The 72089-nt window shown below is 34.7% G+C and overlaps 4 protein-coding genes and 1 long non-coding RNA gene across 11 annotated transcripts; 1 reads left to right on the forward strand and 4 right to left on the reverse strand.

Annotated features, from left to right (window-relative positions):
• Nucleotides 1-1179: 1179 nt before the first annotated feature.
• Nucleotides 1180-14476, reverse strand: LOC112696813 (uncharacterized). Of its 6 annotated transcripts, none has more exons than XR_011862399.1 (4): nt 13265-14436; nt 12953-13176; nt 2002-7098; nt 1180-1876 (listed from the first exon to the last, which is right to left on the reverse strand). It is a non-coding gene; the product is annotated as an uncharacterized lncRNA (long non-coding RNA). The 6 variants fall into 6 exon arrangements; XR_011862400.1 differs by having other exon boundaries at nt 3506-7098; nt 13265-14424; XR_011862401.1 differs by lacking the exon at nt 1180-1876 and having other exon boundaries at nt 3425-7098; nt 13265-13463; nt 13758-14476.
• A 1989-nt stretch (nt 14477-16465) lies between these two features.
• LOC112696814 (metacaspase-9) lies at nt 16466-18937 on the reverse strand. The gene is made up of 2 exons (XM_025749698.3): nt 18444-18937; nt 16466-17449 (listed from the first exon to the last, which is right to left on the reverse strand). The coding sequence occupies exons 1-2, from the start codon at nt 18799-18801 to the stop codon at nt 16863-16865; spliced, it is 945 nt and encodes a 314-aa protein (XP_025605483.1). The 5' UTR covers nt 18802-18937; the 3' UTR covers nt 16466-16862.
• Nucleotides 18938-21879: 2942 nt separating this feature from the next.
• On the reverse strand, nt 21880-24444 carry LOC112696815 (uncharacterized). 2 transcript variants are annotated; one of them, XR_011862405.1, is made up of 4 exons: nt 23793-24437; nt 23269-23393; nt 22639-22961; nt 21880-22456 (listed from the first exon to the last, which is right to left on the reverse strand). XR_011862405.1 is itself a non-coding variant. In XM_025749699.3 (3 exons), the coding sequence occupies exons 1-3, from the start codon at nt 24211-24213 to the stop codon at nt 22250-22252; spliced, it is 753 nt and encodes a 250-aa protein (XP_025605484.1). In that variant the 5' UTR covers nt 24214-24444; the 3' UTR covers nt 21880-22249. The 2 variants fall into 2 exon arrangements, 1 of the variants encoding a protein (XP_025605484.1); XM_025749699.3 differs by lacking the exon at nt 22639-22961 and having other exon boundaries at nt 23793-24444.
• Nucleotides 24445-62715: 38271 nt separating this feature from the next.
• LOC112696817 (translocase of chloroplast 34) lies at nt 62716-66560 on the forward strand. Its single transcript, XM_025749701.3, has 8 exons — nt 62716-62937; nt 63269-63381; nt 63525-63632; nt 63721-63845; nt 63960-64224; nt 65490-65558; nt 65641-65802; nt 66050-66560. Exons 2-8 carry the CDS (start codon nt 63283-63285, stop codon nt 66161-66163), a joined length of 942 nt encoding a protein of 313 aa, XP_025605486.1. The 5' UTR covers nt 62716-62937; nt 63269-63282; the 3' UTR covers nt 66164-66560.
• Nucleotides 66561-67698: 1138 nt separating this feature from the next.
• On the reverse strand, nt 67699-70592 carry LOC112696818 (uncharacterized). The gene is made up of 8 exons (XM_072197216.1): nt 70455-70592; nt 69936-69996; nt 69413-69485; nt 69257-69331; nt 68702-69114; nt 68521-68598; nt 68230-68290; nt 67699-68147 (listed from the first exon to the last, which is right to left on the reverse strand). The coding sequence occupies exons 5-8, from the start codon at nt 68851-68853 to the stop codon at nt 67887-67889; spliced, it is 552 nt and encodes a 183-aa protein (XP_072053317.1). The 5' UTR covers nt 68854-69114; nt 69257-69331; nt 69413-69485; nt 69936-69996; nt 70455-70592; the 3' UTR covers nt 67699-67886.
• Between the last annotated feature and the right edge of the window lie 1497 nt (nt 70593-72089).

Here is a 72089-nt window from a genome sequence, read left to right on the forward strand (position 1 = left end):
ATTGATTTAGGTCTTCGTGGGGATGACCATAATACTGGCAGTTTTGTTGCACCAGGGTGACTAGTTGTGGCTTCAACTCAAAGTTGTTCACAGCTATAGGAGGCACCACAATATTTTTTCCATAAAGATCTGCAGTAGGAGCAGAATAAGAACCAAGCACTCTCCTTTATTGCTCATCCCCATTCGGATTTTCCACATTGACATTATCAGCATTATTAGGATCCATAATGGATTCTGCAGCCTTGTAAAGTCTTACCTGTTGTAAACGTCACCTAAATTTCCTTTCAGGTTCAGGATCAAAGTCTAAGAGATGTTCTTTGTCTCTGTTCTTGCGCATAAACAAACAGAAAACAAGAAACGATGGGAATCTCTACGTCAGAGTACAGAGAATTTCCAATGAGATAACCTGTGTAAAGAGATAAAATATTTTTTTTGAGATTAATAAAGCAAAAGTTAAATAAAATTAAAACTAAAACGCCTAATCTAAGCAATCAAACAACTAATAGTTGTTAATCACTATCAATCCCAGGCAACGGCGCCAAAAACATGGTGGGGTGATTTAACAACCACAACTAACCGGCAAGTACACCGGGTCGCACCAAGTAATACCTCAGGTGAGTGAGGGTCGATCCCACGAGGATTGATGGATCAAGCAACAATGGTTGATTGATGAGCTTAGTCAGGCAAATAGAAAAGAGTGTTGGATGTTCAAAGAGCATTAAACAATCGTGCAGAAACTAAAATAGTAAAGTAAATGGTTTGGAAATAAAATATGGAGAAAACAGTTAAGGTTTCAGAGTTATCTATTTTTCCGGATTAACTTTTCTTACTAACTATTTTAATCATGCAGGATTTAATTTATGGCAAACTATATGTGACTAGACCCTAATTCCTTAGACCTTTCTAGTCTCCTCTAAAATTCATCAACAGCCGATTCCTTGGTCAATTAATTCCAATTAGAGGGTGATGATCAAATTCCAATTTATATGCCATAAAAACTCTAATTACCCAAAAATAAAAGGATTATATGTCACGTATCCTGTTAAATCCAGATAATTAAAATTTAGGAAAATATGTTTTCAAGCTGTTGTTCAAGTAAAGAGCTTTTTCAAGTTATACAAGAACTCAAATAGAAAGAGGGTCATACTTCTGTTCCACCCAAATTCATAAGATGAAGAGTGAAAACAATTCTTAAATTATAAATCCATACATGAATTAAAATAGAAAAAGCAATAAAAATCAATCCATACAAATAGACAGAGCTCCTAACCTTAACATGGAGGTTTAGTTGCTCATGGTTCAGAGAAAAAATAAGGATTCAGGTAAAATGTACTGAGTTCCAATCTGATGGCATAAAAAGTTAACTAATGGAATCCCTTTTTATAACTAATCCTAATTAATTTTAGAAAAATCTATTTTCTAAAATTAAGTAATATCTTTTCCTAATTTAAAAATCAAATTTGAATTTAAATCAAAATTAATTATAACAATCATCAAGTCTTCAATTGATGGATGGGAACCACTTGATTTCTTCACTCTGCATCCTCTTATCTGTGCTTTCCGGGCTAAAAACTGGGTCAAAAGCAGCCCAGAAATCGCCCCCAGCGCTTTCTGCACGTGGCGCATGTCACGGTACGTGTCAGTCACGCGTACGCGTCGATAATCTTTTCCGCGTGTCATGCGCACGCGTTAATTATGCGCACGCGTCGCTGTGTAAATCTTCAAATCACGTGTACGCGTCATCCACGTGCACACGTCGCCATGGAAAGCTCCAAATCACGCGCACGCGTCAGGTACGCGTATACGTCGCTCCTTGCTGGTTTTCTCCTTTAATTCTTGTGATACAGAAACTCCATCAAATCCAGCTGAATGCTACCTAAAATAAACAAAAATGCACAAGACTCAAAGTAGCATCCATAGTGGCTAAAAGATAATTAATTCTTGATTAAACTCAACAATTTAAGTACAAATTCACTAGAAAAAAATAAGAAAGATGCTCACGTATCAAACACCATCTACGCAGGTTTGTGAAACAGGACTTAGTTTGGTACAGGGTAGATGGAATGGGTGAAAAGATGTAGCTGCAGGAATACCACCATTACAGGGTGGGGGAATTAGACAGACATCCTGATGGGAGGATGAAGCCGCAAGAGCTCCCGTTTGAGGTTGCTGACATATTATTTCTAATTTTGATATTTTCGTGAAAACAAGCTTTTCTAAACATCTTAAATTTTTAGTATCAAAATACAATCAATATTCATTAATAATTATAATAATAATAATAATAATAATAATTAACATCTCAAAACTATAAGAAATTAAGCGCAATACTTCTAGCAAATACTTGATAAGGGGAGAATTCATTATTTGAGTATGCAAAAATTAAATTATTATCACTCTTTTTCTCTAAACCAAATTAATAGAAAATATAATCTAAACTAAAAAAATTTGGATAAATTTTGATGAAAATAAGACTCAAATTTTGTAAGTCGTAAAAAATTATAACAAGAAAGAGGGAGCAAGGTAAAAGAACAAACCAATGAGAGAGTAGATAGATGGAGCGATAGAGTAGCATACGAGGTAAAGAGAAAGGATGCACCGACTATAGCAAGATGGATTGGCGGCCATGCAACTCCACAGCAACACAGATGTGCAGAAAGAATAATAGTTTCACGACCTTCTACTTTACTTTTGTGTATGGGTCTGATGTTGAGATTTGAGAATGAGTTGGGTCTAAATGATGCCTCCATGCATGTGTTAATTATATTACTAAGAAAATGTTTGATTTAGTAGCGATTGTCCACAAAACCGCCACTAACCTATCAGATTCTACTGCACATTTATAAGTGCAGATTGAGGCACTATTATCTTTCTAATTTGTGGCGATTTTGAAAATGGTTTTCAATTTTCCGCTGCTATTTTTTGTTTGTGTTGTAGTGGCTAGACACTCTAATGACTATCTAAAGTGGTAATTGAAGTTTTTTTTATCTCAATTTACTCTTTACAAATCATTTAAAATCCTAATTCTCATTTTACTATGAATTTTAAAGGTTTCTTAAAGAGTAAATTGAGTAAAAAATTTCAATCGTCACTTTGGATAGCTATTAAAAAATTTAGCAAGGTAGCCATCAATTCTTCTCAACACAGTGTTAATGGTTTTGAAACGAAAATAAAGTCGGGATCTTATATGAGTCATAGATTTTAAGTTGGGAACTTATTTGAATAAATTAAAATTTTAAGGAACAAATTGAATTATAAGTTGAAATATTAATTTGAGTGTTTTTTTCCTTCATGCATCTTAGTTGTTATTATATATCTATACACACAATATAATATAGTTAAAAGTATATTATTTTTTTTTCAATTGGTACTGTATGATCTCTCGTTTAATAAAAAAAAGAAAGATAATCATTTGAGGCCATAGTGAATGAAGACAATGTCATAAAAGTTAGTTTAATAATCATCGGTACTATAAATGAAAGGTTGAGATTAAGTAATGGATGACCTCAATGTTTTTTAGCAATGAAGAGGATCTATCCCAGCTCCAACAAATGTTGACTTTGACAAATTTGCCATGCTAATTGCCATGATGGTCCTATCCCAAAAGGAATGAAAAAATACAATTCGGATATCAAAGTGGCTCCAATAATAATAATGAACAAATTCTATGAAGAGATTCTTCCTTCCCTTGTTTTTTCTCTTCTCTCCCCAACACCTCGAAAGCTCATTAGGGTTTGGGAAGAGTAGTGCATCTTACATCAGTTTTACATCGTGAATCCATCCTCATTAGATACATCTAGTGAAGCGTGTAAATCTTCAGCATAGTGGTCCTGAAAAATAAAATGGCAAGTGAAACAGAACATGTAAAACCAGCAGAACAGGAACATGAAGAACCCCTAGTAGTGTACAATGAAGAGGACATCTCGAAAAGTGTTCAACAATGTCAAAACAGTATCATCGGAAGGCTCGTGACTAACAAAGAAATCAACTTGGGATGGATCCAGACAGCAATGACAAATATTTGGAAGATACCAAGATGCTTCAGAGTAACGGAAATAAAACCAAAAATATACCAATTTTTTTTCCAACATGAAGCAGATCTGAACAAAGTACTTAGAGGAAATCCATGGTACTTCAGAAATGCTTGGCTGATAGTCAAAAGATGGCAAAGAGGAGAGGAAAATGTTGACAAAAGACTAGACACAGTAGAGACCAAAATGTAGATCTGGGGCCTCCCAGAGCATTGCAAAACAATAAAGCTTGGGAGGAAAATAGCTGTGTGTATAGGAGAAGTATCTGAATGTGAGCTGTATGAAGTAGGAAAGGATCAAGAAAGGTTCATCAAAGCCACTATCAAGATGAACACCAACACACCTTTCATGAAGGGAACAAATGTGGGCAGCAAGGAGGAAGGTCTCATGTGGGTTACCTTCAAATATGAAAAGATACCAACTTTCTGCTACTACTGCGGAAAAGTAGGACACGACGAGAACACCTGCGAGAGAGCGGAAAAAGATGAAGAAAAAGGTAAGAATAATTCGAAATCCCTAGGTCCATGGTTAAAAGCTGAGTACATAGGAACCAAAGTGAGGAAAACGAATGAAAAAATAGAGACTGAACAGGGCCATACAAATATGTGCGATCAAGCACTAAAAGCTAAGCTAGCTGATAGTTTAATGGAAAAACTGGCGAGTCTGTCGGTTGCGGACTCTCAGGAGTCTGAAATCAGGAAAGATTCATGCCAGGCCCCTGCTTTAACTCTCCCGGGCATCTTCTTGCTGAGAAGGGATTTGGGAGAAGATATCAAAAAGGGGAAGGACCTCTAGAAGCCTTCAGATATGCCACCGAAAGATAACAAAGAGCAAAAGAAAGAACCCGAGGAAAACAATATAAATGAGCAACCAGAAAATGGAACAAAGTAGCTGATGAATGGTAAAAAAGAAGAAGAAAGGAATATAGAAGAACAGAAAACAAGAGCCTCTAATGGGATAAATGACATCACTAACTCAAAGGGAGGAGAAAAGTCTATAATGGAAAAGAAATGGAAGCGACAAGCCAGAGAGGTAGCGGGAAACATAGTAATGATCCCAGATCCAGAAAACAAAGCACAAAAGAGGAAAGATAATCCAGCAGAAGAGATTAAGACAGATGAAATGAAAACAAAGAACAAGAGACATGCAACAACACAAAGATCGGTGGAGGTTGCTGTGCAGCCCCGCCGGGAACCATGAAAATACTGAGTTGGAATTGTCGTGGGCTTGGGAACCCATGGGCAATGCGAGCCTTAAACAAGCTCATCCAACAAAAAGCTTCCAACCTTGTCTTCCTCATGGAGACAAGGAAGAAGGCGAATGAGATAATGAGGCTGAGATACAGAGGCGGGCTACAAAATGTAATTGGAGTGGATTGTAAGGGCGAAGAAAGACAAAGAAGTGGGGGTCTAGCAATGCTGTGGGACAGCTCAATAGATATCAAATTGATATCCATGTCATCAAATCACATTGACATTGAGGTGAAAATAGAAGATAACAGCTGTGTTTGGAGAGCAACAGGGTTTTATGGCTTTCCAGAAAATCAAAACAAGAAAGCTAGTTGGGAACTTATAAGGTCGCTTGGACAGAATTCTAATCTCCCCTGGGTGATAATTAGCGATTTCAACTAGGTGATGAGCCAGAGTGAGAAACAAGGAGGAGCCCCAGTTATTCATCACAAGTCAGAGGCTTTCAAGAGGCTATCCAGACCAATGAGCTTCTTGATCTCGGCTTCATTGGTAACTCTTTTACCTGGTCAAATGGGTAGGTATGGGAAAAGAATATTCAAGAACGTTTGGTCAAAGCTATGGCGAACATTGAATGGAAAGAGAAATTTCCAAAGTCAACAATCCAGCATTTAACTAGATATAAACCAGACCACTGTCCCATTTTTCTTGACTTAATTGGAAGTGAAAGGTTGAGAAGGAAGAAACAGAAAAAATTTAGATTTGAGGAAATATGGTTGACGAATGAAAATTGTGGACACATAGTGGAGGAAACATGGAAAAATAGCAGGGGGGACATAAAGGAGAAGCTGCAATTCTGCACTGAGAGACTGGATAGCTGGGGACAAGAAGTTTTTGGGGACGTCCCGAGGAGAATTAGGGTGAACCAACAGAGGCTGGACAATCTCAACAAAATTCCACAATCCGACGAGACTTTGAGGAGGACAAAAGAGGTAGAGGCCGAACTAGAAAACCTGCTGCAAGGCAAAGAAATTTGGTGGAGCCAGAGATCAAGAGCCACATGGCTGAACCATGGAGACAAAAATACCAAGTTCTTCCACCAAAAAGCATCCCAGAGAAAAATGAGGAATCGGGTAGATTCAATCACAGATGACGCGGGAATCAAGTACGAGGATGAAGAGGAAATTGAAAGAGTAATGAAAAGTTTTTTGAGAAACTGTTTACATCGGAAGAAGTTATAGATGTGAAAGAATTAGTTGACGTGGTGAGAGGCAGGATAAATGATAAAAGATTTGAGACTCTCAATGCTGATTTCTATAACACCCTAATATTCAAATCCTTATGCTCGAGTCATAAGTCAATGATATTACGGTGGTACGACTCTCAGGTGGATTTTTAATATATAAATATAGGTAATTTCGAAAGGAGTATTAATCGAGAACCCTGAAAAGAGTAGAAATAAAATCGCGAAGACGTATCACTCACGTTTCGATAACGAAAAGTTAAACTGTGAAGCCGAAAGCGATATACGGACAAGACATAAAGGAGATTAAGAGATAGATAACAGATGGATATATATATATATATATAAATATATATATATATATATATATAATAAGTAAATAGCCACTAGTCACGACCCGCGAAGTTTAGGCCGGCTAGGGTACAGTATGAAAGTAACTGACAACAGTACATCCTAATCTCTCCCAAAGGAAATATAAGAGCCTCTATAGGCAAGTTCCAAAAGAGTTCAACACGTAATATAATCTTTTCAAAACAAAGGTGGAGAGATTCTAAGCAAAACAGAAAATAGAGAAAATAAATATCTTCGCCGTCTCTCAGACGAACCGCAGCTCACTTCTGAGCACCTGAACCTGTATCTGAAAAACAAGAGATATATACGGAATGAGAACCTCGGGCCCATGGGTTCCCAGTACGGTAAAAGTGCCAAATAAATACAATACACTACAATAAAAACTCACTAAGCATCTTAAACTTCTTCACCAAATATCCAGCCTAGATTCTCACTAATCCATGAATAGGCAACTGTTGTAAGGGAATACTAAATCTAGTTCATGTTACACATGTTTCCCAACTCGCTGACTCTTCCACGAATCAGACTCAGAATCATAAGCAAACTATCACCAGTTGTTCTGCCTCAGCAACTCTATATCAATACATCATACCCTCGCCTGGAGCTAGTGAAATCACATCACTGCGTCTACCCAGGGGGCTTAAATTATCTCATTCAAAAATCATCATCATCATGCAATTGCATCACCAATTCATCTCATCAAGAACAGCCCCCAACATCCACCGACACCAGCATGAGGGGCCTCTCAGTTGTACAAACACAAGCAATACAGGCAAGTAATACACAAATAAGGTACAAGTAGAACAAGTAGCACATAATCAGGTAACATAGCATATATGATGTAGAAATCCAAAACAAATAGGCAAACCCAAACAATTCAAACATATGCAAATGATGTATGCCTACCCTATGGCTGATGATATCATCTGTCGGTTATATAGCCAACCCGACATGTCCTGGTAGCTAACCATTGGACAGAAACACCCCTTGCGGAGCAAGTAGGTTTGAGCTACAACCCCCTTGCTACTACCCGCTCAGCCCAGAGCTAGTGGAATAACCACTATTGTGGCTACTACCCAGGCGGGTGTTTAAAAGCTCAACCTGGAGCGAGTGGATTCACCACTACTGCCGCTACTACCCAGGCGTCACAATCTCTGACCTGGAGCAAGTGGGACGAACCACAACCCTTGCTACTGCCCAGGTATCTTAAGCATTGACCCGGAGCAAGCGGCAAGCATTGACCCGGAGCAAGCGGGACGAACCACAACCCTTGCTACTGCCCAGGTATCTCAAACATATATTCATTCAATCTCAATTCATATTATCAATCCTCATTGTTATCAAATCTCAAACATTAACCTGGAGCAAGTGGGACCAACCACAACCCTTACTACTACCCATGTATCAGAGCTACATTCATTCAAAACTCCATAATTAACTCATTTATCATAAACATCCTTTTCCGTCTCATACCCGGAGCAAGTGGACAACGCCACTGCCTACTACCCGGGGTTACACATCACATTTCAACATCTTCCATTACTATCCATTTAACACATTCATTCATTAATCATATATGCATTTGCACTCAGCCATAATCAATAATGGCTTTGCCGTACCCCGGCAATAACTCAGCCATCCGGCTCATGGTTCAATCAAGAACCAGCCATTTATCAATAAATATAGCCCTTCGACTCATGGCATACACGGTACTTCCACCGTCATCCTCCATATCTCATATAGTCATCGTTGATCATCATTGATCATAACTCTTCCCCTTGCTTCACTCGCAAGTTACCACATCCCCTAGCTCCTTTCTCATTGATAGGCATATCATAATGATTTAATACATAAGGGGTGAGATCGGAGGCTTAGAAGTATGAGATTTGGCTTTTAAAACTCAAAAATCAACTTTGGCATGAAAGCAGGGCCACGCGTACGCGTACTCCACGCGCACGCGTGGATGCCCACAAAGCTCATCGACGTGTATGCGTCATACACGCGGACGCGCGGATTGAAACACAGCCAGACGACACGTAAGCGTCAGCCACGCGTACGCGTGGGTGCATTTGCGCCCCAGGCACAAAATTGGCACAACTCTCGGGAAAATGGCTGGGCATTGGGTGCAGCGCATCGACGCGCACGCGCACACCACGCGCACGCGTGGATGGTGCCTTTTTGAAGAACGATGCGTACGCGCCAAGTGCGCTACGCGTGGAGGGTCATTCTGCTAAAAATTTTCTAAGTTAAAAGCTGCAGAATCCACAGATTCAACCCCCAATCTTCCGACGGACATAACTTTCTTATTTTAAATCGTTTTTCACCCGTTCTTCAAACGGCATGGACATCCCGGATCCAATTTCATTTCTAAACAAGTTTGGCACAAAATGGAGATCCAGCGTCCAAGTTATGTCCCATCAAAATATGCCCAAAAACTATGTTTTTCATACAAAACCACAAAGTGCCATTTTCAAAACAAGTCATTTTCAACCCTTTTTAAAATCAACCAAAACATGCTAGTTTCAACCCTTTTTGAAATCAATCAAAATATACCAAAATCAACATCAAGCCTCCTCAACTCATACATTAATACTTTACCACGATTCACAAAACCACCATACAACGATTTTTACCCATTTCAAACAAATGGCTAAATTACAAACATATCAACATGTCATACATCCTTCCTCATCCCAATTTCCAACAATACTATTTCCAATCAACCATCATTATACATGATCAATATCATACTCACTATCACGTGGTTTTACCCCCAAATCAACCTTAATCATTCCTCAAGCATATATCACAACATACACATCTCTCATGCATTATCATACCATCAAGGCATCAATAATCATACTCACATACTTGACCACATAATATATCTCAACCAAAATCCAACATACTTCATCTATACAATTTCACCCAAAATTACCAATTTCCACACTTCAACTCCTCAAACCTCAATATTCAATAACCAACCCAATCATTCATATATTCATTATCTGAAATTCATCCAATCACTTGTGTCATCATACAATGCACACATCAACTTACCTTCCTTACCTCTTTCTGGCCTCCGGCCCAAAATATACGGCCTCCGGCCCAATTTCACAATTTAAATACATAAATCACAAATCAATACTCATTACCCAAAACATCAAATTTTCAATACACCAAGCATACAAGGCCATACAATTCTCAACCCAATCATTAATTCACATTACATACCAACTATGCATATTAGCACCAACCATTTACACCATCCAAACTTAATCCTAGGGGCATCTAGCCTAGGAATTCTCATCACACCACACGGTACTTAAATAAAACTTAAACCGTACCTCTTGTAGCCAAATCAATTGAGCCTCTTCTTTGGAAGTCTCCACTAACCTTAGCCCTAAGCCTCACCAAAGCTCCTCAAGCAACACCAATCTCCCAATTGTGCACCAAAACCATCAAATGCACTAACATAACCAATATCACATTCATACATCAACCTAGGGCTCATAAAGATGATAAATCACAAGGGTTTGAGCACTTCTTACCTCAGCCCATATGAAGTAGGGATAGAACCTACTTAGAATCCATGTTGGAGTATCCCTAAACACCCAAAATCACAAGATTTCAACACTAACTTCCTAAAAACGTGTAACAGTGGGGAATTTCGAAAACTGGGCAGAGATGAATGGAATACTCACCACAAAACTTAGATAGAATTGTAGAGGATGAAAAGAGCGACGCGTGGCCGCAAACGGCTCGTCAATCGGAGCTCCGTAGCTCAAGTTATGGTGATTTGAAGATCAAAGAGAGTTAGGTTTTCTCTCTTCTCTTCTCTCTTCTCTATTTCAGCGCCCCAACCTCTCTTTTAGGGTAAAATGAGCTGAAATGCTCATAACTAATGTTTATATATGTTGGGTCTTGGGCCCACTTAGGCCCAGTTCACTTATTTTTGTCCATTGGCCCAATTTTGGACCAAAACCTTTAAGATTAGCGCTCTAAATCGCACTTCAAATATTTCTACCTCCCCTAATCATAATTCCTCATTTCTTAATCCTATTTACTCATAATCAATTTTCTCAGCTGCAGTACCAGACAGGTTTCAGCCAGTACTGCCGGTCAAAATTCCACTGCGCGCTTTTACGCAGAAAACTATGTCTTCTGACTCGGAAAAATTCACTGAATCCAGATATCATATTTAAATCATCAAATTCCAATTGCCAAATCTTTCAACCATATTCGCTCCTACTTAACTCATTATTTAATTAATTTCGGTTAGACCGGGTATTACAATTTCACTAGCGAGGAAGTTTATCAAGCGCTTCATCAGATGCACCCTACGAAAGCATCGGGACCCGATGGCTTACCAACCATCTTCTACCAAAGAATGTGGAAATGTGTTGGCAAGGATGTCACTGATGCTGTCCTAAAGATTCTCAATGAAGGAGCTGACGCAAAGCAAATAAACCAAACCCATATCTGCTTGATCCCCAAAGTGGCAAGGCCAAAACACACTAAAGAGTACCGCCCCATCTCTCTATGCAATGTCATCTTCAAATTGGTAACAAAAACCATGGCTAATAGATTAAAGATTATTCTCCCGCAGATTATTGGTGAAAATCAATGCGCTTTTGTCCCGGATAGACTAATCACGAATAATGGGCTGATTGCCTTTGAAATCTTTCACTACATGAAGAAGAAAACAGGGGGAAGAAAAGGTTATGTAGGTCTAAAGCTCGATATGGAGAAAGCGTACGATAGAGTCGAGTGAATTTTCCTAAGAGGTGTTAATCTCAATGGGTTTTCCAAATAGATGGGTGCAAACAATCTGGAAATGTGTCAGTACAACCTCCTTCTCAGTGCTGCTGAATGGAGCCCCATCGAAACCTTTCAAACCCTCGAGAGGGTTGAGACAAGGAGACCCCCTCTCCCCATACCTCTTCATTATTTGTGCCGAAGTGCTATCGGACAACCTCATGAAGGCGCAAGAGAGCAAAATGATTCACGGGATCAAGATCTCTAGAACAGGGCCAGAGATAAACCATCTCTTCTTTGTAGATGATAGTATACTCTTCACTAGAGCAACAGACCAGGACATCCAAGCAACAAAGGAAGTGTTGGTTAGGTTCCAACAAGCCTCGGGAAAACGAATTAACATGGAGAAATCAGAGCTGTCTTTTAGTCGAAATGTACCTACTATCAGACAAAGGTTGATTCAAGAACGGTTAGGAATAAAGGCTGTAGAAAGGCACTCAAAGTATCTGGGGCTATCGACTTTCGTTGGAAGATCCAAAAAATAAGTCTTCGAGTACGTCCAAGAGAGGGTGGGAAAAAGCTCAAAGGGTAGAAGGAAAAGTTCCTATCAAATGCTGGGAAGGAGGTGCTCATAAAAGCGGTGGTTCAATCAATTCCAACTTACATCATAGGGTGTTTTAAGTTACCAACGAGCCTATGTCAACACATCGCATCTATGATTAGTAAGTTTTACTGGGGCTCAAAGAATGGAGAGAGAAAGATACATTGGGTTAAATGGAAAAAACTCTATAACCCAAAACAGAGTGGTGGATTAGGCTTTCGAGACATTGAGGCCTTTAATTCAACTCTCTTAGCTAAATAGGGGTGGAGACTCATTAGAAACTCAGAATCTCTGGCCGCAAGAACCATCAGGAAAAAATACTACAATCGAAAAACCTTTTTGAATGCAGATTTGGGGTTCACTCCCAGTTTCACGTGGAGAAGCATATGGCAAGCAAAAGGTGTGCTTGAATTGGGTGGTTTCTGGAAGGTAGGTAATGGTAAAGAGATTAAAGTTTGGAAAGATCCCTGGCTATCCAAACAGAACGGTTCAAAAGTATGGTCCCCAACCCACCATCTCTAAACAAGAATACTAAAGTAAAGGAGCTTATGAAGGAAGAGGAAAAAGAATGAAATACAGAGCTGATAAACCAAGTCTTCCTACCTTTCGAAGCAAAACAAATTCTAGAGATCCCAATTCCCAGATCAGAGCAATCAGACAAGTTCATTTGAAAAAAGGCAAAAGATGGATTGTTCAGAGTAAAGCTAGCATACCACGAAATTAAAGCACAAAATAGGAATCAATCAACAAATTGGCAAGAAGAACAGAGAAAGGAAGGTACTTGGAAACAGATTTGGAAGATTAAAGCCTCCCCAAGAACACTGAATTTTCTGTGGAGACTGATGCATAAATCCCTCCCAACTATGAAGAACCTAAGGCGCAGAGGAATTGAATGTCCACCAATTTGTGAGAGATGCTGGGCAGGAGAGGAGACAGAAGAACACCTCTTTAAACACTGTGATTTTGCAAGGCATTTCTGGTTTGCATCACCATTCAATTTAAGACCTAAAACAAACAGAGAAACTAATGTGAAATGATCAATTACACAGATTTTGGGTAAGCTTCAGATGAAAGAACAATGCATTTTTTGTACCTTACTAAATCAACTCTGGCAAGCAAGGAATTCGATAATTTTTGAAAAGAAAGTACTAACAATTGAGGAAGAAATAAAAAAAGCATTGACCTCCTTCGAATAATTCTGGAACACCCAAGCTACTTTGGAAGAGTTGAGGAAGAGTCATAACCCACCAACTTTCATTACACAGAAGTGGGAAGAGCCACCAAACTCAATGCTAAAAGTAAATGTAGATGCAGTCGTTGGTAAGATTAATAAAGGAGGTGTAGGAGTTGTTATTAGAGATAACTTGGGCCAAGTCATGGCAATAGCTTGTTGGGCTATTCCATTCCCCCTTGAGGTCCATGAGGCAGAAGCATATGCTGCCTATCGAGGAATGAAGATGGCTATAGAAAATTGCTTTACAAATATTATTTTGGAGAGTGATAGGTAATTTTAGATCAATTTCTTTTAGTCATGTGATGAGACAAGGAAATAGAGTAGCTTGTGAATTAGCACAATATACTCTTACCAATCCAAACAGAGTGTGAATGGAAGATGCACCTACTCATGTAATGAATCTGGCCTTGATGGATATCTTCCCCGATCCCAGATCAAGAACAAAGTCTTTCTCCTCACCGACAAAGCAGAGTGCTAATTCCGATCAAAACAACCCCGAAGATAAGATGCTATATATAAGATTAAGTGTGGATCTATTCCAATAGTTTCTGGTAAGCCTGATAGAGCACAGTTGGTAACAAGGCGAAGCCGTGCCTGAAAGTGAGTTCCTTGTTTTTCTGTTTTTTCTTCCCTATGTGCCCCTTGCGTATAAAGAGAACCTTCTCGGCTCCTTTGAATTGATAGTTTCTTCCTTTTCCCAGTCAAAAAAAAATAATAATAATAATGAACAAAGAACTATATACAAATGATGTTGTCACATAAATTACAAAAGTATTAATTTGTTAATTCTGAAATTTATGTGAGGATTCAGCCGGTTTATGGTTATAATTAATTAAACAGGGCCCCGATTTTTAACAAAAAGCTGCTTTTTGTGACAATAAAGGTTTTTCCTTTCCCTAATGTCATTGCCAACTGAAGTTAGACCAAGCAGTTAAACCCCTAAAGAAGGGTAGGGTATTAATTTATTCCTACAAAAAAGGTACTCCAACGTCAATCGATTTGTTAAAATATTATGATGTTGAGTCCATAAAATGTTAATCAATAAACTAAATTAAGATGAATTCTAATAAAAACATTCAGTGCTATTGCAATAGACCCTATTACAAATTTGAATTCGAGGTCGCAAAACTTTTATTGAAAATCTAGAAATTTAAAGTTTCAATACTTTTATAATGCATATATTAGAAATATTTTAAAATATCAACTTTTAAATAACCTTAACAAGTGTTCTTACAAAATCCTAAAAGAAATTAACACATCATTATACACCAATAACTATTTTTTATCATGTCATGTATGACCATTTTTTAAAAGATCAATTTGATGTTTTACTCGACGCTTGATTTTTTTATCAAAATGTTTTACTCCAATCTAGAATGATCAAATTGATTCCTTTGATAGGGGAAAAATGACACTAGATCCTCGGGCTAATCCCCATCTCTTCTAATATTTTTTTTCTATTATTATTTTGGGTGGTGTTGCTCTTATAATTTAGTCCTGAAAACTATTTGTGGCCATTTCTTATTTTTTGGTTACGTTTATCCCAGTTAATTTTAGCTTCTAGTAAAATTAAAATTATTTGCAAAAAATAAAGTTAGCTTAGTGATAGAAACACATTATAATTCTGAATAAATTTAGATTCCATTCCTAAAAAGAACATCTTTTGGCCAAACACATCTAGCTAACTTCAAAACAAAATTTGTTAGGATTGAAACATAATGCAACTAAAGCAAACTTCAATAGCTCACAAGTTAATTAATGTCACCTAAAATCAATTTTATGAGAAGTAGAACGAAATACACACCGAGTCTAGAGGTGCCTTCATGCAATAACAAAGCACAGGTCTCACACAACTCAAGTTGATATATATTTTTCTAAGGGTGGAAACTCACCTGCAGTCGACTGCAGGTGAAGTTGCTTCTGGATCGTTGACACGTGTTACTAAAAAAATTGATTTATTTTATACAAATGGTTTATTTAAAAAAATGGTTTGAATAGATCAAATAACTACTTTTAAAATAATTTAAATTCTTTCTACGTGTTATTCCTAAATTCCTAACAGATAAATTTGATATGTTCTTTTTCTTCATTTATATTGACCAATTTTTCTTTAAATTTATCTGAAACTTTTTTTTATTTAATTTTTGTCAAATATATGTATACAAATTGTTTGAAAAAGTAAAATTTAGTATTCTGAAAAGGAAACAAAATTCACGGTTTTTTTATAGGAATGGCATAAATGATATCATCTGTCCTTTTTTTGTGTCTCTGTTTCTATTTTCTTGATGAGTTTTGTTTTATTTCCCATAACTTACATTTTCAGTTGCTTTTAAATTAAGCTGTAAATATATTTTAAAGTAAGCTGTAAAAATATGTTCAATTGCAAATTTATCGTTAAATTAAATTTTATGGTAATCAATCAATTAACTTTTATTTTACTAATAAACTATTTTCATGCAAATTATTGTTGATTTTTCAATATTATTCTATAAATAAATTATTTTTTTAAGATAATAAGACTATAATTTACTTTGTCTAGAAATTATGATTTCACTGTCATGCACGCTTTTTGTGTTTTTACTTATCAACTAGAATTTATTTTTTAATGAAATTAGAATTTATTTTCAATAAAACAAAAGTATCTAATCAAAATATTAATTTGGTCTCCCTAAATAATTGAACATAATATTATTAATTTTGTCTACAACAAAAATTTTTAATAAATTTTTTCAAAATAAAATTGATTCAAAAATAGAGAAAAAAAAAAGAACAACTAATGAAAATATTTATTTTGACATTGCCATCAAGAATAGGATAGCCATAGAAAAAATTCAACCAAATAAAAAGGACCTAACTCATACCATTAAACTACCATCATATCATCACAATAAACTATAACATCACCAACTAAAGAGACATATAACAAATATGAAAGAGATCATGCCAAAATTTCAACAATGCTCATGCTATCAACTAGTCTACGTTATACCATAATTACATTTTTATCTTCCATCACATAAAATTGCCATGAATTATCTTGGTATTTATGATCCTGAACATCAAAATGGTGTGATGACATAAATATGTATATATTTATTAAATAATTTTCATCATTCACAGAGGAATGAATAAAAACATAAATTAAGAAATACATTTGAAATAATAAATTTGATTAAAAAATATAAATAAAAGGAACATACCTAATTAAAAGTTTCATATTAGTTCTGAAAAAGGGATTGAAAGAGAACGAATTTTACGTGCGAAACGAAGAAGAAGGGAATAAAAGTAACTGCTTGGTCCAATTCAAACCGATTTTTTTAAATAAATCATTTATATAAAATAAAATAGTTCTTTTCAGTTTTCACTTATTCCAAATAATAAAAATTAACACAAGAATAACAAGAGTCACACAGACACACACATCAAATAATCAACAATAACAATCTCAGAGCTTTAATTAACTTTGCCACAAGAAAGTAGCATTTGCATTCTCATCACTGCAATAGAGACAAGGATGCTGCTGAAACCCCTGTGATTGAAGCAACTTCCTAGCTAAAATCACAACTTCTCTGTTACTTATCGTACCAGGATTCTCCGTCAAAACCATCTGAACGGCATTGCTGAATGCACCATAAGCCTTTGCGCTCACTTCGTTCGGCCTCATGTCGGCAGATGTCTCATCAGGCTGGCAGCCACTCAGCAGAACGCCGTTGTCCGCCCGAAGCGGTGTGGACAATTCAGGATCCGGCAGGGGAAGCCGGAACCTCAGGCTGGCTTCCTCACCGAAGGATTCTAACAAGTGTGTTCCAATGTCAGTGGTGTTTATTTTTGTTAGCGATGAAAGGTGCTGCAATATGGACTCAAAGGGAATTGTCTTTGGGGTGTAAGTGTAATTTTTCGGTGCTTCACTTTTGGAGATTACTGATGATGGCCCTATCTGTTCCTTCTCTTTGTCGATTAGGCCGCCGCTGTGGCATGAGTCTGACAGGATTGTGAGGCTCGCGCCACTCGGCAGCCGATTCACCAGTTGCCGGAAATCCAAATCTATATTAATTGACAACAGTAGTGAAGGAATTAGTTCAATAACTAACATGTTACCTTTGTTAAGATGGCTATTACGGTTTAAAACGTAATTACAAGGCATGTGATCTAGTTTAGACCACGTATCCTGCCCTCCTTTTTTTAATTTAGTTTTTGAACTACATAACTGAAATTTATTGAATAACAATAATGTAAAGCATTATTTTAATTTCTAGCTATAGCTTCAATCCTAATTTTCTCTCTAAGTTTCAAAAAAATGTATTTTTTTTTAAAGTTTTATTTTATCTTATTTTAATTTTTTTAATCAAAATTACTATAGAAAAACATGACATTTTTTAAAAGAAAAGTTTTAATTTTTCCCAAATAACAAAAATAAAACACTTGGGATAAAAATTGAATGCTTTAAATGTTAAGTATGAAATTAAAATTTAATCTAAACATTAAGAAGTAAAAGAATATTTAGCTTGTTAAGCTTTTCATAGATTAACCTTATTCTATATGAAAGTTAGTACCTCCTGCTATTAGAAATCCATTAGAAAATGACTTGCCAAATTTAATATAAACATTATTTATCTAAAAAAATGGCCACTTTCGTTTTCTAATTCTTGTCTCTTAATTTTATTTCTTCTATTTTTAGAATTTTTTAAAAGTAATATTTCCAAGTATAAAAAAAATTATATCTGTTATTTCAAATTTTCCATCGGAAAACCATGAAAAATATATAGTAAACAGAAATAAGGTGGTATTTAAAAAATACAAACTTTAAATAAAATTCAAATACACCTTAATTGTGCTCTAATTAGAGCATCTTTTGATTATATGATTTTGCAAACAATTTAATGAACAAAAATATCATGTTTACGCAAAAAAGAATTAGTCACTAAATCAACTATAGTATATTTGTTTATAAATATATGTATTTTTCTTTTCATTTTCAATATGTCTTATGTACAGATTTTTAATTTTTTATTTACACGTAACAATTGATAATACATACCTGTGATAAGATTGAAGTCACAAGGCACAATTGCTTCCTCTTGGCGGAATGGATGGCCACGTTTCTTTGAAGGGATCCTGGTTCCATGTCCACTGTAGTGAAAGTACAGAACATCCCCAGCTTTGGCTGCATCGACCATGCGAGCCAGCGCCAGCTTGATGTTGGCGCCGGTGGGCAAAGGCGAGGATGAGCCGGGTGCATCGGTTAGGACCTCAATGTTGGCAGCTTCAAACTCAAAGCGCTTCACTAGTGTGTCCCTCATAGCCAGCACATCGTTTATGCAGCCATGCAACTCGTTAGGGGTGTTATAGTAATTGCACCCCACCAAAACAGCTAGCCTCTTGCTCTTTCCCTCCATATTTTAGAATTCTGATGCTGGTGGTTTAATCGAGAGTTTTAATTTCTTAGTGTTTGGGCTAATGGGCCTAGAGAGATGATTGATTCATGTCCATTATCCTTCCAATGGAGTGGATTTATAGTTCTTGGAGTAGCATTGTTCATTGGCTTTGAATTTGATGCAAGCAATCTTCTACCTCGTGTATTGTTGTCTTTCAAGCGAGGGAAATTATTATTTTTTAAAAAATATTAAATAAAGAAAATTTTCTAAGTGTAAAGGAGTTTGTTAATCAACCTATGATTAGAAATTTATATTGTTACTTTCGGGCAAGACTATACTGATATGTTAAAGATTGTGACTGGGGGGAAGATTAGGTTTTAACTTCATTGGGTAAATGGAATGGAAGAGAAAAATGTGACTTTCTTTTTCTTTATTAGGCGTATAATAACATATGATTTCAATGAGTTATATATAGTTCAAATGACATAGTCCCTTTATTCGAATCTTCCTATTTTTGGTATATATATATTATTCATATACCGAATTACCCATACAAGACTTGAACTTTGATCCAACAATACATAGTGTCTTGAAAGTTTGGCCTAAATCATGGGAACCTCTAAATAGTAGAGTCTTGACGTATGAGAATAATCAACCAATTGAAAAATGGGGGATGCTCCCATAAAGATGCATCAAATGTCTTTTTTTAAAAATGTTTTTTAATAATTAAAATTTAACACATATAATCACTTAAATTGTGTTATTTTTGTCAAAATTAGGTCAAATAAATTAATTTGACCGAAAAATAGTAAATCAAAATTTGAATCGGTCTAAATTAATATTTTTATAAAAAATAACTATAATACCCTTATTATATAAAATGACTAAAATACCTTATTATATATTAATTTTAAAAATTTTAAATTCTAGACTTTTTTTTCTTTGTCGTTATAGGGTTAGAATTTAAACTTTTCAATATATATATATATATATATATATATATATATATATAATAGGAATATTTTAGTTATGTTTTATAATAGGGATATTGTAGTAATTTTTTATAAAAAATATTAATTTATACCAATTCAAAATTTAATTTATTAATTTTTTTGTTAAACTGATTTGTCCAGTCTAACTTTTAATAAAAAAAATAATACAGTTTAATTGATTATATGTATTAAATATTAATTTTTAAAAAACATCTTTAAAAAAAGACGTTTTTGACATCTTTATTTAAGTGGCTCCCTTGAAAAATTATATTTTATCTAAGCTAATAATCTGAAGCAACACATGCTCACATGGAACTTGCTTAAGCTAACGATTAATTTATACTTGCCCACAACTCATCCACTCATTCCATAGCTAGGTCCAACCTAACTAAGATAAGCTTTCTAAATTTATTTTGATCAAAATAAAATATTATCATTATTTCATTATTATTATTATTTATTATTATTTTGATATGTTCTGTTCATAAAATCGCAGTGACTTCGAGTTCTTAATTAGCTTGGTCATTGAAACGGTCCTTGCGTGCAAGCAAACCGCATATTTTTTGGGATGTTCCCACCGGATATCCATCATTTATGTTTCAGTTTATAAAGCAACAAATTTTTTATTATGTTTAATTGTTTATATAATATGGTGGATATTCTAATGGATTCTATAATTATCCTTATGTGAAGTTGTTTTATTTTAACCATTAGATAATAAATTATTGGATTTATTTGATATGTTAAAAAGTGTTATTTTTATTTAAAAGATAATAAGTTACATTTTTAAACAAAATATTTTGATAAAAAAAAATAATTTTGGCATCTTCTATAGAGTAATTGCCTATATAATATACCATAGAATGAAATGTCTCTATCTAATTGAGACACGATAAGTTCTTGTCTTGCACGTGATAATGCACTAGCAAGTTCCATCTTGAAATCAATAACACAATTCTCAAAATTGATTTGATTTGAGACTGCGATCAGTTCTTAATCTTAATTAAAATTCGTTATAATGAATAGGATTTGAAATGATTATCTCAATCAGTGTCCATGTTTAGAACACCGCTACAAGATGTATAACATAACATAACATGGTAGTGAGTAGTGACATCCAAAATGGTTACAATCAAATCAAAAGTAATACATAAACACCTGACATCAACAGAAAATAAACTGAAATTTTGAAAATGTGACAGGCAAAGACTGATATTATGTGTTACGTAATCTAATTGCATGCCAAGTTCTGGCAAATTTTCTGATCGATCAGCATTTCTGTAATCAAATGTTGTGAAAATCTTTAGAAAAAAGCAATTTCATCCCTGAAAGCTTCAAATTAGGCTATGCCAGACCTGCACCTGAATTAGTGTGTTTAACTACATTTTTACATGCACATACCTTAAACTGACGATGATTTCAAAGTCAGTTTAACTCCCAGTGTGTAATTTCCCCAAAATTGATTTTATTTATAAATCAACAAGGATTTTGAAGAGAAATTTGACGAAATTTGAGATACAACTAATAATGAATTGAATCCTTTATTTTTTATTTTACTCTTCCTTTATTTTGATATAGAGTGTTGGAAAAAGAAAGAAGATAGAGAAGAGAAAAACGTGTGCACAGGCCGAAAGTATTTTAAAGATCATATTTTAACATCAAATTTTTAATTTAAATTATGTGTACACAAAAATTAATTACCATGTAATTGTGTATAAATACATTTGTTGCTTAATTTATTTTTAATATGTAATTTATATTTCAATATGTATTTTATAATAGTAATTAATTTTAGTAACTGATTTTACTGTACACTTAACATGGTTGTTTAATTAGGAAATGAATCCTCTCTAATTTTTTTAACAATTATGAGAATAAAGTGTCATCTCAAACTCTTCAATGTTTTTCTCCCATGTTTTCTCTTGGTTAGTGAGAGATCACACTTTATTCTCGCAATTGTTAAAAAAATTGAGAGCATCTATTCCCGTTTAATTATCCCAAATTACTTAGCTCCAAATCAAGTAAACAGCTCAGACAGTTATTCTATGCCCTCATTTGGGAATAACCAAATCAGGTTTCCCATGGAGAAACCAAAAAAAAAAAAACATAATGGAAGGAACACTTTATTTACATTGAAGGAACATGTATAATGGAAGTCTGTAAATTGGCCAACATCCAAAATGTATATGGTTGTTCGGGGGAAATTGTAATAAATCCATGTACCAACCCTGAGGAGAAAATATGTAATACAGAAAATTCAAAAACTGTACCTTTTTTTCACTTCTCTTATCTGACTAGCTTCCCTGTAAAAACCTCACATTCACCAAGTGAGTTTGTGTCAGAGCTATGTACACTTTTAAATACATAAAACAACTTGAAGGCTAACTCTCTCATTCTGTGCAGTAATGTCCCACTAATAGTAATCCTCACATTCAATTTAGAGTTTCATCTTCATGATTTTCATGAAGAGAGGCGTCTTAAAGATCTTTCCAAACATTGAAATCGGTACTTGAAGCATTATAGTTTATAGTGTTGTCCTGGCATCCTATAAAGAATGTACTCCGAACCGGATCTATGTTCACCAAAGCATGTGCCGTATTACTGGGGCTGGCAGCAACAACAATATCATCTGGACCAATGATCACTTCGGCGTAACCAGTATCAGTTACCTCACTATTCTCCAACTGCAGACAGGTTTAGACTTGCAAGTCATGAATGGGAATTATATGCAGAAGTAAAAAGTTATTAATAATACAAAGAAATGTGAATGCCAACATCTTGTTCACACGCCATGCTACTTCCTGAAACTAGAATTCTGCACTAAACTAGGGATTAGGACTCTGGTGTAGACAGTGAGAATTAGAACCTGTGAACATCATTAGGTCCTTTCCACCAATCTCAGCCATGTGATAGTTTGGGAGTGGGTTTAATTTTCAGAAATTCTTCGCATCCATCATTGGCCTTGCATTAGAAATACCCCACAGGACACATCTAGGGATCAAGTACACTTTGGTGGTAAAAATTGGAAAATAATAATTGCAGTGTAAAACAACCAATTTAACCCGATGCTCAACAAATAGTGATTGCAGTGTTAAACAAGGAATCGCTGATTCTCTTATCCCCAACAAACAAAAACACAAAGTAAACAATGAAATGTTCAGCAGATGCAATGCAATTCTTCATTTAATCCTGATGCAAAATCAATAAATTGTGTCAGATGAAATACTTTTCAACCCAGAGCAATGGAACTATGGCAGCCTCATCAATTAACACCCCCACCCTCCTTTTTCTTTCATCCTTTTTAGAGCTTTTCCCTCCGAGATTTTTTAGAATTGCGATTGCAACTAATAATTAATTACATCATGCTGTTAAAACTCCTTTACTCTCTGCAAGAGTTGCTATACTTAACAATAAATAGTGAGAAATATCTCAAGACACATAAAGTACAAATAAATGTTAATAAAATAATAGAAATATAGAATACCATAAAGCTTACCCTAAATTTGGTTAGGGCACCCCAAAGGACAAATGTCTCGTTGCAATCATGATGCCTATGATTCCCTCTCAACCTGCCAGGCCGAATCTCTCCTATATGAACCGAAGCACAAGTGAGAGCTCCACCTGCAGAGAACCAACCACCATTTCCCTTTCAAATTTCAATGGCCACAAAACATAGAATCACATCGTACATCTACAAATCCACTAAACTAGGAAACAGATCATAACAAGAATGCAAAATCCTCATTTAAAAAAAATAATAAAAAAGCTAAAATGCAAACTATTCTCAAAATGGACGAGACACCAAATTACTCCACCCAAAAATTCTCAACTTCAATTTGACCTTGCTCCTTCGCATAATCACATTATAAATATGCTAATCTCCAATCTATGAACCAAACAGATGGCTAAATACACGTTCAACGATATTCAATTAAAAACTACGATCGAATTTGACATACCGATCTCTAACTAAAAGGCAATGATGAGAAACACCGAAGTTAGAGGGGAAAAAGAAAAAACCTAAAATGCCAGAAGCTCGAGCTAGCGAGATAGGGTCGAGGAGCCAACCGCGGGTGTCCTTAGCGACGGGGGAGGGGACGGAGGAGCTGAACCTAACAAGGTTGGCCATTCTATCGGCTTCGCGGGTTGATTCCGTTAGAGGCGACGGAAAGCGTTGAAGGCGGGCGGAGGAGGAAGAAGAGGAATGGTGGATGGTGAAGGAGATCCATGTGAGGATGAGGAGGAAGCAGAGGAGGAAGGGAAGAGCTTGCGGCTTCTGAAGGAAGTGAGGGAGTGTGGCGTGGAAAGGAGGACGGATCTGGTGGAACCCAGCGGTGGGGTCCAGGGATGGACCTGCAAGGGCGGCGGTGTTGATGTAAACTGACCTTCTGGTGTTGGTGTTGGTGGCAGTGGTGGGGCTCCTCTCAGTTGGCCCTCTCATGTCTCGTTTCAGTTTTGCGTGTGTGGGAGAGATCCTCTTCCTTCGGTTTCCTGTTTTTTGTCCTCGAAACCACAGTTTTGTGCTTGCTTCCTTGCTGGGGTTCGGCTGTGGAATCTGGATACTGGATAGAGTTTGACAATAGAGGGTGCCTAGTATTGGCCTGTGTAGGTTGGTGATTCCGTTTGGGTATTGTTGCTCTAGTTATTTATTAAAAGAAAAGCTCAAGACACTGATTTTAATTTATGTTAGTCAGTATTTTTAGTGAATGTTTAATATTTTTAATTTAATAGTTTTATATTATATTTTTAATTAATATTTATAGGTATTATTGATTAATTATTGAATAAAAAAATAAATTATATTAATTTTATAATATTTTTTCTTTTTATTTTTTTAAGATAAAATGTGATATTTTATAATATACTTTTTAAGTAGGATTAAGAAAAATATAAAAAATATTATATAATAAAAATTCATACGTAATAATATTAACTGAAAAATTAAAATGATCTATTTTTATTTTTTAATTATTTTCTTTTGTTTAAAAAATATTATGTGACTCTAAAAAATATATTATTAGAATTTAGTTAACATCTGACCTAAAGACATATGATAAATTTATTATTAATAGAAAATTTTAAATATTTTTATTTAATACAAATAAAATAAACACATTGAAAACTTAAATTTTTTATATTTTTAATAAAAAATTTTATTTTTGTAATTTTAACATGTGCTATTAAGATTCATGTTAGCTAAATTCATATTATTAATATATAATTCTATAACATACTAATACAGTTAGTATTGGACTAGCTCAATTAAAAAATTATACTATAAATAAGAGTATGATGTAATAATGTAGGGGAACATGGTGTAATTAGAAACTCTACTTTCTCTCTTTGGCCCTATGTCTAGGGATTTCTCTTCTATTCTCTCTGATTATCTCTAATTCTCTCTAGTTCTTGATACAAATTCGTATCAAATGGTGCTTTCATTGAACACCATGCTAAATTCCTATGATGATGCAATTTGGAATCAGATTCAAACTAGTTTAGATCGCTTGAATTCAGATTATGAAAAACGATCCAAGATACTTGCAGATATTCAGGCAACCTACACCAAAATTTGTGCAACCTTCCGAAATCATCAACGAATCCAACAGCCTCCAATATGCCAGATTCAAGCCAAATCAACCTCAGCTTTTCCACCACTCAACAATGATTCAACAAAGTCAGCAGCAGAAAATTCAATAATCACAGATTTCCGATTTTGGAATTCAGATCAAGAATATCAAATTGCTAAGTCTACAACAGCGAAAGCTTCAGAATCAGCAAGGAATCCAGAAATTACAGAAGAAGTTCACATCAAAGGAGAAGAAGGAGACTCATCAAATTTCAAGTTTACAGTTCAACCTCAACTACAAACAAAATCAACAGAGATGGCAGATCAAGCAATAATTCAGCATTCATCTTTGTCTATTTGTAATTACTACGATGCAGTACCACCATTTCAGCAACAACAACAACCTTCTTGTCTAAATTCAACTCTCATAGATGCAGAAAAAAAAAAGAAGCAACAGATTTGGCTGAAGTAACAGAATTAGCTTTCAATTTTGAATTTCAACCAGTATAATCAACAGCAATTTCAGTTCAAGCAGGATTCCAGAATTCAATTCTAGAACTGCAATCAAACTTACCTCTCATTCTAGAACATACAAGAGAAGAAAACATGGATCTACATTTGGCGCATTTGGAGGAAACGGCTCCGGCCGAGGAAGAAGTTATCGTCCAGGGCGGCGGATCAGCAGTGGAGGAGTGGAATCGCCCACCGCCAAAGCCACCTTACTCGTTTACAAAGGCGGCGGTTGGCCAGGCGACGGCAAGCGGCGCTGGCGAAGCTGTGGTTCTGCATCAAGGGAGTAGCGCCGAGGTCGGCACCATCGTGATGGAGGAAGGAGAGGAAACCGTGCATGAAGGAGGCGGCTGGATCCAAAGCGGCAAGGACGGTGGCGCGAGTGGTTCCGCGGGTGTACTTCGCTGTGGCGTTGTCGCGACGCGCAGAGCACCGCAAACGACGAGAAGTCGTATGGAGAAAGCACTGAGTTCCGACGGCAATCCTCGCAGAGGCTGGCTCCGTCATGCTTCTCCGTTAGTGGCCAAGCTACCGCCTCTCACGGCGGCTGTCTTCCCGTGGGATCGAGGCGGCGAACAACACAACAACAATTTGCAGTGGCGAGCGGCAGTTTTGGTAAGTGGCAGAGAGAATGCCACAACAAACCAAGGAGAGGGAAGACAGAGACGGCAGGACGAGAGCTGGATGGCAATTCCCCCATGCAACTCTGCGACTGCCGGCGACGTGTGGTGCACGAAATTGGAAATCACAATTCTTTACAACTTCACACAACTAACCAGCAAGTGCACTGGGTCGTCCAAGTAATACCTTACGTGAGTAAGGGTTGATCCCACGGAGATTGTTGGCTTGAAGCAAGTTATGGTTATCTTGTAACTCTTAGTCAGGATATCAATTATAAATATCAGTTGACTTGCAAATGAACAAAAGAACATGAAATAAATACTTGATATGCAGTAATGGAGAATATGTTGGATTTTTGTCTTCTGAATCTCTGCTTTCTTCCTGTCTTCGACTTCACGCACGCAAGTTCCCTCCCTTGGAAAGCTGTATGTTTGGTGGGTCACCGTTGTCAATAGCTACCATCCATCCTCTCAGTTAAAATAGTCCAAGTACGCTGTCACTGCACGGCTAATCATCTGTCGGTTCTCACTCATGTTGAAATAGGATCCATCGATCCTTTTGCGTCTGTCACTACGCCCAACCCTTGTGAGTTTGAAGCTCGTCACAGTCATCCAATCCCTGAATCCTACTTGGAATACCACAGACAAGGTTTAGACTTTCCGGATTCTCAAGAATGCTGCCAATGGATTCTAGCTTATACCACGAAGACTCTAATTAAGGGATCTAAGAGATACTCATTCAGTAGAATGGGGTGGTTGTCAGGCACGCGTTCATAGGTTGAGAATGATGATGAGTGTCACGGATCATCACATTCGTCATATTGAAGTGCGAATGAATATCTTGGATATAAACAAGCGTGTTTGAATAGAAAACAAAAATAATTGCATTAATCCATCGAGACACAGCAGAGCTCCTCACCCCCAACAATGGAGTTTAGAGACTCATGCCATCAAAAAGTACAAAGTTCAGATCTAAAAATGTCATGAGGTACAAAATAAATCTCTAAAAGTTGTTTAAATACTAAACTAGTAACCTAGGTTTACAGAAAATGAGTAAACTGAGATAGATAGTGCAGAAATACACTTCTGAGGCTCACTTGGTGTGTGCTGGGGCTGAGCTTTGAGCTTTACACGTGCATAGGCTATTTCTTGAGTTAAGCGCCAGGTTGTAACCTGTTTCTGGCGTTTAACGCCAGAATGGAACATGGAATTGGCGGCAAACGCCAGTTTACGTCATTTATCTTCGAGCAATTGAGAGCGCGCCAATTGGACTCCTATAGCTCCAAAAAATCCATTCCGAGTGCAGGGAGGTCAGAATCCAACAGCATCAGCAATCCTTTTTCAGCCTGAATCAGATTTTTACTCAGATCCTTCATTTTCAGTCAGAAAATACCTAAAATCACAGAAAAACACACAAAGTCATAGTAAAGTCCAGAACTATGAATTTTGCCTAAAAACTAATAAAAATATACTAAAAATTAACTAAAACATACTAAAAACTACATGAAATTACCCCCAAAAAGCGTATAAAATATCCGCTCATCACAACACCAAACTTATACTGTTGCTTGTCCCCAAGAAACTAGATAAATAAAATAGGATAAAAAGAAATCAAGAAGCAATAATATCTCAGAGTTTTAAGTGAAGCTCAGATTCTAATTAGATGAGCGGGGCTAGTAGCTTTTTGCTTCCGAACAGTTTTGGCATCTCACTTTATCCTTTGAAATTCAGAATGATTGGCATCCACATGAACTCAGAATTCAGATAATGTTATTGGTTCTCCTATTTTAGCATGTTGATTCTTGAACATAGTTACTTATGAGTCTTGGCTGTGACCCTAAACATTTTGTTTTCAAGTATTACCACCAGATACATAAATGCCACAGACACATAACTGGGTGAACCTTTTCAGATTGTGACTCAGCTTTGCTAAAGTCCCCAGTTAGAGGTGTCCAGAGTTCTTAGGCACACTCTTTTACTTTGGATCACGACTTTAACCACTCAGTCTCAAACTCTTCACCTGGACCTTCATGACACAAGCACAAGGTTAGGGATAGCTTGATTTAGCCGCTTAGGCCAGGATTTTATTCCTTTAGGCCCTCCTTTCCATTGATGCTCAAAGCCTTGGATCCTTTTTGCCCTTGCCTTTTGGTTTAAGGGGCTATTGGCTTTTTCTGCTTTCTTTTTCTTGCTTCAAAAATCAATTTCATGATTTTTTAGATCATCAATAGCATTTCTCTTGTTCATCATTCCTTCAAGAGCCAACAGATTTAACATTCATAAACTCTACTATCAAAATTATGCATTGTTCATGCATTCATTCAGAAGACAAAAAGTATTGCCACCACATATAAATAATTTGAATTTTTCTTATTAAAAAATCAAAAAAATATTGCTTCCTTATTCTAAAAATTTGCTATTTTATTCATGTTTGATGATGATGAGAAAAATAAATTATAGCTTAATTGGAGATAAAATCAAAATAATGATACTAATTACTACTACTCATATATAACTTCTAAGGTAAATTCCTAATAAGAACAATTATCACAGAGTTAAGGCTAAAATTAGGACTCAACAACCTTTATTTTGGGAGGTGGATGCTCCTTTAGTCTGTGGGATGCTTGGCCCTTCAAGACATAGCTTCTGACGTTTTAGTTCCTTCAGTTCACGCCATTGCTCTTCTTGTTCCCCAAGCAGTTTGCAAATCATGCTATTTTGATTTTGCGGTTCTTCCTTTAGTTGGTCTATAGCTTGTTGCAACTTGGTAACAGATGCTTTAAGACACTCCCAGTATTCAATTTGAGGGATTTCCGAGAGGAACTCCTATGCTTTCCTCTTGATGGGGTCGTCCTGCACTTGTTGTCCTTCCATTGACTTTTTGGTGATTGGTTGCTCAACTGAGATATACTCATTTACTCCCATCTTTACCCCAGCATCTTTACACAGCATAGATATTAAGCTTGGATAAGCCAATTTGGCATCTTTGGAGTTCTTGTTTGCAATTGTATAAAGTTCACAAGAAATCAGCTGATGAACTTCCACTTCTTTTCTCAACATAATGCAATGGATCATTACTGCTCTTTTGATGGTGACTTCAGAGCGGTTGCTAGTGGGCAGTATAAAATGCCCAATGAAGTCCAGCCAGCCTTTGGCAACTGGTTTGAGATCTCCTCTCTTGAGTTGGTTTAGGACACCCTTTGTGTTGGTTGTCCACTTGGTTCCAGGGAGGCATATGTCCTCTATAATTTTGTCCAAGCTCTTATTTATTCTCATCATTCTCCTACTAAAGGAGTCTGGGTAATCTTGCAGTTGAGGCAGCTTGAAGATCTCTCTTATTTTGTTAGGGTGGATGTGAACAATCTTCCCTCTGACCAGAGTTCGAAAGTCATAGAAGGCGGTTCCAACTATTCTCTGCCTGTCTGTTTGTCACAGATTAGAGTAAAATTCCTGAACCATGTTTCTTCCCACCTTTGTTTCAGGATTAGCTAGGATTTCCCAGCTCCTGTTTCGAATTTGCTCTTGGATCTCCGGATATCCGTCTTCTTTCAGATCGAATTTAGCTTCTGGGATCACTGACCTTAGACCCATTATTTTGTAGTAATGGTCTGAATGTTCTTTGGTTAAGAACTTCCCTTGATTCCAAAGTGGTTTTGGAATATTCTCTTTCTTGCCTCTTAGAGTGGTTTGTTTTCCCTTAGGAGCCATGATCTTATTGGGTATTGGCTTAGTGATCATGGATAAACACACCAAACTTAGAGGTTTGCTTGTCCTCAAGCAAAAGAAAGGAAAGGAGAGGGATAGAGGGAGAGCCAAGTTTGAATTGTGGAGGAGATGAGGGAGGCCGAACGTGGATTTAAAGGGAAGGGGGTGGATTTTCGAAAATTTTTGAAGAAGATAGGATAGAAGATATGATTTGTAAAAGATAAGTATGATAGGAAAAAAATGTAATTTAAAATTGAAAAGATATGAAAGATATTTGAAAAAGATAAATCTGAATTTTAAAAAGAAAATATGATGAGTTTAAAAAGATTTGAGAAGAATTTAAAAGATTTGAAAAGAATTCAAAAAGATAAATGAGTTTTGAAAAAGGTTTGAAAAGATATTGAAGAAAAATTAGGAAATATGTTTAGGATTAAAAATTTTTCGAAATTGAAGTTGAAAGATGAGAGTTTGTAACATGTTTATGCAAGAAATCATGAATTGAAACATGAAAAATGGAAAAAATTTGAAGTGAAAACGAAGTTATCTTCTCCCCACAATCCTGGAGTTAAACGCCCAACTACTGCATGTTTGGGCGTTTAACGCCCATCTGTAGCTTCTTCTGGGCATTTAATGCCCAGCTGTAGCTTCTGGCTGGCGTTAAACACCAGAAAATCCTTTATCACTGAGCGTTTTTCTGAACGCCCAGAATGATATCCATTCTGGCGTTTAACGCCCAAATGGCTATCCCTACTGGCGTTAAACGCCCAGTAGATGCTTCTTTTGGGCATTTAACGCCCAAAACAGCTTTTACTGGCAGTTTCGCACCAGTGAGCTTCTTTTCGCTGTTTTATCCTCTGAATCCTTTTGTAACTCTATGAACTCATGCAATTGATACTTTACCTTAAAGATAATTAATATGAACCTGTAAAATTATCATTTAATTAACAAATAAGCTTTGTTAATGGCTGGGTTGCCTCCCAGCAAGTGCTTCTTTATTGTCTTTAGCTGGACTATTACTGAGCTTTAATCAAGTCTCAGTTTTGAGCATTCTTGCTCAAAATTGCTTTCAAGATAATGTTTGACTCTCTGTCCATTAACAATAAATTTTTTGTTAGAGTCATTATCCTGAAGCTCTACATATCCATATGGTCACACACCTATAATCACATATGGTCCTCTCTACCGGGATTTCAACTTTTCGGGGAATAATTTGAGCCTAGAGTTAAACAGCAAAACTTTCCGCCCTTGCTCAAAGACTCTGGATGACAACTTCTTATCATGCCATCTTTTTGCTTTCTCTTTGTAAATTTTTGCATTTTCGAAAGCATTGAGTCTGAATTCCTCTAGCTCATTTAACTGGAGCAATCATTTTTCTCCAGCTAACTTGGCATCAAGGTTTAGGAATCTGGTTGCCCAGTAGGCCTTGTGTTCCAGTTCCACTGGCAAGTGACAGGCTTTTCCATACACAAACTGGTATGGAGAGGTCCCTATAGGAGTCTTGAATGCTATTCTATATGCCCACAGAGCATCATCCAAGCTTCTTGCCCAATCCCTTCTACGGTTAATCATAGTCTGTTCCAGGATTCTTTTAAGTTCTCTATTAGAGACTTCAGCTTGCCCATTTGTCTGTGGATGATATGGAGTTGCCACCCTGTGGCTAACTCCATATCGAATCATAGCAGAGTAAAGCTGTTTATTGCAGAAATGAGTGCCCCCATAACTGATTAGTACTCTAGGGACCCCAAATCTGCTGAAGATATGTTTTTGGAGGAATTTTAGCACTGTCTTAGTATCATCAGTGGGTGTTGCAATAGCCTCCACCTATTTGGATACATAATCCACTGCCACCAGAATATAAGTGTTTGAGTATGATGGTGGGAAAGGCCCCATAAAGTCAATACCCCATACATCAAACAACTCAATCTCTAGGATCCCTTGTTGAGGCATGGAATAACTATGAGACAGATTGCCAGATCTTTGGCAACTGTCACAATTACATACAAACTCTCGAGAGTTTTTATAGAGAGTAGGCCAGTAGAAGCCACATTGGAGGACTCTTGTGGTTGTTTGCTCACTTCCAAAATGTCCTCCATACTTTGATCCATGGCAATGCTAGAGGATCTTCTGAGCTTCTTCTTTAGACACACATCTATGGATTATTCCGTCTGCACATCTCTTGAAGAGATATGGTTCATCCCACAGATAGTACTTTGCATCCGAAATCAATTTCTTTGATTGCTGCCTACTATACTCTTTGGGTATGAATCTCACAGTCTTGTAGTTTGCAATGTCTGCAAACCATGGTACTTTCTAGATGGCAAAGAGTTGCTCATCTGGAAAGGTTTCAGAGATCTCAGTAAGAGGGAGGGACGCCCCTTCTACTGGTTCTATTCGGGACAGGTGATCTGCTACTTGGTTCTCTGTCCCTTTTCTGTCTCTTATTTCTATATCAAACTCTTACAGAAGCAACACCCATCTTATGAGTCTGGGTTTTAAATCCTGCTTTGTGAGTAGATATTTAAGAGCAGCATGGTCAGTGTACACAATCACTTTTGATCCTACTAAATAAAATCTGAACTTATCAATGGCGTAAACCACTGCAAGTAACTCTTTTTCTGTGGTCGTGTAGTTCTTCTGTGCGTCATTTAAAACACGACTGGCATAATAAATGACGTGCAGAAGCTTGTCATGCCTTTGTCCCAATACTGCACCAATGGCATGGTCACTGGCATCACACATTAGTTCAAATGGTAATGTCCAGTCTGGTACAGAGATGACTGGTGCTGTGACCAGCTTAGCTTTCAGAGTCTCAAATGCCTGCAGACACTCCTTATCAAAGATAAATGGCGTGTCAGCAGCTAGCAGATTACTCAGAGGTTTTGTAATTTTTGAAAAATCTTTTATAAACCTCCTATAGAATCCTGCATGCCCCAGAAAGCTTCTTATTGCTTTAATATTGGTAGGTGGTGGTAATTTTTCAATTACCTCCACCTTAGCTTGATCCACCTCTATTCCTTTGTTCAAAATTTTATGCCCAAGGACGATTCCTTCAGTCACCATAAAGTGACATTTTTCCCATTTTAAAACCAGGTTAGTCTCTTGGCACCTTTTCAGAACAAGTGCTAGATGGTCAAGACAAGAGCTGAATGAATCTCCAAATACTGAGAAGTCGTCTATGAAGACTTCCAGAAACTTTTTCACCATATCAAAGAAAATAGAGAGCATGCACCTCTGAAAGGTTGCAGGTGCATTACACAGACCAAATGGCATCCTTCTGTACGCAAACACTATAGATGGACATGTGAATGCTGTTTTCTCTTAATCTTGGGGATCTACTGCAATTTGGTTGTAACCTGAATAGCCATCCAGAAAGCAGTAGTAATTATGACCTGCTAGTCTTTCTAGCATCTGGTCTATGAATGGTAAAGGAAAATGATCCTTTCTGGTGGCTGTATTGAGTCTTCTGTAGTCAATACACATGCGCCAACCTGTAACTATTCTTGTAGGAACCAGTTCATTCTTTTCATTATGAACCACTATCATGCCTCCCTTCTTGGGGACAACTTGGACAGGGCTCACCCAAGGGCTATCAGAAATAGGATAAATAATTCCAGCCTCTAGTAATTTAGTGACCTCTTTTTGCACCACCTCCTTCATAGCCGGATTCAGCCGCCTCTGTGGTTGAACCACTGGCTTAGCATCATCCTCCAATAGGATCTTGTGCATGCATCTGGCTGGGCTAATGCCCTTAAGATCACTGATGGACCACCCAAGAGCTGTTTGTGTGTCCTTAGCACTTGAATTAGTGCTTCCTCTTCCTGTGGCTTTAAGGCATAGCTTATGATTACAGGAAAAGTGTCACTTTCTCCTAGAAATGTATATTTCAGGGATGGTGGCAGTGGTTTAAGCTCAGGTTTAGGAGGTTTCTCCTCTTTCTGAGGGGTTTTCAGAGGTTCTATTATTCTCTCTGATTCCTCCAGATCAGGCTGAACATCTTTAAAGATATTCTCTAGCTCTGACTCGAGACTCTCAGCCATATTGATCTCCTATACCAAGGAGTCAATAACATCAATTCTCATGCAGTCATTTGATGTGTCTGGATGCTTTATTGCTTCAACAGCATTCAGCCTGAACTCATTCTCATTGACTCTCAGGGTCACTTTCCCTTTTTCGACATCAATGAGGGTTCGTCTAGTTGCTAGGAAAGGTCTTCCTAGGATGAGAGTTGCACTCTTGTGCTCCTCCATCTCTAGTACTACAAAATTAGTGGGAAATGCAAATGGCCCAACTGTGACAACCACATCCTCAATCATGCCTGATGGGTATTTAATGGAGCCATCAGCAAGTTGAAGACAGATCCTGGTTGGTTTGATTTCTTCTGCCAAGCCAAGCTTTCTGATAGTGGATGCAGGTACTAGGTTGATACTTGACCCAAGATCACATAAAGCTGTCTTGGTACAAGTGCCCTCTAATGTGCATGGTATCATAAAGCTTCCAGGATCCTTAAGCTTCTCTGGTAAGCTTTTTAGAATGATTGCACTGCATTCTTCAGTGAGGTAAACTTTTTCAGTTTCTCTCCAATCCTTCTTATGACTTAAGATCTCTTTCATGAACTTAGCATAAGAGGGTATTTGCTCAAGTGCATCTGCAAACGGAATCTTTATTTCAAGAGTCCTGAGATAGTCAGCAAAGCGGGCAAATTGCTTATCATGTTCTGCTTGGCGGAGTTTCTGAGGATAAGGCATTTTGGCTTTGTATTCCTTAACCTTAGTTGCTGCAGGTTTATTTCCTACAGATGTGGTTGGAGAAGCCTTTTTAGAAAGGTTGCTATCAGCACTTGTATGTGTCTAATCCCTCACTGGCGTTTGAATGCCAGGATTTAAAGCTGGATTGGCGTTGGATGCCAACTCCTTACCTGTTTCTGGCATTTGAATGCCAGAACTGAGCTTCCCTTGGGTGTTTAACGCCAACTCCTTGCCTGTTTGTGGTGTTTGAACGCCAAAACTAAGCATGGGTTGGGCGTTTAACGCCAGCTCTCCACCCTTTTCTGACGTTTGAGCGCCGGAATTATTCCTCTCTGGGCTCTTACTATCCTCAGAGGGATTTTGGGTAGCAGTTTGTTCATTTCTTGGCTTCCTGCTACTTTGAAGTGAGGTATTTAATGTTTTCCCACTTCTTAATTGAACTGCTTGGTACTCATCTATTATTTATTTTGATAACTGCTGTTTTGTTTGCTTCAACTGTACTTCCATATTCATATTAGCCATATTTGTGTCTGTAGTATCTCCTTGAATTCGGCTAGCTGTTTTGTTAAAAAATCTAATTGTTGATTGAATTCAGTAACTTTTTCTGCAGGACTGAGTTCAGTAACTTGCTTATCATGTTCTGCTTGGCGGAGTTTCTGAGGATAAGGCATTTTGGCTTTGTATTCCTCAACCTTAGTTGCTGCAGGTTTATTTCCTACAGATGTGGTTGGAGAAGCCTTTTTAGAAGGGTTGCTATCAGCACTTGTATGTGTCTAATCCCTCACTGGCGTTTGAATGCCAGGGTTGAAAGCTGGATTGGCGTCGGACGCCAACTCCTTACCTGTTTCTGGCGTTTGAACGCCAAAACTGAGCTTCCCTTGGGCATTTAACGCCAACTCCTTGCCTATTTATGGCGTTTGAACGCCAGAACTGAGCATGGGTTGGGCGTTTAACGCCAGCTCTCCACCCTTTTCTGGCATTTGAGCGCCGGAATTATTTCTCTCTGGGCTCTTACTGTCCTCAGAGGGATTTTGGGTAGTAGTTTGTTCATTTCTTGGCTTCCTGCTGCTTTGAAGTGAGGTATTTAATGTTTTTCCACTTCTTAATTGAACTGCTTGGTACTCTTCTGTTATTTGTTTTGATAACTACTATTTTGTTTGCTTCAACTGTACTTCCATATTCATATTAGCCATTCTTGTGTCTTGTAGTATCTCCTTGAATTCGGCTAGCTGTTTTGTTAAAAAATCTAATTGCTGATTGAATTCAGTAACTTGTTCTGCAGGACTGAGTTCAGTAACTTGCTTATCATGTTCTGCTTGGCGGAGTTTCTGAGGATAAGGCATTTTGGCTTTGTATTCCTCAACCTTAGTTGCTGCAGGTTTATTTCCTACAGATGTGGTTGGAGAAGCCTTTCTAGAAGGGTTGCTATCAGCACTTGTATGTGTCTGATCCCTCACTGGCGTTTGAATGCCAGGGTTGAAAGCTGGATTGGCGTTGGATGCCAACTCCTTACCTGTTTCTGGCGTTTGAATGCCAGAACTGAGCTTTCCTTGGGAGTTTAACGCCAACTCTTTGCCCGTTTGTGGCATTTAAACGCCAGAACTGAGCATGGGTTGGGTGTTTAACGCCAGCTCTCCACCTTTTTCTGACGTTTGAGCGCCGGAATTATTCCTCTCTGGGCTCTTACTGTCCTCAGAGGGATTTTAGGTAGCAGTTTGTTCATTTCTTGGCTTCATGCTGCTTTGAAGTGAGGTATTTAATGTTTTCCCACTTCTTAATTGAACTGCTTAGTACTCTTCTGTTATTTGTTTTGATAACTGCTGTTTTGTTTGCTTCAACTGTACTTCCATATTCATATTAGCCATTCTTGTGTCTTATAGTATCTCCTTGAATTCGGCTAGCTGTTTTGTTAAAAAATCTAATTGCTGATTGAATTCAGTAACTTGTTCTGCAGGACTGAGTTCAGCAGTTACTGTTTTAGCCTCTTCTTTCATGGAAGACTCACTAATTAGGTACAGATGCTGATTTCTGGCAACTGTATCAATGAGCTCTTGAGCTTTTTCAATTGTCTTTCTCATGTGTATAGATCCACCAGCTGAGTGGTCTAAAGACATCTAAGCTTTCTCTATAAGCCCATAATAGAATATGTCTAACTGCACCCACTCTGAAAATATTTCAAAGGGGCATTTTCTTAGCATCTCTCTGTATCTCTCCCAGACATCATAAAGAGATTCATTATCTCCTTGTTTAAAGCCTTGGATGTTCAGCCTTAGCTGTGTCATCCGTTTTGGAGGAAAATATTGATTCAGGAATTTTTCTGACAGCTGTTTCCATGTCCTTATGCTAGCCTTAGGTTGGTTATTTAACCACCTCTTAGCTTGATCTTTTACAGCAAATGGAAACAGTAATAATCTGTAAACATCCTGATCTACTTCCTTATCATGTACTGTGTCAGCAATTTGTAAAGACTGTGCCAGAAACTCTGTAGGTTCTTCTTTTGGAAGACTGGAATACTGGCAACTTTGCTGCACTATGATAATAAGCTGAGGATTCAACTCAAAACTACTGACTCCGATGGAGGGTATACAGATACTACTCCCATATGAAGCAGTAGTGGAGTTAGCATATGACCCCAGAGTCCTTCTGGACTGTTCATTTCCACTTAGGTCCATGATGGAGAAAGGGAGATGTTGTGAATTGGAGATTCAAATAGTATTAAAATATTTTTTTTAGAAACCGGGAAAAAAATAAAATAAAATGAAAAATGGGTGAGAATTTTCGAAAAATGAAGAGAGAGAAAAAGTGGTTAGGAGGTTTTGAAAAAGACTTGATTTTTGAAAAAGATATGGTTGAAAAAGATATGATTTTTTTTAAATTGATGACTAATTTAATGCTAAATTTTTGAAAATTATGAGTGGAATGAGGAAAAGATATTTTTATTTTTGAATTTTAATGAAAAGAGAAAAACAATAAAAAGACACAAGACTCAAAATTTTTAGATCTAATGCTCTTTATTTTCGAAAATTTGGAAAGAAAAACACCAAGGAACACCAACTTAAAAATTTTAAGATCAAAACACAAGAAAGACTCAAGAACACTTTGAAGATTCACAGGAACAACAAGAACATAAAAAGAACACCAAGAACACTTTTTGAAAATTTTTTTAAGAAAATAAGAACACAGAAGACACCAAACTTAAAACATGACACTAAACTTCACAGAAAAACTAAAAATTAATAAAGAAAAATAATATATTTTTTTAAAAAAATAAAAGAAAAATTTGAAAAGTATATAAAAGACTGACCCAAAAGACAAAATTTTCCTAATCTAAGCAACAAGATTCACCGTCAGTTGTTCAAACTCGAACAATCCCTGGCAACGGCGCCAAAAACTTGGTGCACGAAATTGGAAATCACAATTCTTCACAACTTCGCACAACTAACCAGCAAGTGCACTGGGTCGTCCAAGTAATACCTTACGTAAGTAAGGGTCGATCCCACGGAGATTGATGGCTTGAAGCAAGTTATGGTTATCTTGTAACTCTTAGTCAGGATATCAATTATAATTATCATTTGACTTGTAAATGAATAAAAGGGCATGAAATAAATACTTGTTATGTAGTAATGGAGAATATATTAGAGTTTTGGAGATGTTTTGTCTTCTGAATCTCTGCTTTCTTCCTGTCTTCGTCTTCACGCACGCAAGTTCCCTCCCTTGGCAAGCTGTATGTTTGGTGGGTCACCGTTGTCAATGGCTACCATCCATCCTCTCAGTGAAAATGGTCCAGGTGAGCTGTCACCGCACAGCTAATCATCTGTCGGTTCTCACTCATGTTGGAATAGGATTCATCGATCCTTTTGCGTCTGTCACTACGCCCAACCCTTGTGAGTTTGAAGCTCGTCACAGTCATCCAATCCCTGAATCCTACTCAGAATACCACAGACAAGGTTTAGACTTTCCGGATTCTCAAGAATACTGCCAATGGATTCTAGCTTATACCACGAAGACTCTGATTAAGGGATCTAAGAGATACTCATTCAATCTAAGGTAGAACGGGGTGGTTGTCAGGCACGCGTTCATAGGTTGAGAATGATGATGAGTGTCACGGATCATCACATTCGTCATATTGAAGTGCGAATGAATATCTTGGATAGAAACAAGCGTGTTTGAATAGAAAATAAAAATAATTGCATTAATCCATCGAGACACAGCAGAACTCCTCACCCCCAACAATGGAGTTTAGAGACTCATGCCGTCAAAAAGTACAAAGTTCAAATCTAAAAATGTCATGAGGTACAAAATAAATCTCTAAAAGTTGTTTAAATACTAAACTAGTAACCTAGGTTTACAAAAAATGAGTAAACTGAGATAGATAGTGCAGAAATCCACTTCTGGGGCCTACTTGGTGTGTGCTGGGGCTGAGCTTTGAGCTTTACACGTGCATAGGTTGTTTCTGGAGTTAAACGCCAGGTTGTAACCTGTTTCTGGCGTTTAACGCCAGAATGGAACAAGAAATTGGCGTCAAACTCCAGTTTACGTCATTTATCTTCAAGCAAAGTATGGACTATTATATATTGCTGGAAAGCCCTGGATGTCTACTTTCCAACGCAATTAAGAGCACGCCAATTAGACTCTTGTAGCTCCAAAAAATCTATTCCGAGTACAGGGAGGTCAGAATCCAACAACATCAGCAGTCCTTTTTCAGCCTGAATTAGATTTTTGCTCTGATCCTTCAATTTCAGCAAGAAAATATCTGAAAACATAGAAAAATACACAAACTCATAGTAAAGTCCAGAAATATGAATTTTGCCTAAAAACTAATAAAAATATACTAAAAATTAACTAAAACATACTATAAACTACATGAAATTACCCCCAAAAAGCGTATAAAATATCGGCTCATCAACGTGTGGGTTGGAGTTGAGGCGGCTGGATCCTTCCTCCTCTTTCCCAGCACCAGGAATGAAAGCGATGGGAGAGTACTACTCCCTATTCACGGGTTGGGCCTCCCAAATGAGTGTGCAGCCCAAATTCAGCTACTGCAGAATGGGCCAACTACTCCCAAAAATTATTATTATGATCAGTTAATGGATACAATTATTTTTAAAAAATGGGATCCTGGTGGTTAAAATTTTTTTTAGTAGTAGCATAGCAAATATTATTTTAGGAATGCTGCTTTTTTTTATTATTTGTAATTAGCTTTTATAATTTTTATTCGGATTTATATTTTTTTTACAACCTTGAGGACAAGGTTATTTTGAAGGGTAGGATAATGATACAATTATTATTGGGCTAGCCCAATTAGAAAATTATACTATAAATAGGAGTATGATGTAATAATGTAGGGGGACATGGTGTAATTAAAAACTCTACTTTCTCTCTTTGGCCCTATGTCTAGGATTTCTCTTCTATTCTCTCTGATTATCTCTAATTCTCTCTAGTTCTTAATACAAATTCGTATCACATACATTGAAAAGAAAGTTATTCCCATAATAAAATTCTTACGTGTTATTTACTAGGTTTATTCTCAATTTTTGTTACATGTATTCACCTATTATTACAATAACATTTCTACGTCAAATTATTCTCATTAACCACAATTTTCATGACCATAACCTTTATTACAATAACATTCCTACATCAAATCATTCTTATTACACTACAATTTTTATGCCCGTATCTGATTTTTTATCTTTTTTTTCAGTTTATTTTACATGTATGTACTCCCCTAAAATTTCAAATTTCAAATTTTAAATTCAAAATTAAAATTAAAAAAATATTCTTATCATTTACATTCTCTCTCATTATCTTTTTTTATTTTTCTCTCCTCCTCCTCTTTTTCTTTAGATATTTTTGTTACCCAATAACCTTTCTTCGTCATTTCGTGATGTCGTGCCAAGTGCGTAGTGTTTATCGATGTCATGGTGGTGGATACGGAGGAAGAAACGGTGAAAGAGAGTAGATCGGTGAAAAAATTGAGCAGCTGCCACAGAAAGCACATGCAGCGAGACTAGGCAAGCGGAGAGCACAACAGCGACGGTGACAAGAATAGAGCGGTGAGATCTATTTATTTTCTGTCACGGTAAAAGGGACAACAGCAGTTGTGACAGAAATTACGGCAGTAGATGAGGTTGCGGCGGCGACTATGGTGGTCGAGGAGTCTAAGGCAGCGGTGGGCCCATTCGTCACAGTGGAGTTCGTGGTGGTGGTCAACATTGTGATGGTGGATAAGGTGGAGGATGCGATGACGGTCGTGCATGGTACAACTATGGTGAGCTGGGTCAAAGATTATAACCAGTTAGGAGGCGGATGCCGAGATAGGTACGGCAGCATTTGTGACGGCAAAAGCTGCTACAACTATGGTGATAGAACTTTGTAATTTATTTTCACTTCTAAAATAGATTCTGACATTAGTTGCTATTGTTTGTTAATGAATTTGATTTGTTGTTATTCTGTAGGAAAATGAGTGAAATAGTTGGTGTGGTGAAAGAAGGGGCCTTGGAGTAGGTGAAAATAATTTCATTCATCATTCTTCACATGGTTTATAGTTTACAATATAATAGTTATTTCTTATTTTTGGATCTGTTATTAAGTATTTTAATATTCTTATTATTTCACTCTCTTCTTAATTGAAAATACGAATATATAAGAATTAACAAATCTATGAATATTTTAATCTTTGTTAAACAACTTGGGTCTTTTAAAGTTATCTTTGGTTATTTTAAAATTATCTTTGGCTATTCGAATTCAATGGTTTTAAAATGCCGCTCAGTTTATCGCTAAAACATTAATTTATTTTCGTTCCTTACAAAAAGGTTTTTTAATTTTTTTTTAACAAAAGCTCAACACAACAAGTGGAGCAAAAGTACCATCAGCATAGTATGAGACTAGAAACTAAAAATAAATAAACAGAACAAAACAAACGTAACTATAGATACCCCTTTGTCGTCTCCGGCATTGCCATCAACAACAGAAAGAGTCAGCACCTAACCACTCCTTATAGCTCAAAGCAGACATGTTGATAATCTCCTCAACCCCTTTTCCTTTGTTCTGAAAAATCCTACGGTTCCGTTCCAACCATAAGTTCCAAATGATCACGCAGAAACACACCATCTATCTCTTGCACTCCTGTTTTGTATTTGAGTTCTCAGTCCAACTCTGGAAGTGGTCTTTTACTGCACCTGGACAAGTCCATTGCATTCCAATATATGATAACCAAGCACATCATACCTGCCAAGCAAAGTTACAACCAAGAAATAGGTGGTGGCCATATTCTACACTATTGTTACATAACACACATAAAGTATCTTGTTGGTGAATGATCCCAAGGCGACTCAAGTCTCTCCTTCGTATTAACCCTGCCAACCAAGACAAACCAGGCAAACAACTCTACTCTGGGTGGGACAAGGCCTTTCCAAATGCTCCTAGTAAAGTTGTAACTATGTATATCCTCTGGAGCCATTTCCACCTGCAACACCTGCACAAATGAGTTAGTAGAGAAAATTCCTTATTTATCATACTTCCATACAACTCTATCCTCTCTCCCAAGGTCAAGTTTGACCAGCCTCAGAGTGTGGTGAAACTGGTTCACTAGATCCAACTCCCGTTGGAATAATTCTCTCCACTGAAAATTCCATTTCCACTCTAGCCCATCCCAAAACCCACAATCCCCTATCATTGATCCTATTTGGTTTGAAACCGAGAATAGCCTTGGAAACCGGTCTTTCAAAGAACCTCCCTGAATCCAGACATCCTCCCAAAACCGAGTTCGTCTCCCATCACCCACCTCCATAGACAACCCAGTAAGCATCTTTTGTTGGACTTCTTGACTCTTGAACTGTAACTGACATATATCCTTCCACGAACCACCTCGAATAGGTAGTTCTTGAGAGGACAGTAGCTCATTTCGGTTCAGGTTGTTACAGGAATATACTATCTTCTTCCATAGAGGACACTCCTCTTTAGAGAACCTCCACCACCATTTAAACAGAAGGGCCAAATTTCTTAGCATAGCATCCCCAACCCCCAATCCATCTAACTTCTTAGGGGCCTGAACCACTTCCCACTTAACCAAAGCCATACTACTATTTCCATCTTCTTTATTCCATAGAAATATTCTCTGCAAGGAAATCAGTTTCTCTGCAACAGTCTTTGGCATCTTATAGAGGCTCAGATAATAAACCAGTAGGCTATTTAATACAGATTTGATAAGTACCAGCTTACCGGCCTTATTGAGGATCTTGGCCTTCCAAAGACTAAGCTTCTCCTCCACTTTGTCTATGACTGGCTTCCACGTCTTCACCAGCCTTGGGTTCGCTCCTAGAAAGATACCGAGATATTTAACAGGTAGATTGGCTTGCTTACAACCCAACACACCACACATACGTTGTACCCATTGCTCATCACAGTTAACAGGAATCAAGCTAGATTTATCAAAGTTAATGCTCAGACCTGACATCAACTGAAAGCATCTAAGTAACCTCCTGTAGTTCTTGATTGTGTCTTCCTCTGGAGGGCAGAACAAAACAGTATCATCTGCGAACTGTAGATGCGACAACTCAATATGATCTCTCCCAACCATCAACGGTGATATGCGTCCGTTTCTCACAGCTTCTCCAATCATCCTATGTAGGACATCAACAACAAGTACGAAGAGAAATGGGGACAGGGGGTCCCCTTGTCTCAGTCCCCTTTCCATCTTGAATGGCTTGGATGGCAAGCCGTTTATCAATATTGACATAGAGCATGTGCTAATACACTTCATCACCCAACCCCTCCATCTTCAACCAAAGCCCATCTTCTGCAATACAAGGTCTACAAAACTCCATTTGACTCTGTCGTATGCTTTCTGGAAGTCCAACTTTATTATTGCCACTTTCCTCTTCCTTTGTTTGATCCACTAAACCGTTTCACATGCAATTAGAGCCCCGTCATGAATCTTCCGACCCTTCACAAAAGCACTCTGTGTCTTGCCGACTAACCCTGGCATAACCCCTCTCATTCTCCTAACCATCATCTTCGAGATTACCTTATAAACACACCCCACCATGCTAATCAGACGCAGATCTTTGATTTCCTTAGCTCCAGTAAACTTGGGGGCCAACGCCACCCATGTGACATTAGCATCAGGCGGCAACCTTGAAGATTGGAAGAAACCCAACACCGCTGCCGTGAAGTCCGAGCCTATATCATTCCAATACTTCTTTATGAAGTTCATGTTGTAGCCGTCACATCCTGGGGCCTTGGACGAATCACAATCCTACACTGCCTCTTTAATCTCCTCAGGTGACAGTAGCACCTCTAGAGCCAGAGAATCCTCCTCGCTGATCCTTTCCACTAGTCCATCTCTGAATCCCACCTCAGGGGATCTCTCTTGATGATATAATTCTTTGTAAAACTCCCTAATGGCAATTTTAATCCTAGCTTGATTCCTTATCAATCTTCCATTAATAACTAGTGTATCAATCCTGTTACTTCTCCGTCTCGCTGAAGCTAAGTTATGAAAGTATCTCGTATTTTTATCCATGTCCCTTGCAAGCCTCGACCTTGACATCTACTTCCAATGTAATTCTTTCCTCACAAACCATTTCTCACAGGATTTAACTAATGCCTTCCTTCTTGCTTCCACTGTCTCATCATAGCTCCCATTGCCGACCATGTCATCAATCTTCTGAATCTCTTCCTCAAACTTCAATATTTTTCTGTCCATATCACCAAAGTTTTCTCTATGCCATCTCCTCAAAGGAACCGTCAACGCCTTCAGTTTATCGGTGAATTGTAACTCTCCCAACCCTGTCCATTCCTCCTTGACCATCCTTAGAAACCCTTCATGAGTAAACCACGAATCCAGACTTCGGAACGGCCTTGGTCCAACTCTTAGTCTCTTCTCTTCCACTATGATAGGACAGTGATCTGACAACCCCCATGGCCCACCTCGCAAACGAGTCTCCGGAAATGCCTCAAGCCATTCCAAACTAACCAAAGCTCTGTCAATACGACTGCATGACTGTCCTCTGAACCATGTAAATTTTCTGTCTGAAATTGGCAGGTCCACCAAACTCATGTCATGAACCCAATCCTTATAGTTCTGTGCCGACAAAGGTAAGCTTTCTAGACCTCACCTTTCTTCTATTTGTCCAATCTCATTAAAGTCCCCTAGAAAATAACAGGCACCAGGACATAATCCAGCTATGTAACTCAGCTCCTCCCACACAATACGTTTCTCATCTCTAGTGTGAGCACCATAAACCAAGAAGAACGCACAGTTAACAGACTTCTCTGACAGCACCCCTTCAACACACAGCCATCGCTCACCTTTATAGCAATTTCACATTTTAAAGAAGCCATCATCCCACATTAATAACAGGCCACCAGAGGCACCATCAGACTCCACATATTCCCATCCCGTGCTTCCGCTCTCCCAAATTTTCGATACATCAAACGTTGTCACTAACTGTCTTTTAGTCTCTACCAAACCTAACATATCCAACCTATATTTCCTCTTAAGTTCTTTCACCATCCTCAACTTCCCGTCACCCCTTAACCCCCTAATATTCCATGAACTAATAATCATTTTGAAATATAATTACACACCTTTCTGAGATTTTTCGGTCTGCTTCGTCTTGCTTTAGCCTTCTGTTTTGCCAGTCTTCTCTTTCGAGCAATCTCTTTGTTCTGTTCTTGAAGGATAACCATAATGTCTTCTTCTTCATTAAGTAACAATGGTCCAGATTCTTTTGCTAGCTCCCATGTTCCGGTTTTCCAGCATTTGTTCATCCAAACTTACAAACTCATTACTACTGTCCTCATCATCATTGGCGTGTCTTTGTTCCCCTTTATGATTACCTCTATCACCGTACCTGTCCTCCATATTCTGAACCAGCATATTCCTGTCAGTGGGCAGATCAATTCCCAACCCTGGCTTCCCTGAACTTGCCTTACCACCAATAACTATTTCATGATAGTCACCGTTACTATACCCGTTCACCTCCTGGCCCCGTTGAACCTCCTCCGGACCCGTCTCATCCTCCTCCTCCCTGGCAACGTGTTCATCGACCCCATAAGCCCCTGTTCGTATCGCTCTATCACCTCCTGCAACCTTCCTTTCACCGGCGATCCCACTCCTACCCGGCGCACAACCAGCAGGCATCCGGGCGCCGTCTCCTTCACTCAAGCTCCGTCTTGAGGACGTCCCACTGACAGGCGCAGTGCATCCTTTGTCCTCCTCGCGTACTGTTCCGTTCCACTCGCCCAGGTCTTCCTCTTTCAACCTTTCCACATTTCTCCGTGTCTCACCTCCTGCACCGTGCGATACGTAGCTGCCTCCCCCTTCACACTTTCAAAAGTTGCTGTCTTTCAGCCCTAACTCGCTTGGTTTCCTTAGCTGCGCAGATGGATCAGCAGAGACGGATCCCATCCGTTGGAGCTGGAGCAGCCTGGCCCGATCCACCGCCTCATGGTCCATCTCTTGGATCAGACCGACCCGACCCATAGAATCATGGTCCAGCCCAATGTAGCAATTGCCGGTTCCTACCATCCAACCTGTTGGAGACTTTGGGCGTCCTTGGCCCAACCCCGTTTTGTTGTGCTTGATGGCATTGGTTGCCCTTTCTTAATTTGTCACACATGTTCCACTGGGCTTTCCTCGTTCCAGCCCATTCTGGTCGCAGTTGTAGCTCCACGGAATTGTGAGCTCCGAATCGGTTTCATTACTCTCTCCCAATCCCATAAAATCTGCTGAGCCATCAATATGACCATAAATTTGCTGATTCTTAACCAAAATTTCATTGATTGGGCTTTAAGTGGTCATAACTCCATTCGTTCAAAATTGACTCTGAAATTACTAATCTATCCTCATCTTCTTCTTTCCATCGTACCCTTTCCGTACCCACTAATGCTGCCTGATCTCTATAGCCTATGAACTTTGCAAGGTCAGGCGACATTGTAGCATCAGCATCAGGATCTCTGTCTACTTCGTTATTTTGGAGAACGCAAACCAGATCTTTGTCCGCTCTTTTTTTCACCGAACACTGTTAACTGTAGACTTCCTGTCCCACCTCTTTTACCAAGACGTCGAATCCACTGGTATCTAGAGTGATATGAATCCATTCATTGATCACATCCATAACACAAGTATCAATTAGTACACAGCCTACGCTAAACGAGGCGCACAATTTCGTCCCTTTATCACACCCAACCACCTCTCCCCATTGGCCTCCGATCTTCTTGAAGGTATCCACTGACCAAATATGTAATGGGACCCCGTAACACTCTAGTCAGACTCTTCGAGAATCACTTTTCTCCGATTCGTCCCACCTCCATACGTTATGAAATATTTGTAGCAGGCTATTCATTTTGAACGTGTACGTCTCTTCAGCATTCAACAGGCTATCAAACGTCAGCAAGGCTTTGTAAGCTCCAAATTCTCGTACCTGAACAACTTGTGGGAAGTTCTTAGCTACCAGATCCTGCAGCAACCCAAAGTTAATGGCCGTTGTTGTTCCACCTATCAGGCTTTTCTGCAGCCAGTTTAAGTTCTCTTTCGCCACAGCCACTTCTAGCTTCTTTGTCCATCCGTTCCCATGTGAGTCTGTCATCTTCTTATCTTTTCTCACATCCTTAGAACTACTAGCTGGGAGAGCCGAAGCATCCTCATGTTCCTTTTGCTGCTAGCGGCCACTTTCTCTTCAAACAATCCCTCCTTCCTGTATCTTCTTTGTGCCATTAGCAGCCGACATTCTCCTATATTTTGCTTCCCCAACAAACACAACCTTACCCCTCAGTCTCATACGATTCATCTCTGTTATGGCCTTTATAGCCTCTCCCTTCGTAGTGTATCGTATGAATGCAAAGATGTACAAACCACCATTTTTTTGCTTTCGAAAAAGGTATATGTCGTTTATACATCCAGTCCAACTGAAGAGCTCAAACAGTTCTCTCTTTGAGATGTCCTCTGGAAGGTTATCTAAGAAAATCGAAAAGGACTCCGTCTCCAATCGGCGATACTTTTCTCGATTCCAAATTCTAGGATCTTTGATCGGGTTCCTAAAACTACCCCCACTGTATTTCTCACCCACACTCTCTCTCTCTCATTCTAGAAATTTTTAATTTCCTAGATGTAGTAGGTTTTTTAATTTTTACGTTCAAATAACATCTCATCTTTTATTTATTTTTAATAATATTCGACTAATGGTTAAATTAATTTTCTTCCACAAGAGTTATAAAAAAAATTATTTTTTCGTAGCATTTTAAATTTTTTTAATTAAAAAATTTGTTAAATTATATAAATTCTATCATATATGTAATTATATGATAGAATTCGGTACCCAAAAAAAATTATAGGATAGAATCATGAAAAATTATTGCTGTATATGATCATATTCATTCACAAATTTGACGGAAGCCTATAAAATTCACGTCTATTTTTAATATGCTCATAAAAAAATTTATTAACTTGAACAAGTCTGGTTACTAATTTGTTTATTAAAATTTTAATTTTATAGTTAATATTTTTATGGGACATTAATATTAAATTGTTTTCTTTAGTGTTTACAACTTTTATTATACAATTATTAGCTTTTATTAAATTGTTTTGTTTACAAATTTTATCTTATATACTCTTGCATTCTTCAAAAAAGTAAAATTATATATCTTTATTCTTATGATCTAATTTAATATAAAAGGTCCATATTAAACACTTAATTAACCTAACAATATCTTAATATTAAATATTTTTCATTAAATTTATTATACCCGTGCATTGTATGGGGCTCTTCACTAGTTATTATTGTAATATGGATATTCATGGGCAGCTAAATTTTTTAAGATTGGGAGGCTCATGTTATCAAGAGGGATTGAGTTTAATGAAATTTGAAAAAGTAAACTTTGGTTGAGTGTATAAATAAAGAGCAAATCTGAGACAAAATACACACACAACAACAATATATAAAATACTCCCCTCTCTCTCTACATATAAACTGCAACATATATTAGTAAATATATATATGAATCATCTCTATTATATTGAGATAATAATATTAGTGAATATTAATATTAGAGTCTTTTATTTATATTTTTTTATTTTATATTTATTTTTTCTTTATTTATTTATTTATTTTACAACATGTTATCAACATGAGACTTTGAACAAAATTTAGGAAGACTCAGCTATTAAATTTTCATTATATTAAATCTCTCTCATTTTGAATTTAATATTCTTGATATATCTAAAAACAACTACTTATCATGAATATTAGATAGCAAAATTCATCTTAATTCAATAGATCTTGGAGATACCATTAAGGCTGAAAATAAAGCATCCCAGAAGGATAAAGTCAAAGTCATATTTTTTCTTCGTCGTTTTCTTGACGAATGATTGAAAAATGAATATATCACACTAAAAGATCATGCAGATCTGTAGAAAAATCTTCAAGAAAGGTATAATCATCAAAAGATAATAATACTTTCTCAAACCCGATATAAATGGACATACTTGCATCTACAGGATTTTAAATCCATAAATGAATGCAATTCAGCATTGTTCCGAATTACCTCACGAATGAAATTATGTGGGAAAAAGATAACTGATATTGACATGTTAGAGAAAACTTTTTCGACCTTCCATGCCTCAAATGTGCTCTTGTAACAGTAGCATCAAGAGAAAGAATTTAAAAAATATTCTATGGAACGAAGAGGAAAATGACAAAGAAAAAAAATTATGAAACGAAGAAAGATTATATTCACAAGAAAGATCTCACCAGTAGTGGGATAAAGAAAGAAATAATGGGCATTAATATGATGTAAATAAATAATGTAAGAAATTTTTTATTAAGTTTTATTTTCTATACATTTGAATTTTAAATATGATGTATATAAATAATGTTTAATAAAACATTAATATTTGTATTTAAGAATTTCAAAATCATTAAATATGTCCAGTTCTATAATAATAATAATAATAATAATAATAATAATAATAATAATAATAATAATAATAATAAAATTTTCAGTATATGATACTATTTACAGTGCCTCTTAGAAAAATAATTCCAACCAGAAATACAATTTTACTGCGCATGTATTTTTACTCATTATTTATTATTATTATTATTATTATTATTATTATTATTATTATTATTATTATTATTATTATTATTATTTGTCTTTGAAAAAAATAACAAAGACATATAATGAAGATCTTTGCTATGCAGATAGTGCAAGTTCGCATACCATTCTCAAAAGTAATATATATTTTACTCATATTGTACCAAAAGAAGAATGTGTTAATACTATTATTGGCTCAGGCAATGTGATAGAAGACTTCGAAAGAGTTATATTTTTATTTTTCGGAGGAACAAAATTCATAATAAACAATGCACTATTGTCTACTAAGTCTCTAATAAATTTAGAGTTTTAAAAATATTTGTCGAAATGGATATCATATTAAAACAACGAATGAAGAAAATCATGAGTATTTATGTATCACAACTCATGATTTAAATAAAAAGGTTATATTAAAAAAGTTACCATCACTTTCATTTGAGTTATATTATACTAAAATTAATGCAATTGAATCACATATCATTTTAAACAAAAAATTTACTAGCCCAAATGAATTTATAATTTGAGATGATCGATTGGGTCATCTTAGAACAACTATGATATGGAGAATGATTGAAAATTTGCATGGACATTCACTAAAAAACCAAAAATTCTTAAATCTAGTGAATTTTGTTGTGATATATATTCTTAGGGAAAGCTAATTTTAAGACCATCATCAGTAAATATTTGATTTGAATCTCCTGAATTCTTAGAAAGAATTCAAAGAGATATATGTGGACCTATTCATCCACCATGTGGATCTTTTAGATATTTTATGGTCCTTTTAGACGCATCTTCAACATGGTTATATGTGTACTTATTGTCATCTTACAATCTGGTATTTGCAAGATTACTTGTTCAAATTATTCAATCAAAAGAAATTTTCACACACAAAATAGATTAGCAGAATCACTTATTTAACACCTCCAATTAATTGCCAGACACTTACTTATGAGAACAAATCTCCCTATTTCTGTTTGAAGACATATAATTTTACATGCTGCGATACTTATTCGTTTGAGGCCAACAAGTTACCATTAATTCTCTCCTCTGCAATTAGCTTTTAGCTAGCAACTAAATGTTTCCATTTAAAAATATTTGGGTGTAAGATATATGTTCGAATTGCCCCACCTTCTCGCACAAAAATGGGACTCCAAAGAAAATTAGAGATTTATATGGGATATTATTCTCCCTTTATAGTGAGGTATCTTGAGATACAAATAAGATATGTCTTTAAAGCTCGATTTGCATATTGTCATTTTAATAAATCAATGTTTCCAATATCGGGGGAGAGAATAAGTCACTTGAGAAAGAATTTAATTGGAATGGATCATCGTTAATGCATTTGGACCCACGATCAGGACAATGTGAACTAGAAGTTCAAAAGATTATATATTTACAAAGTATAGTAAATGAATTGCCTGATACATTTCTGATACAAAGAGGATAACCAAATTCTACATCCCAACTGAAAATATCCCAATTCGAATTGATGTTCCAGTTAGACAAATAACTACTGAAACGAGTACATGCTAAAAACGTGGTAGACTAATTGGTTCCAAAAATAAAAATCCTCATAAAAGAAAAGAGGCATTTGATATTAGCAAGATAAATGGTACTCCTGTTGAAAAGGATAAAGATATAAAAAAGACACCAGCAAGTATCCAAAATTCTGATTTAGTATTGACGCTAGAAGACGTTCGAATACCTGAAAATTATGAAAATTATGAGATTTCGATAAATTATGTCTTTATAGGAGAAAAATAGAACCGAAATAAAATAATTTTTAATGAAATATTTGCATATAATGTGGCATTACATATTATGGATAAAAGTAAGGATCTTGAGCTAAGAACAGTAGAGAATATCGACAAAGGAATGATTGGCTAAAATGTGAAGAAGCTATGAAGGTTGAGTTAGACTTAGTTATAAAACATGAAATCTTTGGATCTGTAATCTGTACAGTAGAAGATGTAAAACATGTTGGATACCGATGGATATTTATGAGAAAATGAAATGAGAAAAATGAAGTTGTATGCTACAAAGCTCGACTTGTGGCTCAAGATTTTTCACAAGGGTTCGGTATAGATTATGAAGAAACATATTCTCTTGTAGTAGATGCAATAACATTACATTATTTGGTTAGTTTATTCACATACCATAAACTATATGCATCTAATGGATGTGGTGACAACCTATTTATACGGATTATTGGATCGTGATATCTATATGAAAATCTTTGAAGGACTAAAGATATCTCAATCATCCAATAAATATTCGCAAGGGTTATACTAAGTCATATTGCAAAGATCTTTATATAGTCTAAAACAATATAGATGAATGTGGTATAATTGTCTTATTGAGTATCTGGTCAAAAATAGATTAAAAAATGATGATATTTGCTCATGTGTTTTCATAAATAAATCTGCATCTGAATTCATCGTAATTGTTGTGTACGTTAATGATTTAAATATTATTGGAACCCTTGAAAAGATTCCAACAATTATAAAAGCTCTAAAAGAAGAGTTTGAGATAAAAGATCTAAGAAAGACTAAATTTTGTCTCAACCTGCAGATCGAGCATACAAAAAATGGGATCTTTATTAATCAAACAACATACACAAAAAAGATCTTGAAGAGATTTTATATGGATAAGTCACATTCATTAAGTACCCCAATGATCGTAAGGTCTTTGGATGTGGAAAAGGATTAATTCCGTCCTAAAGAAGAAAATGCAGATATCCTTGGTCCTGAAGTACCATATCTCAGTGCCATTCTTACTAATAATATACAACCAGATATATCATTTGCTGTAAATTTACTAGCAATGTATAGTTCCTCTCCAACTAGAAGATTTTGGAATGGCATCAAACAAATCTTTCGATATCTTCATGAAATAGTTGATAAGGTATTGTTTTATCTATATAAATCCAAGTAACAATTAGTTGGCTATGTAGATGCAGGATACTTGTCTGATCCACACAAAGAAAAATCTCAAACAGGATAGCATGGAAGTCCACGAAACAGACCATAGCAGCAACATCCTCTAATCATGCTGAAATACTAGCAATACATGAAATAAGTCACGAGTGTTTTTGGCTCAGGAGTTTAATCTAATATAGTCTATCAACATGTGGATTGATTGATAGAAAAATAGCTCTAACTATTCTATTTGAAGATAATACTGTAACACCCTACCATACAAAGCCTTACGCTATAGTTGTAAATCAGAGGTGGTAAGGTATTACGACCTCTAAAATAAAAAAGTACATACATAGTATTCGAAGAAATATAAGTTAACTAGGAGCCTCTGAAAAGAAGGTTAAAACAAAAGTAAGACGTCATCACACGCGTAGCGTTAAAGGTAAGAAAAACTGAAATTTCCACAATACCCAAACTAAAAATGCAAAATTGAAGAGAAATAGAGAATAGGGCAAGGATTTTAAAATTTCTTACCACAATAGTTAGATAGAATCAAAGAGCGTGACGAGAACGACGCGTGACCGTAAACGGGTCTTTGATCAAAACTACGGATTGAAAGTTATGTGGGTTTGAGGTGAGAGATGAATAGTAGCTTAGGGTTCCAACTCTCTTCCTCTCTTCTCTATTCGTGCTCTCCCTCTCATTAAGGGTGAATGGCTGAAATGTTTGCTAAGTGTAGGGGGTTTTGTGCCTTGGGTTTAGGTTTTGGTCCAAACATGGACCCATTTGGTGATTTTTGATCCGTTGGCCCTATCTTAGACCAAAACTTTTAAGATAAGTGTATGGTTTTCTATTCTAAATCTTTTTATCATCACTTCCATAGTTTTAATTTTCTCACACACAATATCGGACAGACTTAAGCTGGTACAGCTAGTTGTAACGCCGATACACATTTTTTCGCAATTAAATATATATTGTTTATCTGGGTTTTGCAAATACAGCATGCATTGCTCAACTTAAGGGTAGATACATCAAAGGTGATAGAACAAAACATATTTCTCTCAAATTCTTCTTCACTCATGACCTTTAAAATTAAGGAATAATTGATGTCCAACAGATTCGCTCAAGCGATAATCTGGTAGATTTATTTACAAAGTCACTTCCAAAATCCTCCTTTAAAAGATTGGTACATCAGATTGGAATGCGCTGATTTCGATATATTTAATAATATCAACAAGAGGGGGAGGCTATACTCTTTTTTTCTTGGTCAGATTTTTCTCCCTATTAGATTTTTCTTGATAAGATTTTTAACGAGGCAGTCTCCATCACAAAGGATATTGTACTCTTTTTCCTTCACTAAAGTGTCTTTTTCATTAGATTTTTCTTTAGTAAGGTTCTAATGAGGCATAATCCTAAATGGACATCCAAGAAGAGTATTGTGATATGAACGTCCAAGGATGGCTAAATTTTTCAAGATTGGGAGGTTCATGTTATCAAGAGAGATTGAGTTTAATGAAGTTTGAAAAAGTGAACTTGGTTGGTGTATAAATAGGGAGCAAGCCTCAGACAAAATACACACACGACAACAATATATAAAATGTAACACCCCGTTACCCTGATGAAGGAGTAAAAACTCAAATTGTAAAAAAGCAGAATTACAAAACGCGAAGCGTTCACACACGATAACTAAATGCTTAGGCACGGATAGAACAAGACATAATAATATATATAGAACCTTGTAACTAGCTCCAAGATACACAAGGTAATAATTTAAGTAAATAAGATATATAATGTGTGTGTGTGTGTGTGTGTAAAAGAGGGCTAGTCACAGCCTGCGGAGTTTAAACCGGCTAGTCAAAACTGAATACAACAGAGTTTAAAGTTTAAAATAACTTATACAACTTATCTCTCAAATCAAGCCTCTAAGGTCATAAAGTCTAAAATAAAAAGGTGAGAGGAAGTATTACAACCAAAACACAAAGAAACTCAAAAATACAAAGTTATTTTCGAGTTTTAGGCTAGGGCAGAAAACTGGAGCTAGAGAAAGAATTTCTTACCAACAAAACTTAGTTAGAAATGACGGGTTTGGCAAGAGCGATGCGTAGCCGCAAACAGCTCGTCGTTCGAAGCTCCGTAGCTTAAGTTATAAGCAAAACAAGGTGATGAGTGAATAGTAACCAAACCTTCATTTCCTTTCTTCTCTATCACCGTCCCTCTCTCACTCTCTATGTATAAAATGAGCTGAAAGTTAGGGTATTTATATGTTGGATTTGGGTCTAACTTGGATCCAGTCTAATCCGTTAGTACTTTTAGCCCATTTGGCTCACTTTGGGCCAAAACTTTTAGAATTAGTGTTTGGTTTTCAATTTTAAATTATTTTTATCTTTCTAAAACAATAAATCGAATTTCCAAAATCTTATTTTAAAAAAGTACATGGTACTGAATAGACTAGAGTTGATATTGCCGGCTTAAGCACCGGTACACATTTTTATAAAATTTTTTTAAAAAATACATTTTTCAACTCAAAAAAATTCATTGAATTTAAATTTAATCTTTTTATTTTTAAAATATCATTTCTATATTTTTAAACCTATTTTAGACAATTAAATTATTATTTTATTAAAATAATTTTACGTAAAAAATTCTAATACTTACATAAAACACTCCTCTATATATATATATATATATATATATATATATATATATATATATATATATATTAGTGAATATTAATATTAGAGTGTATTTATAGTTTTTTATTTTATATTTATTTTATTTATTTATTTATTTATTTATTTTACAACAATTATATATGTTTATATGTATTAACGTATTAGATATTAATATATTTATCAAAAAAAATTTTGGTATCTTATGTCCTAAGGATATAGATTAAACATACCATAAAAAATATTTTAATGTTATTTATTATAAAATAATTTTTTTTTACGTTTTCAATGTATAAAAATAATAAATAATATTAAAATATTTTTTTATGATATGCTTAATTTATGTTGATAAGACACAGGATAACAAAATTCTATTGTTATATTCAACCTAAAAAATTTTTGATTCAAATTTAAAAATAGTAAAATCAAATTTTAGAGAAAAAAGAGCATGTACCAATTCTCTTCTCTATGATGATCTATATTTGTAATTATAAATTCAGAATTTAGATAGGATTTTTTTTATTTAAATAATTTTTTTTACTAATTTAAATCGAAATACAGAAAATATATTAATTTGTATATTTAATTTTAATTTTGTAATCAAAGACTACAAAAATTAGATTTATATAATTTTTGGTGACTGTGTTAGTAAAACATGAAAGATTTAATTTTTTTATTTTTATACATACTGCTAGCAAAAATAGATCAAGTTTTTTTCACGTCTTTTCAATCACTGCCCCCCAAAAAAGAGATATTTAAGGTAAAAGAAACTAAAAGGAAGATCTTTTCTGACTTTCGTATTTTTCGCTAGTAGTGACTGAATGTGAGAGGAAAAAAATTAAACTATTTTTGCTGGTTACATGTGTAAAAATAAAAATTAAATCTTTTATATTTTCACTGTGTACACAAAAAATCATACAGATATGATTTTTGTTGCTTTTTGACGGTAAAAAATGAAACTAAATATATAAATTAATAAATTTATGTATCTCAATTTAAATTGGTAAATAAATTTTTTCTTAAAAAAAGCAATTTAGATATCATAAAATGAAAAATATGTAGATTGAAGTAAAGATATAAAACTAAGGTCTGCATTGCATTAAACTCACCACATCCAAAACCACAATAAATTAACGATTCACTTATTCTATTCTTGTATGTGGTTCGGACCTAATACACATCCTAGTAACTGCCGATAGAATGTCCACCGTATAATCACCCTCATCCACCAATACAATCATTAAAGGGTCTCTAATTTATATACCACATCCTGTAGAGTAATAATCATCTCCCTATATGACATGTGAAAGGTATGAGACTCTAATTGTTATCTCTTGACCGATGCGGATACCAAAGTCTAATCATAGTTTCACTCAATCATATAAACTACATGCTTAAAACTAGCCCATCTGAAGAGTGTATCCTAATACGTTGGGTCTCGTCAATAAATTTTGATGCGTCACAACACTCTTTTAGACTAAAAAAAATAAAATTTATATCAAATACATGCTTGAAATAATCCAATTTTTTATTTATTAAAAACATAACTTAAACATTATATTAGCTTGCCAAATCTGTCAATAATATATTATGCATGAGCTAATGTGTATAAGGTATTCTCATAACCTAGTAAGTCTTGATTCATTAAAGTAATTAAAATAAAATATTTACAAAATTAATATCCATAAATTTCAGCTAACATATATATTTTACAACAAAGATATGAATAAATAACTCTAATTAATTAACAATAAAACGTACAAAAATTTATTCGAAATACTAAAATAATTAATATCAACATCTCTGAATAATTAAGATTACTAAACGCAAAAATTAGAGCATATTAAATCAATACACTAAGTTATCTAATATTATTTTAAATCCTTAACAAAATATCTCATTCACTTAACTCTAATTTCAAAATAATTAATTCTAAATAACTAATACACTAATTTTTAAATAATTAACTCTAAATAATTATTTTTATATTTTTAAATAATTAATTCTAAATAATTATCTCTATATTTCTAAATAATTAATACTAAATAATTTTATCTATATTTCTAAATCATTAAGTCAAAATAATTATAAGATTTTTTTAAATAATTAACTCTAAATAATTGTTTCTATATTTCTATATTATTAACTCAAAATAATTAATTTTATATTTCTAAATAACTGAATCTAAATAACTATTTCTATATTTTAACTAATTATGTCTAAATAATTATCTCTATATTCATATCTAACACTAAATATTTATTACAAAATATCTATTCTAAACTTAAAAAAATAACATAACAAAAAAATAATTTAAAAACAAAGGAGTAATTTTAAAACTTGTTTGAAACTTAACTAGTTGACTTGAGGAAAAAAGAGAGTAAAAATAAAATATTAGGAGAGAAAGTGAAAGTGAAAAGAAGAAGATTTTTTTTTAAATCGATGTAAAAAATGAAGAGATCACGAGTTTTATAGTTTACTCAAAATTCGCCGCACTAGTCGGCGAATTTGTCACTTTGCACAAAGTTTATCGATGTAAGAGACACATTTAATATTAATCTACAAATTTATCGATATATTGAGCGAATTTGTTGTTGGGTGAACTTGTTGTCATATAAAAAAAATAGATTTTGAAAACTAAAAATGAAAAAATTTGTTGTGAAAAATAATAATATTTTTATTTTATTTCAAAAAAAATCTAAAATTAATTGGATAGAAAATAAAATTTATTTATGTGAGAGGCAACCAAAGTATTGGTTACATATTTCCTCTCAACTAAAGTCTTGTTTTCGTATAAATAATTAAGATTTATTTTCTTTTAATTAACTAGAATATATATCTTTTAAGTTAGACTTATCTCTAATAATTTTTATAGTTCATGAATATATACACCATTTTAAGACAAAATTTTTTCTTTTTATGTGAAATGGTTACTAAATTATCTATGAGTAAAGTTTATGATAAAGTCGAGTGAAATTTTCTATGAGTTATTATGGAAAAAAAATGAGTTTTAAGGTTAGGTAGATTTTTTGGATTCAAGAATTAGTCACTACTATTTTTTATTTAGTTCTTGTGAAAGGACAATTTTATAGCTATTTTAAGACAACAAGGGATATCCGTCAAGAAAATTTGTTGTCACCTTATTTTTTTTATTTTATGCTGAAGAACTATTCTATCTATTACATAGAGCTGAGCAAAATAGGATTATTCAGGAGATTCAAATTCACAGATGATCTCTAACAGTTAACTATTTACTTTTTACTGATGACTCTATCCTATTTAGTAAGGCAACTGAAAAATCATGCTCTAATATTTGATGTTACTAAGTGACTATAAAATGATTAGTGCTCAAAAGGTTAATCTTCATAAATTAGTAGTCTTTTTTTTTTCAAAATACTCCTATTCATATTAGACAGTAACTAGCAACCACTCTTAACATAGATCATGTAGGATCTCAGGACAAATAATTGGGACTTCCATCAATAATTCAGAGATCTAAAAAGACTATATTTGAAACTATTAAGGATAAAGTTCAGAAAAAAGTCTATACTTAGAAGAGGAATCTATTATTTGCAGGTGATGGATATGTGTTAAATAGAACTATTAGAGAGACAATTTTAGTGTATATTCTTTCTTGTTTCAAATTGCCTGACTCTCTATTAGAAGAGATACACCAGATCATGAGAAAATTTTATGAGAACAGAGAGGGTATGAGAGAAAACTAGCTTGAATTAATTAAGATATTATGACTAGACCAAAAAGAAAGGAGAATTTGGGGTTTAAAGATCTCCGAACCCAAAATCTTGTCTTGTTGGTTAAACAATTTTGGCATATAAGTATTAATCCAACTTCATTGCTGGCTCATATGTTAAAAGGTAGATATTACAGATATACTAATCCTCTCTTTGTAGAAAAAGGACCTCAACTCACGCTATTAGTAGAGCTTAGTAGAAGGGAAGAAAGTTGTGAAAAAAGGCATAAGATGGAGTATTGGTTCTGGAATAAATGTCCAGATTTAGCAGGACTCCTGACTACTCTTTCCATACCTATTTCAGATTAGAACAACAACAGTATGATAACAAGTATCAATTTTGTGAAAAAATTATTTATAGTGGATCATAAATCGAATGTTAATTTAGTAAACGCCTCTTTTTTTTACGAATGTCAGTGTCTGCATCCTCTTTTTGTCACTGAATAAAAATGAAATTGATAAACTCCAATGTGTCTCGAACAAGCACAAACAATATGATCTTGCCTCCGGATATTGAGTTACCTATGCGTTTTCTCATGCTTCGGTTATTTACCTCCCCACAGTGATAAGGAATCCAACAATCTAAAAATTGATTTAGGGATATAATTACATTAAAAATAAAAATTTTCATTTGGAGAGATGTTCATGACAAATTATCTAAATACATGTGCTATTTTAAATATTTTAATATATATTTTATATAAATAATTAATTCGATAACTAATTTTTTGTATACACATAATATAATTTTAATAAGTATTACAAAATAATTTATTGAGTTAACTACTAATTCGGTATGCAAAAGATTTAGCGCTGACAAAGAGATTTTTTGAAAGATGTTATCGACAAAATAGTTCTTGAATTATTTAAAAATACGATAAAAATAATCAACAAATATTATTTTTTTGTAAATGATAAAAAACTTGCATATTCATCAAACAATTTATCCATTTCATCCGAATTTTTGTGACAACATTTGACTAAATATTGAGAAGGTACACAAAAAAAATTCGGAACAAAATTTGATCTCTGTATTTTTCTTTTTATTTTTCAAACTAAATATGGTCATTCATAATTAATTTTTTAAAAAATTCACTTGACATAAAATTAGCAAAATTTAAAGATAAAAAGATCCTATTTTTCTTATAATGATAGCAAAAATTTATATCAAAATTTGACTTTTAAAATATTTTTTATTGCAATTTTAAATATTTTAGAGACTTATTTATCATTAGCATCTTTTAAAAAATTTTTTTGTCAATAATATAAATTTTTAAATACCAATTTAGTAGTTTACTCCATTTTATTTTTTCTTTTTAACAATCATATTTAAATTAAAAAATAGTATATTATCTAACTTTTTCGTTCTTAGACCACTTGAAGTAGTTGTCATAAATGTAAATTTTAATAAGATAAAATATTTTTAATTAAAAATTTTAAGATTGTGTTTGTTCACAGAGACAGAATACTAAGATAGAGACACAGAAATACAGAACCATATTTGATATATGAGATATGAATAAAGATATTGTGTTCATAGATACTAAATTAGTATATTTTGTGTTTATCCCGATAGAAAAGACATAGAGACACTAACAGAAAATATAACTTATTTATTATTTTTCTTTCATTATTTTTGTTAATTTTTTATAATTATACTTTTTATTATTATATTTTTTTTTCAAATTTTTTAAATAAAAAAATGAGAATAAATTAGATTTTCATAATTTGTTTTACTTTATTACCAAATGGAATACAAGAACACTAAATTTTATATATTTATTTTTAAAATTTTTTTTAATATTTTATTTTATCTTATTCTCAGAAACAAACACAGCCTAAATATTTAAAATTATTAAAAATTTAAAAATTTTATTTTTATTCCAATAAATATCTTTCACTTCTACGACATTAAAAAGACATTAAATTCAAATAATATGCTGTTATTAAAATTTAAAAATAATAAAATAACGTACATGCATGATGCATGTATTTAAGAATTTGCATGTTACAACAAATTTTTTTGCTTGTCTTTGTTATTGATAATTTGAGAGGATTTTGTTCAACAAAATAATTGCTTTAAATTTAATTATTATTAGATATTAATTACTCATGTCACTCATTAAATTTGAGATTAATTTATTTTTTTAACTCTATTATTTACATTGTTCAACAATATTGTTATTTACCTATACTTTTTCAATTTGAGAAATTAACGAAAGGAAGAATAATATATATATTATTGATCTATATAAAGGTGAATATTAAATCGGTACTCAAAAAATTTTTTAGACTGTTACCTAACTTTTATTATTGATAAAATAGTCTTTAAAAAATTTTAAAATTTGACAAAATCACTCAATCATAAAAGAATAACATCACAGTTAATGGAAACGCTGATGCAGCAATCGGAAGAGAACTCTGATGATGGCAGAGAGTTTCGGCGATGTTTTCAGTCTCCTTCTCCTCCTCCTTCTTGCAAAAGGGGACGCTTCTTCTTCTTTGCCATGGAGGAAGGGGACACAGCGGTTATGGTGGAGGAGACGCGGAAGGGACGTAATTGCATGTTAAAGAAAAAGAGGCAGTGAACACGAGAAAGCGGTGAGATACTGCCATGGCGAAAGGAGACGCAACGATGTGCCATTGCGGTCTAACAAAAGGGGACGCAATAGCTTGTTGAAGAAGAAGAAACGGCCAACATGAAACATCTTCTCATGGTTGGGTAATTTTGTCAAATTTTAAAATTTTTTATGGCTATTTTGTCAATAACAAAAATTAGATATTATTTTATCAGCGCTAAAATCTTTCAAATATCAATTTATTATTTACCTTTTCTGTATATTTAGTGTGTACATCTTTTTTTTTTTTTACCAAAGATAAGAAGACTCGAACTCACGACCTCTTAGCTGAATATAGGGAGACTATGTCATTTGAGTTATAACTCATTAGCTAGTGTGTCCATCTTTCATTTTTATTAAAAACGTATATCATAATAAAAAAAAGAGTTATAATAAAATTTTACCGATGACATTTCAAGAAAAATTTATACAGGTTATATCCCTAAAATTTAATTTTTATTGATATAATTATTAAATTACACTTATTTATCATGATGATTATTGTTACAAAACACTGTAAATTTTGAACATCAATAAAACTATAATTTAACAACTCACATTTGTGTATATTTTAAAATTTTATCTTTTCATAAACTTTTCTTTAAAAAAAAAATATGTCGTCAAATAGTTTTAGATTAATATAAAAGATAAAATTATATAAATATAATATACAATGTATAAGCTTGAATATAGAATCTAGAATAATACATATTTATTGAAGATCAAAGAGTTCAATTAATTTTTTTTATTTTACTAATTTAGATATCTACTATAATATAAATAATAAAATAACACTTGTCTATCTCAATATAGCTAAGAGGTAAGAGGGGCCAATCCAAGACATGAGTGTCGGACAGACGCACTGTATTGTTTAAAAGCTGGATTAGTCGGATAAGGGAGGCGGTTACCTCATTCATTCTATTCCCACCGTTTCCCAATTCTCTCTTCCTCCTTCACTCAGGTAAACTAAACACCCAACTTTTCTTCTCCGCAATTCTACTCCTTTGTCTCTCTTTATCATTTCCATGGTTATCCTTGTTTTTTCGTTTTAAACTATATTTAGTTACCTTTTCTAATCATGGATTGTTAAGAGGTTTTGTGGTGATTGCACTGGCTTGTTCAAATACGTTTCCCAATTTTGCAGAATCAATGCTTAGTAACAGTGTCTATTGTTGTTTCGAGTAGTACTAGGTTTCTGTCACTGTCTTGTGGAATTCGCACTATAACATAATAATAATATTGTCTTGTTCAATTTACTTTTTGATAATGTCTCATTTTCGTTGTTGATTTAGTGAAACATCCTTCGATGGCGCCCCAATTCACGCGTGAGTGGACAGGAATCAATACCTTTGCGCCTGCCACCCAGACAAAGTTGCTTGAGCTCTTGGGAAAGCTTAAACAAGAGGTTCTGTTTTTTATTTTATTTTTTGATATTTTTCCCGCTAAAATTATGTGTTTGATAAAGACAATTACTCATGCTGGTTAGTTTAATTGAACTATTGTTGTTTACATAGCGTAGTGAAAATTTGTATGGTTGTTTTGGTGTAGAATGTGAACTCTTTGACCATACTTGTGATGGGGAAAGGTGGTGTTGGGAAATCTTCAACTGTCAATTCCATCATTGGGGAAAGAATAGTTTCTATTAGCCCATTTCAGGTATGCAATTGTGCTTCAGTTGTTTTTCCGCTATAATTGGCTGTTAGTGTTTAATTCTGATTCAATGTTTTTTAATTTTCATGGAAAGTCGGAAAGTCCACGGCCGATGATGATATCGCGATCAAGGGCGGGTTTTACGTTAAACATTATTGATACTCCTGGTCTAATTGAAGGGGGATACATCAATGATATGGCGCTCGATATAATAAAACGGTAGGCTTATGTTTCCCATATGGCATTCCACTTGCAAAGATTGTTTTGGTCATTTTATTTTCATGACTCGTGTTATTCTTTCTCATTCCCTTTCTCTCTTGTGTGCCTGAGCAGTTTCCTTTTGAACAAGACCATAGATGTTCTGCTTTACGTGGATCGCTTGGATGCGTACAGAGTGGACAACTTGGACAAGTTGATCGTCAAAGCTATAACAGATAGTTTTGGCAAAGCAATATGGAGTAAGGCTATAGTAGCTCTAACACATGCTCAGTTCTCTCCACCAGATGGTTTGGCTTATGATGAATTCTTCTCGAAAAGATCTGAGGCTCTATTGAAAGTTGTTAGATTGGGTGCCCGGATAAAGAAAGATGCCTTTCAGGTATTTGCCTATGTATTTACGTCTTAAAACTGTCAAGGAACTATGATCTTTGAATGGCAAGACCTCCGTTTAGTTGATTCTTTGTTTTCCCTAGGCATTCCCTCATCTCGGAATCTGTTTTCTTAGTTTTGCAATGAGAAGTGTAGCTTTTCCCACTATTCGATTTATGCAACTTGACCAGTTTATATGTATGTCTTTATGATGCAAGTGCTTTTTACCTAGCTGGTCAGTCAAGGTTAACCATGAATTGATCTACTAGTTGGTCCAGTTAAGTCTTAAATCTTAGTAAAACAGATACATTGCTTGGCCCATAGAAACAGTATAATTTATGGTTGATTCTGCACAAATAGAGTAATCTAGGATTTGAACCCGGCTGCAGTGCTTTTGTAGGCTGGTGTTCAACCAGCATGCGAATGCTGTCTTTATGGTATGACCTTTTGAGGTAATGAGTTTATTAGTGGTGATATCTAGCCTGCCACTGAGCTATCCCTATTCCCTTTCTATTGTGTGTGACTGTTTCCTGTTATAACCCCCCCCCCCCCTCCTCACTTCTCTAGTGTGACCCATATGATGGAGTTAGTATATTTAGATACATGTTAAGATTTTTCTATTTGTTTTATTAAAATATACATAAATATATGGAGGCTCTTGTTCATTCAAACTTAGTCTATTCTTGAAAACTTGATCTTCTCCTTTGGACACTTGAAAGACTGGCCCAGTTTTATAAAAACATTGCTACGGAGGAATAGCCTGAAAATTTGGTGTGAATTTTTTTTCCCGTGTTTGTTTGTAAGTGGGTTTATTTCTGCAAGTAGCCCGCTTTATTGTATTGCCAATTGACCTTTACATACTGGCTCATTTAGGTTTATGTTGCATTTCCTACATACATGTTTGTAGATTTTGTAGTGAGTCAAGAGAAGAGAGATTTTCATGCATACTATGTAGTCTAATGTATGTTATATCTTATGGGAGTGAATGTATCTAATTTCAAGGGAATATTGCTAAGACAGAAAATTTGTTGCTTTACCTTCATTCTGGACTCTAAATTTCTAAATGCTTGGTTTTTGGCTTCTCTGTGGTATATACTCTGGGTTTTTAGAGCATCATTCTAATGATCTAATTTGTAAATTACTTTTCACTCCAATATATTTGTTCCTTTCTTCCAGCTTGTTCTTGTGTCTCTGTTATTTATTTGTTTTCTATCATAAAAGAAGATCATTGTTAAAATTATGCTTATATTTCCCCCTCCTTTTTGGGTATCCTAGGCTGCTGGTGTTCCTGTTGTTTTGGTCGAGAACAGTGGGAGATGCAACAAGAACGATAGTGATGAAAAGGTCGGAGATTTAGTTCATAGCATAATATCTTCTCTTTTTACTTGTCAATCTTGTTTAGACAATGTATGGTTCATGGTGATAGGTTCTTCCAAATGGAATTGCTTGGATTCCTCATCTAGTGCAAACAATCACAGAAATCGCATTAAACAAAAATGAGTCTGTTCATGTCGACAAGAAGCTGATTGAAGGGCCAAATCCTAATCAAAGGGGAAAACTGTGGATTCCTCTTATATTTGCTCTCCAAGTAAGCTTTGAACTTTTCCAGTTGTCTATTTTACCACCAAAATAGAACAATTTCTCAACTTATTTAAGAGAAATTCCTCTAAAAATATTCGTAAGTTTCATCTCGAGTAGAGTAGATCTTGCTTACCCCGAAATCTTTTATTTAACATGCCTAAACAGGAATGGTGCTCCAATCAAATAGATTTTCTTTCTTGTTTCGCAGAGAAGCCATGCGCTCTCATTTTTTAATTCTTTCTCCCTGTCTGCAGTATTTCTTTGTCATGAAGCCAATAGAAGGACTGATCCAGAATGACATTCAGAACGAGAGTAAGCCAGCGTGGGAGTTGCGGGATGCAGCATCTCGGAGGAGAAATCGATATTAGCGGTGCACGCCATTGCTTTCAAGAAACGCCTTTCGGTTTTTGGTTCCCGGTGCTGCTACAATTATCCATTGTCTACTTATTTTCCTTGTGAACATAGAATTGTTTCCATGTACTGCAAATTGCTAGTAGTCTGCGGCAACAGATATTTATTCGGCTTTTGAGAGGATTCTTTGTATGCTGTGAAGTTGGTTCCTTCTGCAAATTAATGATTTAGATACAAATTTGTGTTTACCTTGCTAGTTGCGTATCCATATTTTAGTCTTAATTTAATAAGGGAAGATTGTTTTTCCCAAATTTCGATAAGCGTTGAATCTGACTATCAGACAGTTTATGATTGACAATTTGATACTTCTTCATGTAATTTTTAGTATTTTTCAAAAAGAAATGTTCCTGAAAAGGAAACCGGATATGGATGTAATTTTTCTTTTTATTAGGAAGTGTTTAACTGCAGATACATTATACAATAAGTGGAAGAATGAGTTATAAACTTCGAACTTTATTCTTTTCTTTTTTTTAAGAAAAAGAAAAAGGCGTTGTTAGCTCAATTAGTCAGCTTCTTGATGTGCATGTTTATAAGGTGTCGTTTATTCAATTTAGTTAGTTTCGTAGATTAGGAGTTCAATTTGTTAGTTCAATTGGTCAGTTTGTTAGATTGCTAATTATATAAAGTAGTTAGTTAGCAGCTTGTTAAGCCGGATTGCTTCACTATATAAGCAGGATTATGTGAGTGTAAGAAGTGTGATTCCTTAGTCCAAGTTAGTACATAAGTTTTCCCCCTCAGTCCTTTCTCTCAGCTCTTCTCATTAACTTGCACTCTCACTACCTCGCTCTCTGCACCTTCAACAGTTGTGTTTTGTATGTTGGCATGTATAAATTATTTGAAGTTACAGACCTTTTAATCAGGCTTAGGCCATGTAATTCAACCAAGCTTAGGCCGAAATTGTAGCATAAATTCTTGAAGCACGTCTTAAATACACTAGCAGAGGACCCGTGCAAACTGCACGGGATTACAATTGTACGAAGACACATGAAAAATAAACTATTCAATAATTATCTCTCCAAATCAAAGTCATATGCAAGTTAAAACAGTATTAAAGGCTTCGTAATAAAAAGAAAATTTATTATTAGACAAACACAGTCATATTCAAACAAACAAAAAGTATTAATTAAATAACTTCTTTTGTTTAATTAGATATCCAATCAATCAAACATAGCCATATTTAAAGATGACAATGTTCTAAAGAGAAATAAAGTAAACGATCAAGCTGAATAAAATTAGTTTAAAAAAGTTATGATCATATCAGAATTAAATGGTTAGAAAAATTCAAAACAATACAAATGTCAACCAATTAGAAAGTTTTTATTAGAAGAAAACTTGAAAGAAACATCAAGTTGTAATATTATTAAACATAAATTGTATCTAAACATAATAATCTATCAGATATAATATCATTATATCAATGCTAATTAGGATCTAACACATCATGATAATGATATAAAAAAAAGCATCTAATTGCAATAAGTATAAAGTTAAGTGGGGGAATGATATAACCAAATAGTATATTAATTTGACTGTTCACATCTGATATCAAAAACTAAGTAACTTAACTAAGAAGTTCACATCCCATACATATTTTGAATTTTAGATAATGAAAAACCTAGGGTCCAAAATAGAATACATATCCCAAAATTAACAAAAGAAAGTATCAAAGCATCTGAATAATTAGTTTCTAACCACAGAAACCTGAACCAAATTATTTTTGTTCGAAACACTTTTAAATACACATAAATATCCAGGCCTAAGTTTATGCATCTTGATAAAATCTTTCCATTTGGGTCCAATTTTGTACTCTCGATTCTTGCCCTTACTTTTCAAGACATGTATTGCAAATGTTTTAGTAATCTTTGAGCCCTTAATAGTAAATTTCCATTGTTTCGATCCACCACTCTTAAGCAATAATCTAGCAAACTCACAGCAAATATACTGTTAAAAAAAAAGGGGTTAGAAACATGTCTTAAAAAAAAAATTCATCAACAAGTATGAAACAATAGTTATAAAAACTTACAAATCGATCAACCTTCATATCATACTTCGTTAACCTCTTGCTATAATGTTCAGCAACACATCTATATATTTCAATTTTAATTGATAGGGAAAATATGAGCAAACTAAAAATTGTAACAGTGAAAGATGTAAGATAACCTTATACAGAATAGTGTGAGACAGAAATTAATTATTGAAATCTATACGCTTAAAATGTAACAAACTTATCAATTAATTAAATGATATCAAGAGTGAGAAAATCAACAACACATGTAACAACAATCTAATATTAAACCAGAAAAAATTAACACACCCTCTTTCTTTTATTATTGACCTCTTCTTGACAGTAGTTCCATTGGAAGTGTTCGTTTGAATCCTTTGCACACTAAAACTTCAAGTGTAATAAAAAAATAAATACAGTAGTTAGAATATAAGACGCATAAAACTAAGAATAATTAAGAATTAAAAAAAAGGGGAAAACTGTGAACTCTAACCTTTTCATATTTCGATGCATCTCATTATCTTCTATACCATATGAAACATCATCCAGTCCATCAAAGTAGTTCAATCCCAACTCATCTTGAATTAGTTTTAGTAAAGATATATCAACAATATCTTTAACATAGTGAAAAGCATAAAAATCCATATAAATTGGTTTACTTCGCCTATCCACAGGAGCCACAAAAAATATGACACTTGTGACATGTATTAGACCGATTTTCACCACACTCTTGAACTTATAGAAAGAAAATAACTTGTCTACCTCACCGGAAGGTATCCATATTTTGTTTCCCCGTTTTTTTAATTTAAGCTTGATACAGTTGTCACAAAGATCAATCAGGACAATTTCATTTTTCAGCTCGACCCCATATCTAGCAACTACTATCTCTGGAAGCAAAACATCATCCTAAAAACAAAAAGAGACTTATCACATACATTTAATTTTTTATCATTAATTTTATTAATTCAGTTATATATGATTTATGTATTGATCACATGGCCTAAGATGAAAAAAAAAACATAAATGATATATTAATCCAAACATGTACCCGTCCTCTGTATGCACGAAAGATAACTGTTTCTTCCTCATCATTTCGCCAACGTTCTCTTGTGCCAAAAAATGCCTAAATTAACCAAAATCAGTATCTTTACACTATACTTAACAAGAAATCCTTAATAGAAAAGGAAAACAATATAATCTCAACCTTGTGCGATCACTTCTACGTGCAACAAGACTCATCGTAGGAAAATAATGCCCAAAAAACCTATTTCATCTATCTGAAAAAAAGACAGACAAAAAAAGGAAAAAAAAAGAGTATTATATGAAAATATATAATCCTGCAGATTTGGGAAAACAAGGAGAACAGAAAAAAAAAATAAAGATGCATAGGAACAAAAGGAGTAACCAGGGATAAACATTAAGATATTACACAATTTTTAGTTAAAAAGTTCTTAACTAATAACATGCCTAATAGTTTCAAATTAGTAACTTACTATTATCTTTAGGGTGATTTTTTTTATAGCATTAAAAATGTTTTATTTGAATTTTTTGTTCAATATTTTTTCTTATTGGATACAACATAGTAATACGAAATTAGTGAATTTGACACAATCAATACGACGTGAATTAAACAGAATTAGTTAACCGAAAAAAATAAATAAAAAAAGTTTTTTGTTATTATCATTTGAACTTCTATCATGTTCTTATGTTATATTTTAGCATGTTACCTTAAATCTGGCTTAATAATCAGAATGATCAGCAAATTAGCTCTTATCCACACTTCAAAACCTGGTAATAAAAAGCATAAAAAAAAAAAAATAATTTAATAAGAGTGAGATGTTGCACTCAACCAAGTATGAAACATGCCTTGTTGTGGAAATCAAATATTTCTTTCTTTTTCTTTTAAATTCAGAACTAACGTTAACTTTAATAATACATGCATGTCAAAATATATGACAATATCTTATATTGGTTCATATTAATATACAACAACATGTCAGACAAACACAAATCTTACTTTTAGAAAGAAAATAATCATAAAGGATACTTGAACTTAACACATTCACATAAAAGTATTCAGTCGATATTTTCAGAATCCAAAACTGTAGTTGATAAAATTACCGACACACAAACCATCAAAAAATGAGAAAAAAAGCAACGGAAAAAAGAATGAACAGAAGAATCTGTTGAGAATGCAACGGTTAGGGCAAAAATTTAAAATCTTCTTCTGGTGTCAGAAGATTTACTTTATCATTATGTCTCTGGCTATTGGACAAATTATGTATTCTGGATCTCTCAAGAGCCCAAGTAAGAACACTATCCACCGAGAAACTGCCGGAGATATATGGTTCGTAGGAATCCAAAGCGCCGGGAGACACTGCAGAGGAGAAGAGTTCTGGAATTTGTATAAGGATATAGAGTTTAACCCTGGTAATGTTGGGTGGTGGGATTTCTGGGTTGAGTGACGTGAGACAACAGAGAGAGATGACAGACGGTCACTCAGTAACTTCTTCTGAGGTTCTCTTTTTTTTTATTGCGTGTGGGAGAGAGAGAAGGGAGGGGCCTTTAGTTTTTTTAGGTTTTGTTGGTGACTTTAAAAAAAGGAAAATACTAATAGAAGATAGTAGAAGATAGAAGATAATAATTAGAATTATTTGGATAATTTTTTTTAAATAAATCACACTAAATAATGGTTATAACAAATTAATTATTCAGGAAGACAAACAATCACACAATTAATAAGCACTAATTTTTTGTTAACATTTATGATAGTTAAAAAGAACTAAATATTGAAAAAAATATATCATAATATCAGTTTTTATTTATTTTAGAATTTTTTTATATGAATAAATTTTATTTCTCTCGAAGTTTAAGTAATTTTCATAATTTTTTTTTATTTTCTATTGATAATCAGATAAAAGAATGATGGAAAACCACAGAAGACAAAAAAATAAATAAGTAATCAATGAATATTTTAGCAATATAAAAAAGATTAACATACGGATTAGGAAAAATAACTAAAAAGATAATGAACAATATATTTATTTTTTTATAAAAAAATTGTGTCTTCTTAAATATGATACATGATAAAATAAAAATTAATTATTGTTAAGAATTTTAATATTAAAAATCCTTTTTAATAATTAAATCTTCCTAACAATCTTTTAAAGTGATTTTTCCCTTTTTTTATATTTGGCGGATGGATAACTTTTATACTATAAAGAAAAAAGATAAAGTATATGTAGATAATAATTGTATAAATGTAATCTAGACTAAAATTTCTAATTAACCCACAACCAAAAAAAATAGATATATGAATTATTTTCATGTACAAAATAAAATTTCTGAAACTCTATGAAATTAAGATGATATTTGAAAATTTAAAATATCCCTTTTTTCCAAAAATAATTTTGTAAATAAATTGAATTTTATGAGAAGTAAAATTATAATTTAGTCTAAGGAAAATATATAATTATAATAATGGTATAATAATTATGAATTAAAAAAATAAAACAAACAGCATCACACAATGTAATAGAAGAATCATGATAGTGTCATATATAGAAACCCCCCACAGTGAGTGGTTTTCACTCTAGCACACAGTTTTGCAAAAAATAACACAATAAAAAAATTATTTATACGAAATACCATTTCAACTACTCAATTGATCCAAAACCTGATAAAAAGCAGGTCGCTTTTCAATTCTCTATAACTTTCCAGAGCAATAGAAACGCTTGTCTGTATAAACATATCCAACAACTTCTTCCATGATTCATACACAAAACAATAATAATCAATCAATTTTATTATAGAATTATCATCATCATAATCGTATATGTTGTAATTGTAACTTCAAAACAGAATAGTTTAGCTAATAAATT

This window comes from Arachis hypogaea, chromosome 6 (genome assembly GCF_003086295.3).
Source record: "Arachis hypogaea cultivar Tifrunner chromosome 6, arahy.Tifrunner.gnm2.J5K5, whole genome shotgun sequence".
Lineage (NCBI taxonomy): Eukaryota > Viridiplantae > Streptophyta > Magnoliopsida > Fabales > Fabaceae > Arachis > Arachis hypogaea.

What these genes read in the sequence shown, in the direction of transcription:
- LOC112696814 (XM_025749698.3), bottom strand. Translation starts at nt 18,801, where the DNA reads ATGGAGGGAAAGAGCAAGAGGCTAGCTGTTTTGGTGGGGTGCAATTAC. An exon ending in TGACTTCAATCTTATCACAG is followed by an intron (nt 17,450 to 18,443) that starts GTATGTATTATC and finishes CAATTAATATAG; the next exon opens with ATTTGGATTTCCGGCAACTG.
- LOC112696815 (XM_025749699.3), bottom strand. Translation starts at nt 24,213, where the DNA reads ATGAGAGGGCCAACTGAGAGGAGCCCCACCACTGCCACCAACACCAAC. An exon ending in TCGAGCTTCTGGCATTTTAG is followed by an intron (nt 23,394 to 23,792) that starts GTTTTTTCTTTT and finishes GGTTCTCTGCAG; the next exon opens with GTGGAGCTCTCACTTGTGCT. An exon ending in GTGCCCTAACCAAATTTAGG is followed by an intron (nt 22,457 to 23,268) that starts GTAAGCTTTATG and finishes ACCTGTCTGCAG; the next exon opens with TTGGAGAATAGTGAGGTAAC.
- LOC112696817 (XM_025749701.3), top strand. Translation starts at nt 63,283, where the DNA reads ATGGCGCCCCAATTCACGCGTGAGTGGACAGGAATCAATACCTTTGCG. An exon ending in TAAAGAAAGATGCCTTTCAG is followed by an intron (nt 64,225 to 65,489) that starts GTATTTGCCTAT and finishes TGGGTATCCTAG; the next exon opens with GCTGCTGGTGTTCCTGTTGT. An exon ending in AGAACGATAGTGATGAAAAG is followed by an intron (nt 65,559 to 65,640) that starts GTCGGAGATTTA and finishes TCATGGTGATAG; the next exon opens with GTTCTTCCAAATGGAATTGC.
- LOC112696818 (XM_072197216.1), bottom strand. Translation starts at nt 68,853, where the DNA reads ATGGATTTTTATGCTTTTCACTATGTTAAAGATATTGTTGATATATCT. An exon ending in ATGCATCGAAATATGAAAAG is followed by an intron (nt 68,599 to 68,701) that starts GTTAGAGTTCAC and finishes TTACACTTGAAG; the next exon opens with TTTTAGTGTGCAAAGGATTC. An exon ending in ATATGAAGGTTGATCGATTT is followed by an intron (nt 68,148 to 68,229) that starts GTAAGTTTTTAT and finishes TTTTTTTAACAG; the next exon opens with TATATTTGCTGTGAGTTTGC.